At 42.2% G+C, this 72089-nt stretch overlaps 1 protein-coding gene and 2 long non-coding RNA genes across 3 annotated transcripts; 2 read left to right on the top strand and 1 right to left on the bottom strand.

The window, feature by feature from the left end:
- The first annotated feature begins 33191 nt into the window (after window positions 1-33191).
- On the top strand, window positions 33192-42083 carry LOC138968359 (uncharacterized). The gene is made up of 2 exons (XR_011456153.1): window positions 33192-33606; window positions 41911-42083. It is a non-coding gene; the product is annotated as an uncharacterized lncRNA (long non-coding RNA).
- Window positions 42084-55936: 13853 nt separating this feature from the next.
- LOC138968358 (uncharacterized) lies at window positions 55937-58287 on the top strand. Its single transcript, XR_011456152.1, has 2 exons — window positions 55937-56098; window positions 56571-58287. It is a non-coding gene; the product is annotated as an uncharacterized lncRNA (long non-coding RNA).
- Window positions 58288-63068: 4781 nt separating this feature from the next.
- LOC138968357 (uncharacterized) lies at window positions 63069-65314 on the bottom strand. Its single transcript, XM_070340910.1, has 3 exons — window positions 65049-65314; window positions 64461-64644; window positions 63069-63888 (listed from the first exon to the last, which is right to left on the bottom strand). The coding sequence occupies exons 1-3, from the start codon at window positions 65144-65146 to the stop codon at window positions 63832-63834; spliced, it is 339 nt and encodes a 112-aa protein (XP_070197011.1). The 5' UTR covers window positions 65147-65314; the 3' UTR covers window positions 63069-63831.
- Between the last annotated feature and the right edge of the window lie 6775 nt (window positions 65315-72089).

Raw genomic sequence — 72089 nt, 5'->3', positions numbered from 1 at the left:
TACCAACAAATAAATAAAACTTCAGCTGAAAAGCTTTATGTTATGAATTGGCTGAAGAATGTACGATACTGGAATCTTGTGTGCACATTGGGATTGAATAATGATAGTAATAATATATCATCAACATCGAACGCAGAAGAAGAAGAAGAAGTAATAATATAAAATAAAGTGGGAAGCACATACTGATTATGATATTAGTAATAAAAGAAAATATAGTGGCAACCACGTACTGATTATGATGATAGTAATGAAAGAAAATATAGTGGCAACCACATACTGATTATGATGATAGTAATGAAAGAAAATATAGTGGGAAGCACATACTGATTATGATGATAGTAATGAAAGAAAATATAGTGGGAAGCACATACTGATTATGATGATAGTAATGAAAGAAAATATAGTGGCAACCACATACTGATTATGATATTAGTAATGAAAGAAAATAAAGTGGGAAGCACACATGATTATGATATATTAGTAATGAAAGAAAATATAGTGGGAAGCACATACTGATTATGATGATAGTAATAAAAGAAAATAAAGTGGCAACCACATACTGATTATGATATTAGTAATGAAAGAAAATAAAGTGGGAAGCACACCCTGATTAGTGATTATGATATCAGTAATTGAAGAAAATATAGTGGCAACCACATACTGATCATGATGATAGTAATGAAAGAAAATAAAGTGGGAAGCATACTGAATGATTTTAGTAATGAAAGAAAAAGTGGGAAGCACACACTTCTTCTTCTTCTTCTTCTTCTTGCCGCTACACGTGGAGACCAGTCCAATTGAGAAATGTAGTGGTCATCTGCAGGGACGCCGCCGTGCCGTACAGCTTATCCTGGATGGGGGTCGGCTCCGGCCACATCTTCCTTCTCAACAACTGGAAGTTCCCGCAGTCTTGTAGGATGTGGTGGGTGTCCTGCTCTGCTTCTCCACAGGGACACATCGGGGATGGCACAACTTTCAGCTTTGAGTGGAGGTGTTTGTTCAGCCTGTTGTGCCCTGTTCGCAGCCCAAAAATGGTAACCTGCTCTGGTCTTGAGAGCAGGTGAAGGCTGTCTTTTTGAGCCGGGGTTCGGAACAGGGCTTTAGTGACGGTATTTAGCTCGGCAAGGCTCACGGCGTTGTCTTCTTGTTCTTTTTCTGCACCGGATTTTGCCAGGTCATCGGCTTTCTCATTTCCCTCTACGCCGCAGTGTGAGGGGATCCACTGAAGCACTGTCCGTAGGCTCTTGATGTTGTTGAGGGCCTTCTTCAATGAGGGTTGACTGTCACTGTTATAGGCTTGCAGCACAGAGAGGGCGTCTGTTAGGAAGACGACATTTGTGTTGTGGTCTGCTCTTGTCGCGATGGTGTGTGCTGCCTGAATGAGAGCGTCTACCTCTGCCTTGTAGTTGGTGCAGTAAAAGCCGGTCGGAAGCGTCTCTTCCGTCCGTTCTCCACCGGGGTATTGGATGTGGACCCCAGCTCCTCCACTTTTGACGGCATTTGTGGCTGAGCCGTCAGTATACACCCGGATCCAGGCATCATCAGGGTATCTTTCCTCAAGCGTTGCCAACGTCAGGGCTTTCAAGGCTTGGTCGCTATGTTCACCTTTGTTGTTGATGTGGGGTATTGTTGTTTGGACAGTGACAGTTTCTTCTCTATCTTCCCAAGGTGGGGCGTCGAGGGAGAAGGAGATGGGAATGACCTGGTTAGGGAGGGTTTCTTGGTGCTTCCTGTTCAGTGCTCTGGCCTCCACAGCAAAGCTTGATCTTTTTAGTCTGCCTGATGATAGCGTTTGGAGCCTTTCTTTCATTGGGTGGTTCTGTGAGCATCTGAATTTGTTGGCCTGAAGCATTGCCTTCTGCTCTCTTCTCTTGGCAAGTGGTGGGATGCTAGAAGTTTCTTCCATCTTCACTATAGGTGTTGTCTTCATGGCACCTGTGATTAGTCGAAGTGCCTGGTTTTGGACTTTGTCCAGGGTCTGTAGATGCGTCTTCGCAGCTGTCATCCAAGAGTTGGACCCGTACTCGAGGTGTGGTCTTACAGTACCTTGGTAAACTGATTTCAGAATCTTGTCAGTTGCGCCCCATGTAGTTCCTGCCAGTTTCCTTAAGATGTTGAGCTTCCTTCTGGCTTTTCCCTCTGCCTGGTTGATGTGAGGTTTCCAGGTCATTTTCTTGTCAAAGGTGACACCAAGGTACGTCTGTTGGTCTTCGTACTTTAGTGTGGTATTTCCCAGGGTAAGTTTTCCAGGTTTGGCTTTTGTTGACAGTGTGAAAAGAGTGGCGGTTGACTTCTCCCTGTTGATTGTTACGCACCAGCTTTCAGCCCATGCTGCAACACTCTCTAGGGCGATCTGTATTCTGTATGTTGCTGTGGTTGCATACTCCTCGCTGCACCAGAGTACCAGGTCGTCTGCGTAAAGCGCTGCGTGGACACCTCTTGGTAGTTCTGCTACAATGTCGTTGATGAAGAGTATGAACAAAGAGGGGGAGAGGACGCCTCCCTGGGGAACTCCCTGCCTCAGTAATACCTTCTGGCCACAGCGACCATCTACCGACACTCTGGCTCTTCGGTTGTGTAGGTAGGACTTGGTCCACTGGAACATGTTGCCTCTGATGCCACACCGTAGGAGTTTTACTAGAAGACCATCCTTCCAGACCTTGTCGAATGCCTTCTGTAGATCAATAAACACTGCCAGGACAGCCTTCTTGGCCTGGAAAGCATCCTCTATGACCTGTGAGAGGTGGGTCGTTTGATCTTCTGTGCTTCTGTACTGTCTGAAGCCAGCTTGCTCTGGGGCAATGATGCTCTGTGTCTCCAGGTAGAGTTGTAGGCGCTGATTGATGATGCGCTCCATGGTCTTACAGACACAACTTGTTAAGCTGATGGGACGGTAGCTTTGGGCTTTGCTTTTGTTTTTGCCACGTTTGAGGATGGGAATCATTGTGGCTTCTCTCCAGCACTGCGGTACCTGGCCTTGCTTCCAGCTGAGGTTGTATATATCTAGTAGCTTCTGAAGCGCGGTGTTTCCTAGATGTTGAAGCATTTCGTTTGTGATGTTGTCAGGTCCTGGAGACTTCTTTTTCTTCAACTTCCTGATGGCCTTCTTCATTTCTGCCAGGCTGATGTCAGTATGCATGGCGTCTGGTACCTCATTTTCTCCTGCTGTTCTTTCCTTCTCTTCCTGTCGTATCTCTTTCTGGCGGTGCTGGGGTATGGTGGTATTACTTTCTGCTGCATATGCTGTTGCAAAATTGTTGGCGGCAGCCCTTCCTGTAAGAGTGTTTCCTTCATTTTCCAGGGTGATCTTCTGGCCTTTGGTGCTTTCGTCGTTCAGGGCCTTTGTCAGTTTCCAAAGCTTTGTTGTGTCTTTCTCCATGTTGAGGCTTGCTGTTTTCTCTCTCCAACTTCTTCTTTTGCTCTCCAGTTTGGTTCGCAAGAACTTTGCTTTTCTTTCTTGGAGCTTGATGTTGTTCTCCTGGCTGGGGTTGGTTTCAGCCTCTCTTCTTGCTTCTGTCAGAGCATCATGCGCCTTCTGCAGCTCACTTGTCCAATAAGGGGTGTAGTCTTTTCTTGCGCCATTGGGTATGCACTCCTTGGCTGCCTGGGAAATACTGTTGTTGAAGTCTTTGACTACATTGTTGATGTTCCTATCTGTAACTTCTATGCCCTTTGTCAGCTCGTTGGTGCGTACGCTGAACAAGCCCCACTGGGCCTTTTTGTAGTTCCATCGCGGGTGTTGCGAGTGTTCTGGTGCTTTAGCACGCATGGTAAGGACGACTGGGCGATGGTCACTACCTCCGAGCTGTTCTTCTACCTTTCTGCTGATCTTTCTGTGGATGTCATCGGTGCAGAAGGCCAGGTCTGGAGTTGTGGTGGTGTGCCAGCGGCGCGAGTAGAAGGTATGTGTGTCAGTGGGGTCATTTGCAAGGATAAGGTGGTGTTCATCTTGCCAGGCTTCAACTTCTTCTCCTCTGTTGTCCATGTTGCTGTATCCCCAACTCTGGGACCGGCTGTTGAAGTCTCCAGCGATGAGGAAGCCGCTGTCTGGGACCTGGATAGTGTCAAGGGACAGCATCTTGTCATCGGGGCAATAGTAGTTGACGATGTTAAATGTGCTGTCTTGGATAATGACCTTGACTTCTATGTACTCAGCTTCGCCTGTAAGTTTCTTGACTTCAGTGGCGTTGATGTTGTTTCTCACCAGTGTCATCACTCCTCCCTTTGCTCTCCCTTTCCGTCCATTTGAAAACACCTGGTAGCCTCTGATCTTGAACGGCTTCCCCTCTTGCAGGTGTGTTTCCTGTAAGCAGCAGATGTTGATACTGTTCTTATGAAGAAAGTGTTCGAGTTCTTCCTTCTTGTTGCTGACCCCTTCTGCATTCCATTGCATGATGTTGATGTCAGGGGTCTCCTTGACCTTGCTTGGTTTTCGGCCAGTCGCTATCCTTGCTCGTCCCCTGGCTCCACAGGACAAGACGAAGGGACCTCCAGTAGCTGAGGGTGGGCTCCTTTGAGGCACGGAGCCCGGCGCTGCACCTGCCTGGGGGGTCCTCACAGGGCGAGCACCATTTCGATTGGTTTGGTCTCTGCGTGTATTCAGTCATGGCGATGGTGTGCGTGGTACTGTGATCCGTTAAAGTGCGCTGTCTCGCTCAGTACCGCCAACTTCAGCACTAGAGGTTTCTGTCGGGGTTACCCCACCCTTAGCTCCTGGTCAGGGACCTTACCTGGGAGCACAGGTAGCAGGGGTTTTAACGCGCCTCTTACCCGCGTGATGAACCCGTATGAGCACATAGGGTATTTACTAGTCAACAGTGCCACCTGTTAACCACCCCGCTCTGATAGGAACACCGCCAGTTGGTCCAGGACAGCTTATTCGTCCGGGCAAGCCCGACTTATATCGCTGCAATCCCTTATATCTAAGGGACACCCCCTATCCGCCACCTGGGGACCCGCCGGGTTGGGGATGGTCGCCCCGCCACCTAATTGGAGATAGCCTGACCCCGGGGAAGCACACACTGATTATGATATTAGTAATAAAAGAAAAATAGTGGCAATCACATACTGATTATGATGATAGTAATGAAAGAAAATATAGTGGCAACCACATACTGATTATGATGATAATAATGAAAGAAAATATAGTGTCAACCACATACTGATTATGATGATAGTAATGAAAGAAAATATAGTGGGAAGCACACATGATTATGATATTAGTAATGAAAGAAAATATAGTGGGAAGCACACATGATTATGATATTAGCAATGAAAGAAAATATAGTATGAAGCACACATGATTATGATGATAGTAATGAAAGAAAATATAGTGGCAACCACATACTGATTATGATATTAGTAATGAAAGAAAATAAAGTGGGAAGCACACATGATTATGATATTAGTAATGAAAGAAAATATAGTGGGAAGCACATACTGATTATGATGATAGTAATGAAAGAAAATATAGTGGCAACCACATACTGATTATGATATTAGTAATGAAAGAAAATATAGTGGGAACCACATACTGATCAAGTGCGGATCCAGGATCTTAAGGAAGGAGGTGCACACCCAAACTTTTTTGCACAAACTTGAAGGCGCAAAGCGCCCTAATTGAGGGTGCAAAGCACCCGAACATGCTAGGGGGGTCTGGGGGAATTTTTTTTTTCAAGGAAGCAGAATGCTGCAATCTCGGGCCACCTGAGCTCAGAAACTGTCATTTAATCATGGTCCGTCTTTGGGGACCTTCTTTCCATTATTTCTTTCCCTCTCTCTCTCTCTCTCTCTCTCTCTCTCTCTCTCTCTCTCTCTCTTTCTCTCTCTTTTTTTTTCCCTGAGGGGGAGGCCCGGTCCCCCTTTGCCCCCCCCCCCCCCCTAAATCCGCCACTGCTGATTATGATATTAGTAATGAAAGAAAATATAGTGGGAAGCACATACTGATTATGATATTAGTAATGAAAGAAAATATCTAGACAAACACCAACAGACGGTGCAACATCTAGACGAACACCAACTGACATCTAGACGTGACAAACACCAACAGACGGTGCAACATCTAGACGAACACCAACTGACATCTAGACGTGACAAACACCAACAGACGGTGCAACATCTAGACGAACACCAACAGACACCATCTAGACGTGACGAACACCAACATACGGTGCAACATCTAGACGAACACCAACATACGGTGTAACATATTGAAGAACACCAACATACGGTGCAACATCTAGACGAAAACTGGCACGCTGAGCATGCAATGTCAGTGACACCAAGAAACTGACTCACAACAATTACCCAGACAGACATACATTGCCAAGACAGACAGACAGCCATTGCCAAGTTAGACAGACAGACATTGCCAAGACAGACAGACATTGCCAAGTTAGACAGACAGACATTGCCAAGACAGACAGACATTGCCAAGTTAGACAGACAGACATTGCCAGGACAGACAGACATTGCCAAGTTAGACAGACAGACATTGCCAAGACAGACAGACATTGCCAAGTTAGACAGACAGACATTGCCAAGACAGACAGACATTGCCAAGTTAGACAGACAGACATTGCCAAGACAGACAGACATTGCCAAGTTAGACAGACAGACATTGCCAAGACAGACAGACATTGCCAAGTTAGACAGACAGACATTGCCAAGACAGACAGACATTGCCAAGTTAGACAGACAGACATTGCCAAGACAGACAGACATTGCCAAGTTAGACAGACAGACATTGCCAAGACAGACAGACATTGCCAAGTTAGACAGACATTGCCAAGACAGACAGACATTGCCAAGTTAGACAGACAGACATTGCCAAGACAGACAGACATTGCCAAGTTAGACAGACAGAAATTGCCAAGACAGACAGAAATTGCCAAGTTAGACAGAGAGACATTGCATAGACAGACAGACATTGCCAAGTTAGACAGACATTGCCAAGACAGACAGACATTGCATAGACAGACAGACAGACTTTGCATAGACAGACAGACATAGCATAGACAGACAGACATTGCATAGACAGACAGACATTGCATAGACAGACAGACATTGCATAGACAGACAGACAGACATTGCATAGACAGACAGACATTGCATAGACAGACAGACATTGCCAAGACAGACAGACATAGCATAGACAGAGACATTGCATAGACAGACAGACATTGCATAGACAGACAGACATACATTGCATAGACAGACAGACATTGCATAGACAGACAGACAGACATTGCATAGACAGACAGACAGACTTTGCATAGACAGACATAGCATAGACAGACATACATTGCATAGACAGACAGACATTGCATAGACAGACAGACAGACATTGCATAGACAGACAGACATTGCATAGACAGACAGACAGACATTGCATAGACAGACAGACAGACATTGCATAGACAGACAGACATTGCATAGACAGACAGACAGACATTGCATAGACAGACAGACATTGCATAGACAGACAGACAGACATTGCATAGACAGACAGACATTGCATAGACAGACAGACATAGCATAGACAGACAGACATTGCATAGACAGACAGACATTGCATAGACAGACAGACATTGCATAGACAGACAGACAGACATTGCATAGACAGACAGACATTGCATAGACAGACATAGCATAGACAGACAGACATTGCATAGACAGACAGACAGACATTGCATAGACAGACAGACATTGCATAGACAGACAGACATTGCATAGACAGACAGACAGACATTGCATAGACAGACAGACATTGCATAGACAGACAGACAGACATTGCATAGACAGACATTGCATAGACAGACAGACATTGCATAGACAGACAGACAGACATTGCATAGACAGACAGACATTGCATAGACAGACAGACAGACATTGCATAGACAGACAGACATAGCATAGACAGACAGACATTGCCAAGACAGACAGACATAGCATAGACAGACAGACATTGCATAGACAGACAGACATTGCATAGACAGACAGACATAGCATAGACAGACAGACATAGCATAGACAGACAGACAGACATTGCATAGACAGACAGACATTGCATAGACAGACAGACAGACATTGCCAAGACAGACAGACATAGCATAGACAGACAGACAGACATTGCCAAGACAGACAGATATTGCCAAGACAGACAGATATTACCAAGACAGACAGACATTGCCAAGACAGACATTGCATAGACAGACAGACATTGCATAGACAGACAGACATTGCCAAAACAGACAGATATTGCCAAGACAGACAGATATTGCCAAGACAGACATTGCCAAGATAGACAGACATCGCCAAGATAGACAGACATCGCCAAGACAGACAGACATCGCCCGGCAAGACAGACGGACATTGCACAGACAACTGTCTACATGAAACGGGTGTCTAGAACTGCAGAAGATTGCGGACTTCATGGCAACCACCGACCTGAGATAATAGTCTAATATAACGGAAATGAATATCGAACGCAGAAGAAGAAGAAGACGAAACGGATGCTTCATCAATAACGGATGAAAGGGAATGAATGCAATACAAAACAGAGGAATTTGGGGGACATTTGGGTGGCCGAGTGGTAACGCACTTGCGCTCGGAATCGAGAGGTTGCGTGTTCGACTCTGGGTCAGGCCGCTATTTTCTCCCCCCTTTCCTAACCTAGGTGGTGGGTTCAAGTGCTAGTCTTTCGGATGAGACGAAAAACCGAGGTCCCTTCGTGTACACTATATTGGGTGTGCACGTTAAAGATCCCACGATTGACAAAAGGGTCTTTCCTGGCAAAATTGTATAGGCATAGATAAAAATGTCCACCAAAATACCCGTGTGATTTGGAATAAAGGCCGTGAAAGGTAAAGTTTCGCCTAACAGGCTTGAGGTTTGCTGGTCGATGTGAATGCGTTATATATTGTGTGTAAAAAATGTTTGTTTGTCTGTCTGTCTGTAAAAAAATTCCATTTCACACGGCAGAAATTAGTATGTAAAGCGCGGAGAGCACAGTTAATTGTGATTCGCGCTATATAAGCTCACCATAATAAAACATAAAAAAAATAAAATAAAACAGTTATCGGCGTTAACGTTTGTGCGGAGATACGGTCATTTCATCAATCATTTAGGAGTCGCAGCATGTCCGAACGTGAAGCCCTTGACCCCGGGTTTGCCCTTACATTTGCTATAACCACGCCGGTGGAAGTGGTTCACCACAAACATCACTATGTGGTACGGCAGCATTCTGCAGTTCCGTAGTCACAAATTGAAAACATGCCTCGAAAATCAAACCAATAACATGTTAATCTTCACGCAATCATGAGCCCCCCAAAACTTTGCTGGCTTCGATAATTGCGACGCAGTAATGATTTGTTCGGGAGATCGCCTTTCGAGCTCGAAACCTAGTTCACCACCGGACTGCAGAATGCCGCCGCACCACACAGCGGTTTTTGTGGCGTACCACTTCCCCCGGGGAGATAATGCTGAGCACTGTATTAATAATGCATGACTGATTGCGCTTTGTTTCCCATGCTCGTAGTTCAAAAAAAGAAACGCATAGTTGCTACTTGCCAAATTTGTTTTATTTTTCGAAAAAATTAACAGAAAATCCAATATTTAGATTATTTGTTTGAAATTTGGTATGGACACAGTTGAATGCACACACAGTTCATTTGCATCTTCAAATCAATCAGTCAATCAATACGATTGGGTGCCGAGGCTGTCAAGTCAGTAGGGGGTGTGACTGCCTTGAGCAGCAACAACTGCCCGGCACCTTCTGGGCATGGACTGGATCAGATGCCGGATATCTTGCTGTGGGATGGTGTCCCACTCCTCCTGAAGTGCCTGCAATAGATCGCGGTGATTTGCCGGCGCTTCTTCTCGCCTGCGCACACGTCTGTCCAATTCATCCCAGAGGTGTTCTATCGGGTTCATGTCTGGCGACATGGATGGCCAGGGAAGCACCTGGACATGGTGGTCGGTGAGGAACTGGGTGGTGAGTCGTGCTGTGTGCGGGCGAGCGTTGTCCTGCTGGAATATGGCATCCTGGTCAGCCAGAAGAGGAAGGGCGTGTGGGCGCAGAAATTCCTCCACGTATCGCTGGGCAGTTATGCGCCCTTGGACGTGCACCAGGGTGCTCCTTCCAGCGGTATTGATCGCCCCCCACACCATGACGCCTCCACCACCATGAACGGGTGCCTCATCCACACAGTTGGGCGCGTAACGTTCGTTTACTCTCCGGTAGACCCTCCTCCGACCATCATGTCGCTGGAGCAAGTAGGACTCGTCACTGAACCACACGTGTCTCCAGTGATTCCGGACGGTCCAGCGAAGGTGCTGGTTGCCCCACTGCACTCGGTTCTGGCGATGGCGGCGGGTGAGGACAGCTCCTCTGTGAGGTCTGCGAGCTCTCAAACCAGCTTCATGCAGGCGGTTCCGCACGGTCTGGTCCGATAATCGGTGTGGCCCGGGGAGAGCCTGGACAGAAGATGAGGCCGACAGGAAACGATTCCGGAGGTGGCGGAGCCGTCTGAAGCGGTCGTGAGCAGCAGTTGTCGCCCTTGGTCTTCCCGCTCGTGGCAAGTCAGCAACGGAGCCAGTGGCTTGAAACCTGACCCACAGTCTACTGATGGTGCTCTGGGACACGTGGAAGTGCCTGGCGATTGCACTTTGACTCCGGCCTGCTTGTAAACGACCCAATGCAATTTGGCGGTCTTCTCTGCTCAATCGGGCCATCTTTCGTCGCTGAATTGTCGTCTGATTTCTTTGTGGCGAACAATCCGCTTTTATGGGTTTTGGAAGACATGGTGAGAGCTCAATATTCCCCGAGTTTCACGAGATTACACTGAAGCATGACGAGTGGTCATGCCAAATGAGCAATTTTGACATTGTAGCCACTGATAACGCATGCGTCACGTGCAGAGCTCACTTGTGGCAATGGACGAAAGGTCGACGACCAGATAAACATTTTCTGCAGTTTGGTGGATATCCTTGTAGCCATATAACTAAATTAACCAAATATTACAAGCTATGCGTTTCTTTTTTTGAACAGTATAGTAAAACATGTTGTTGTTGCCGTATTAATAATGCATGATTGCGCTTTGTTTCCCATGCTCGTAGTTGTTAGTAAAACATGTTGTTGTTGCCGTATTAACAATGCATGATTGCGCTTTGTTTCCCATGCTCGTAGTTGTTAGTAAAACATGTTGTTGTTGCCGTATTAACAATGCATGATTGTGCTTTGTTTCCCATGCTCGTAGTTGTTGGTAAAACATGTTGTTGCCGTCTGTTGGTCGGTCAAAGTGCCCATGGGAAGTAACCCCATGCCGGCCAGCTTGGAGGATCTGTGGACCCATGCAGGCCTCTGACGATCATTACTTAGTACTCATTGAGTGCACAATCCAGCGACAGTTATTATGTTGATGAATAAAATCAATATTTCGTTAAACAGCGCCCGGTAGTGGCAAGGATTCGTTATATATTGAGACACCCCTGCTTAGACGTTCGTAACACACACCAGACATATTTGAGCATATCAGCGCATAATTACCAAAATCCTAAGAGAACAATATAGACAATGCTTATATAATAAAGAGAAAGAATTTAGGTAGAGCGCTATTTTAAAATCTGAGAAACGAAGGGCCGTAAGCGTATGTCTTGTGCTGGAGCACTTACGTCCCTTTGTTTCTCAGTTGTAAAGAGAAATTTCAAATGTTTTTATGAAACCATGACAGTTTCCAGCCAGTCAAAGGACAGTTGAGAAAGATCCTACGGCGACGATCTGCAACACCAGGCTCTGTCCACAAACATTGTGAACGAGGAAAGTCTTGTGAGGGCCCCCGAAGGGACATTTTAGCTTTCACGATCACAGTTACCTTGATTTTTGTCAATGATCACCGCAGTCAATGATGAGAACAAATGACGATCACGATCACGAGACTTGATTTTTTTGTCATCACGGATCACGGGCAAAGTCCCATCACGATCACAGAAATGGAAATGTCGGCAATCACGGTCACAGAAAGGTCAAACAAGAAGGGCAAAGCCCATACGACTCACATGCTTTACACATTTTTCCTACCAAAATACATGTGACCTTGACCCAAGGTCAAGGTCATCCAAGGTCATGCAACACAAAGCTGTTAATTCAAGACATAGGAAGTACAATGGTGCTTATTGGCTCTTTCTACCATGAGATATGACATTATTTGTTTTAGCGAGAGCAAACTTGATGATATTGATGAGATTAACATTCCAGGTTATATAGCATTCTATAAGAATAGAGGAACATTTCGCAGAAAATCAGGCGGTGTATTAGTTTTATTACGGGAAGTGTTTGCTAATAATATAACTATTTTTGAAGAAAAAAAGCTGTCACATAAGATAAAAGAAGAGATGAAAATATGGTATACATTTTTGGATGTAGAAATGTGTGAGAATGCGTTATTTTTTAAGTTAGATAAGAAAATACTTGGACGTGACACCCTTTTCTGTGCTTTATATATTCCCCCTGAAGGGTCACCTTACCATAACAAAGATGTTTATGCTGAACTAGAAGAGGTGTACATGCAGTTTGGGTTAGATAATGATTATGTTTGTCTGTTAGGAGACTTAAATTCCCGCACTGGTCATCTGAGTGAAATGTTGCATGAAGATGATCAGCATTCAGAAGGTTTTGTTGATAATGACTTGTTTGACTCTGATGAGGTTGGTACTCTAATAGGTGAGCGGTCCTCACAGGATAATAATACTAATAACCTTGGTTTTAAATTGATTGATTTTTGTAAAATAACTGGCTTAGTTATTGCTAATGGTAGAGTTGGCGATGATACAGGGGTTGGTAAATGCACATGTAAGGATAAGAGCGTTGTTGATTATTGCATCCTGTCAAAAGATTTGTTCTCGAAAGTTAATTATTTTTCTGTGATGGACTTTTGTGAAATGTATTCTGATGTACACTGTCCTGTTGTTTTGCATTTATTAAAACATAATGAAGTACGCGCTAATGATTGCCTAGCAGAAGTTGTGAAAAAAACCAAAAATGAAGATCTGCTGTCTAAAGGTAGAGAAAAGGATAACAAGTACACAAAACCAAAATGGGACAATAACAATGGGACCAAGTTAGCTTTTGTAGTTAATCTGAATGAGGATGATATTTATACTGTTGAAACTAAATTACAAAATATGCTAGCTACAAGTGAGAATACGACAACAGATGACGTTGATAGTGTTACTAATAAGATTTGTGATATTTTAAATTGTTCTGCTGAGAAAATCGGTGTAATTAAAAAACAAAAATTTATGAAAAAGCCACGTTCAAAGAAATTTAAACTACAACAACCATGGTTTAGTGCAATTTGCAAAGAGAACAGAAAAATATTTTTACATGCGAAAAACAAAGCAAGACGGTTTAAAAATGTGTTCATTGAAGATGAAAAAAAGAGTGCTTTTAAAGAATACAAAAAGACAATAAAAAAGGAATGCAAGTCGTATCATAATGAGTTCGTTAAAACTTTGAGAAAGTTAAGAAGTACTGACCCGAAAGCATACTGGAATCTTCTAAATAAAAATAAAAAGAATAATTCCAAAACTAACTATCCAACTTGTTCTGAGTTTTTCGAACATTTCACTAAACTACAAGAGTGTGATGAAAATGAAATGGATGATAGTAATGAACATTTAAATGAAGCAAGTAATGAATTTCTTAATGCGCCTTTTACAAAGGAGGAAGTTATCAAATGTATAGACAAGCTAAAAAACAATAAGGCATGCGGTCAGGATAAAATAATTAATGAGTATTTAAAAGCGTCACATGATCGAATGATTGATATTTATGTATTGTTGTTTAATGTTGTTTTGCAGTCAGGAAAGGTTCCAACACAATGGGCCGTAGGTGAAATTATTCCATTGTACAAAAATAAAGGCTCTCAAGCTGACCCCACAAATTATAGAGGAATTACTATACTCAGCTGCTTCGGAAAACTTTTCAGTGCAATTTTAAATGATAGGTTATCAAACTTTTTGGAGAGTAATAACAAATTAGGTCAAGAACAAACAGGTTTCCGCACAGGTTTTTCAACACTAGACCATGTTTTTACTTTGCATTGTATATTAAATTTTTTTCTCAACAAAAAGAAGCGACTGTTTTGTGCATTTGTAGACTATGAAAAAGCGTTTGATAAAGTTCGCCGTGCTTTTTTATGGGAGAAATTAGTTAGTTCTGATGTTAATGGGAAGTTTTTAAAAACTGTAAGAAATGTGTATGAAAATGCCAAATCTTGTGTTAAAGTTAATAGTGAGTGTTCTGGATATTTTCCCAGTTTGTGTGGAGTTAGACAAGGGGAAAACTTGTCACCGTTGTTTTTTGCTCTATTTTTAAATGATCTAAAGCCTTTTCTGTTGGAAAACAGTAATGGTTTACAATCTATGTCAAGAGAGGCTATTGTGGCTGGAATGGATGATACGGATGTAAATGCTTTGTTTCAAATGTTTTTATTACTGTATGCGGATGATACTGTGATCTGCTCAGAGTCGGAAAAAAACCTGCAAGAATGTTTAAACAAAATGCACGAATACTGTTTAAAATGGCGTCTAAATATTAATGTAAACAAAACAAAAGTTATAGTTTTTTCCAGAGGTAAAATTAGAAATAAACCACAGTTTACGTACAATGGCAATTTAATCGAAGTAGTGTTTGATGTAATGTACTTGGGCCTTAAGATTAATTATAATAATATATTTTCAGTCGCACAGAAGAATCTATATGATCGTGCCTCAAGGGCAATGTTTGTTCTTTTGCGCACTTGTAGACAATTGTCACTACCTGTGGACATACAAGTTGACCTGTTCGATAAAATGATTGCTCCAATTTTATTGTATGGATGTGAAGTATGGGGTTTTGGTTCCTGTGAACTTGCTACTAAACTTCAATTGCGTTTTTATAAAATTGTTTTCAAACTAAAAAAATCAACTCCAAATGCTATGATATTTGGTGAACTTGGAAGATATCCACTAGATGTTAATATGAAATGTAGAATGCTTTGCTATTGGTATAAACTGATTAGTCCTATTCATAAAAATAAATTTTCAAGTATTGTGTATTGCTTTACTTATAGATTGTATATCAACAAGATGATTGAATCCAAGTACTTATGTTTCATTGAAAAAACCTTAAATGAAATTGGTCTCTCTGGCCTTTGGACTTCTCAAGAAAATATTCAATACTCAAGTACATGGTTTAAAAAGAAAGTAAAAAGAAGTCTATATGACCAGTATATCCATAAATGGTTTACAGAAATTGGAACAAAAAATATGTTTTGGAATTATCGAATGTTCAAAGATATTTTTGCATGCGAAGACTACGTCACAACCCTGCCATATCAGCAATGTGTTTCAATGATGAAGTTTAGAACATTAAACAACAATTTACCTGTACAGAAAGAACGTTATCTTAACATCCCGAGGTCAGAAAGAACTTGCACCAAATGTGTATCGCATGACATAGGTGATGAATTCCATTATTTATTTGTCTGTGATTTTTTCAAAGAAGAAAGAGCTGAGTTGTTACCACCTTACTATTGGAAAAAACCTAATGCACTTAAATTTAAAAAGTTGTTTGCGACTAAGAAAAAGAAATTGCTAAAGAATATTGTGGACTTTACTAATAGAATTTGTAACAGTTTTTCATAATTTTTTTTTATTTTCTATTATTTTTTTATATTTTTTATTTTTTATTTTTTATTTATTTATTATATTAGCATATATCATGATTGTATTGATTGTATTTATTGTTCAAAATGCCCCCATGGGTTATGGACCAATAAACTTGAAACTTGAAACTTGAACTTGTCACTTTTAGTGGTTCACTACCTTATTATGGTCACATTTCATAAGGGTCAAAGTGACCTTGACCTTGATCATATGTGACCAAATGTGTCTCATGATGAAAGCATAACATGTGCCCCACATAATTTTTAAGTTTGAAACAGTTATCTTCCATAGTTCAGGGTCAAGGTCACTTCAAAATATGTATACAATCCAACTTTGAAGAGCTCCTGTGACCTTGACCTTGAAGCAAGGTAAACCAAACTGGTATCAAAAGATGGGGCTTACTTTGCCCTATATATCATATATAGGTGAGGTATTGAATCTCAAAAACTTCAGAGAAAATGTGAAAAATGTGAAAAATAGCTGTTTTTTAGGCAACATTTATGGCCCCTGCGACCTTGACCTTGAAGCAAGGTCAAGATGCTATGTATGTTTTTTGGGGCCTTGTCATCATACACCATCTTGCCAAATTTGGTACTGATAGACTGAATAGTGTCCAAGAAATATCCAACGTTAAAGTTTTCCGGACGTCCGGACGGACGTCCGGACGGACGGACGGACGACTCGGGTGAGTACATAGACTCACTTTTGCTTCGCATGTGAGTCAAAAACGCCAATCACAATCACGATTTTAAACCCTTTGGGGCCCTCTCTTGTCATAAATACTTTCTGCAGTCACCTGTAATCACACCATGCCTGGTGGAGCAGAACCGAGCACACGTTGCACAACACTGGCACAATGGCTGTGAAGAAAACGATGTTATCTATTTCTATTGTTTCTCCAAAGACCAGAGCCTGTTTGCTGTATCGCAAGGACATTGTGTAAAGAGAGTGACGGGCGCCACATACAATGAACACAATTCTTCAATATTCCCAGCCTAGCTGTTTGCTGTATCAGTCACAAGGACATTGTGTAAACTGACGGGCGCCACATACAATGAACACAATTCTTCAATATTCCCAGCCTGTTTGCTGTATCACAAGGACATTGTGTAAACTGACGGGCGCCACATACAATGAACACAATTCTTCAATATTCCCAGCCTGTTTGCTGTATCACAAGGACATTGTGTAAACTGACGGGCGCCACATACAATGAACACAATTCTTCAATATTCCCAGCCTGTTTGCTGTATCACAAGGACATTGTGTAAACTGACGGGCGCCACATACAATGAACACAATTCTTCAATATTCCCAGCCTGTTTGCTGTATCACAAGGACATTGTGTAAACTGACGGGCGCCACATACAATGAACACAATTCTTCAATATTCCCAGCCTGTTTGCTGTATCACAAGGACATTGTGTAAACTGACGGGCGCCACATACAATGAACACAATTCTTCAATATTCCCAGCCTGTTTGCTGTATCACAAGGACATTGTGTAAACTGACGGGCGCCACATACAATGAACACAATTCTTCAATATTCCCAGCCTAGCTGTTTGCTGTATCACAAGGACATTGTGTAAACTGACGGGCGCCACATACAATGAACACAATTCTTCAATATTCCCAGCCTAGCTGTTTGCTGTATCAGTCACAAGGACATTGTGTAAACTGACGGGCGCCACATACAATGAACACAATTCTTCAATATTCCCAGCCTGTTTGCTGTATCACAAGGACATTGTGTAAACTGACGGGCGCCACATACAATGAACACAATTCTTCAATATTCCCAGCCTGTTTGCTGTATCACAAGGACATTGTGTAAACTGACGGGCGCCACATACAATGAACACAATTCTTCAATATTCCCAGCCTGTTTGCTGTATCACAAGGACATTGTGTAAACTGACGGGCGCCACATACAATGAACACAATTCTTCAATATTCCCAGCCTGTTTGCTGTATCACAAGGACATTGTGTAAACTGACGGGCGCCACATACAATGAACACAATTCTTCAATATTCCCAGCCTGTTTGCTGTATCACAAGGACATTGTGTAAAGAGAGTGACGGGCGCCACATCAATATTCCCAGCCTGTTTGCTGTATCACAAGGACATTGTGTAAACTGACGGGCGCCACATACAATGAACACAATTCTTCAATATTCCCAGCCTGTTTGCTGTATCACAAGGACATTGTGTAAACTGACGGGCGCCACATACAATGAACACAATTCTTCAATATTCCCAGCCTGTTTGCTGTATCACAAGGACATTGTGTAAAGAGAGTGACGGGCGCCACATACAATGAACACAATTCTTCAATATTCCCAGCCTGTTTGTTGTATCGCAAGGACATTGTGTAAAGAGAGTGACGGGCGCCACATACAATGAACACAATTCTTCAATATTCCCAGCCTGTTTGCTGTATCGCAAGGACATTGTGTAAAGAGAGTGACGGGCGCAACATACAATGAACACAATTCTTCAATATTCCCAGCCTGTGTGTTGTATCGCAAGGACATTGTGTAAAGAGAGTGACGGGCGCAACATACAATGAACACAATTCTTCAATATTCCCTGTTTGCTGTATCACAAGGACATTGTGTAAAGAGAGTGACGGGCGCCACATACAATGAACACAATTCTTCAATATTCCCAGCCTGTTTGCTGTATCACAAGAACATTGTGTAAAGAGAGTGACGGGCGCCACATACAATGAACACAATTCTTCAATATTCCCAGCCTGTTTGCTGTATCACAAGGACATTGTGTAAAGAGAGTGACGGGCGCCACATACAATGAACACAATTCTTCAATATTCCCAGCCTGTTTGCTGTATCACAAGAACATTGTGTAAAGAGAGTGACGGGCGCCACATACAATGAACACAATTCTTCAATATTCCCAGCCTAGCTGTTTGCTGTATCACAAGGACATTGTGTAAACTGACGGGCGCCACATACAATGAACACAATTCTTCAATATTCCCAGCCTAGCTGTTTGCTGTATCACAAGGACATTGTGTAAACTGACGGGCGCCACATACAATGAACACAATTCTTCAATATTCCCAGCCTAGCTGTTTGCTGTATCACAAGGACATTGTGTAAACTGACGGGCGCCACATACAATGAACACAATTCTTCAATATTCCCAGCCTGTTTGCTGTATCACAAGGACATTGTGTAAACTGACGGGCGCCACATACAATGAACACAATTCTTCAATATTCCCAGCCTAGCTGTTTGCTGTATCACAAGGACATTGTGTAAACTGACGGGCGCCACATACAATGAACACAATTCTTCAATATTCCCAGCCTGTTTGCTGTATCACAAGGACATTGTGTAAAGAGAGTGACGGGCGCCACATACAATGAACACAATTCTTCAATATTCCCAGCCTGTTTGCTGTATCACAAGGACATTGTGTAAACTGACGGGCGCCACATACAATGAACACAATTCTTCAATATTCCCAGCCTAGCTGTTTGCTGTATCACAAGGACATTGTGTAAACTGACGGGCGCCACATACAATGAACACAATTCTTCAATATTCCCAGCCTGTTTGCTGTATCACAAGGACATTGTGTAAAGAGAGTGACGGGCGCCACATACAATGAACACAATTCTTCAATATTCCCAGCCTGTTTGCTGTATCACAAGGACATTGTGTAAACTGACGGGCGCCACATACAATGGACACAATTCTTCAATATTCCCAGCCTGTTTGCTGTATCACAAGGACATTGTGTAAAGAGAGTGACGGGCGCCACATACAATGAACACAATTCTTCAATATTCCCAGCCTGTTTGCTGTATCACAAGGACATTGTGTAAACTGACGGGCGCCACATACAATGGACACAATTCTTCAATATTCCCAGCCTGTTTGCTGTATCACAAGGACATTGTGTAAAGAGAGTGACGGGCGCCACATACAATGAACACAATTCTTCAATATTCCCAGCCTGTTTGCTGTATCACAAGGACATTGTGTAAACTGACGGGCGCCACATACAATGAACACAATTCTTCAATATTCCCAGCCTGTTTGCTGTATCACAAGGACATTGTGTAAAGAGAGTGACGGGCGCCACAAACAATGAACACATTTCTTCAATATTCCCAGCCTGTTTGCTGTATCACAAGGACATTGTGTTAAGAGAGTGACGGGCGCCACATACAATGAACACAATTCTTCAATATTCCCAGCCTGTTTGCTGTATCACAAGGACATTGTGTAAACTGACGGGCGCCACATACAATGAACACAATTCTTCAATATTCCCAGCCTGTTTGCTGTATCACAAGGACATTGTGTAAAGAGAGTGACGGGCGCCACATACAATGAACACAATTCTTCAATATTCCCAGCCTGTTTGTTGTATCGCAAGGACATTGTGTAAAGAGAGTGACGGGCGCCACATACAATGAACACAATTCTTCAATATTCCCAGCCTGTTTGTTGTATCGCAAGGACATTGTGTAAAGAGAGTGACGGGCGCCACATACAATGAACACAATTCTTCAATATTCCCAGCCTGTGTGTTGTATCGCAAGGACATTGTGTAAAGAGAGTGACGGGCGCCACATACAATGAACACAATTCTTCAATATTCCCAGCCTGTTTGCTGTATCACAAGGACATTGTGTAAAGAGAGTGACGGGCGCCACATACAATGAACACAATTCTTCAATATTCCCAGCCTGTTTGCTGTATCACAAGAACATTGTGTAAAGAGAGTGACGGGCGCCACAAACAATGGACACAATTCTTCAATATTCCCAGCCTGTTTGCTGTATCACAAGGACATTGTGTAAAGAGAGTGACGGGCGCCACATACAATGAACACAATTCTTCAATATTCCCAGCCTGTTTGCTGTATCACAAGAACATTGTGTAAAGAGAGTGACGGGCGCCACATACAATGAACACAATTCTTCAATATTCCCAGCCTAGCTGTTTGCTGTATCACAAGGACATTGTGTAAACTGACGGGCGCCACATACAATGGACACAATTCTTCAATATTCCCAGCCTAGCTGTTTGCTGTATCACAAGAACATTGTGTAAACTGACGGGCGCCACATACAATGAACACAATTCTTCAATATTCCCAGCCTAGCTGTTTGCTGTATCACAAGGACATTGTGTAAACTGACGGGCGCCACATACAATGAACACAATTCTTCAATATTCCCAGCCTGTTTGCTGTATCACAAGGACATTGTGTAAACTGACGGGCGCCACATACAATGAACACAATTCTTCAATATTCCCAGCCTGTTTGCTGTATCACAAGGACATTGTGTAAACTGACGGGCGCCACATACAATGAACACAATTCTTCAATATTCCCAGCCTAGCTGTTTGCTGTATCACAAGGACATTGTGTAAACTGACGGGCGCCACATACAATGAACACAATTCTTCAATATTCCCAGCCTGTTTGCTGTATCACAAGGACATTGTGTAAAGAGAGTGACGGGCGCCACATACAATGAACACAATTCTTCAATATTCCCAGCCTGTTTGCTGTATCACAAGGACATTGTGTAAACTGACGGGCGCCACATACAATGGACACAATTCTTCAATATTCCCAGCCTGTTTGCTGTATCACAAGGACATTGTGTAAAGAGAGTGACGGGCGCCACATACAATGAACACAATTCTTCAATATTCCCAGCCTGTTTGCTGTATCACAAGGACATTGTGTAAACTGACGGGCGCCACATACAATGGACACAATTCTTCAATATTCCCAGCCTGTTTGCTGTATCACAAGGACATTGTGTAAAGAGAGTGACGGGCGCCACATACAATGAACACAATTCTTCAATATTCCCAGCCTGTTTGCTGTATCACAAGGACATTGTGTAAACTGACGGGCGCCACATACAATGAACACAATTCTTCAATATTCCCAGCCTGTTTGCTGTATCACAAGGACATTGTGTAAAGAGAGTGACGGGCGCCACAAACAATGGACACAATTCTTCAATATTCCCAGCCTGTTTGCTGTATCACAAGGACATTGTGTTAAGAGAGTGACGGGCGCCACATACAATGAACACAATTCTTCAATATTCCCAGCCTGTTTGCTGTATCACAAGGACATTGTGTAAACTGACGGGCGCCACATACAATGAACACAATTCTTCAATATTCCCAGCCTGTTTGCTGTATCACAAGGACATTGTGTAAAGAGAGTGACGGGCGCCACATACAATGAACACAATTCTTCAATATTCCCAGCCTGTGTGTTGTATCGCAAGGACATTGTGTAAAGAGAGTGACGGGCGCCACATACAATGAACACAATTCTTCAATATTCCCAGCCTGTGTGTTGTATCGCAAGGACATTGTGTAAAGAGAGTGACGGGCGCAACATACAATGAACACAATTCTTCAATATTCCCAGCCTGTTTGCTGTATCGCAAGGACATTGTGTAAAGAGAGTGACGGGCGCAACATACAATGAACACAATTCTTCAATATTCCCAGCCTGTGTGCTGTATCACAAGGACATTGTGTAAAGAGAGTGACGGGCGCCACATACAATGAACACAATTCTTCAATATTCCCAGCCTGTTTGCTGTATCACAAGAACATTGTGTAAAGAGAGTGACGGGCGCCACATACAATGAACACAATTCTTCAATATTCCCAGCCTGTTTGCTGTATCACAAGGACATTGTGTAAAGAGAGTGACGGGCGCCACATACAATGAACACAATTCTTCAATATTCCCAGCCTGTTTGCTGTATCACAAGGACATTGTGTAAAGAGAGTGACGGGCGCCACATACAATGAACACAATTCTTCAATATTCCCAGCCTAGCTGTTTGCTGTATCACAAGGACATTGTGTAAACTGACGGGCGCCACATACAATGAACACAATTCTTCAATATTCCCAGCCTAGCTGTTTGCTGTATCACAAGGACATTGTGTAAACTGACGGGCGCCACATACAATGAACACAATTCTTCAATATTCCCAGCCTAGCTGTTTGCTGTATCACAAGGACATTGTGTAAACTGACGGGCGCCACATACAATGAACACAATTCTTCAATATTCCCAGCCTGTTTGCTGTATCACAAGGACATTGTGTAAACTGACGGGCGCCACATACAATGAACACAATTCTTCAATATTCCCAGCCTAGCTGTTTGCTGTATCACAAGGACATTGTGTAAACTGACGGGCGCCACATACAATGAACACAATTCTTCAATATTCCCAGCCTGTTTGCTGTATCACAAGGACATTGTGTAAAGAGAGTGACGGGCGCCACATACAATGAACACAATTCTTCAATATTCCCAGCCTGTTTGCTGTATCACAAGGACATTGTGTAAACTGACGGGCGCCACATACAATGAACACAATTCTTCAATATTCCCAGCCTAGCTGTTTGCTGTATCACAAGGACATTGTGTAAAGAGAGTGACGGGCGCCACATACAATGAACACAATTCTTCAATATTCCCAGCCTGTTTGCTGTATCACAAGGACATTGTGTAAAGAGAGTGACGGGCGCCACATACAATGAACACAATTCTTCAATATTCCCAGCCTGTTTGCTGTATCACAAGGACATTGTGTAAACTGACGGGCGCCACATACAATGAACACAATTCTTCAATATTCCCAGCCTAGCTGTTTGCTGTATCACAAGGACATTGTGTAAAGTGAGTGACGGGCGCCACATACAATGAACACAATTCTTCAATATTCCCAGCCTGTTTGCTGTATCACAAGGACATTGTGTAAAGAGAGTGACGGGCGCCACATACAATGAACACAATTCTTCAATATTCCCAGCCTGTTTGCTGTATCACAAGGACATTGTGTAAACTGACGGGCGCCACATACAATGAACACAATTCTTCAATATTCCCAGCCTAGCTGTTTGCTGTATCACAAGGACATTGTGTAAAGAGAGTGACGGGCGCCACATACAATGAACACAATTCTTCAATATTCCCAGCCTGTTTGCTGTATCACAAGGACATTGTGTAAACTGACGGGCGCCACATACAATGAACACAATTCTTCAATATTCCCAGCCTGTTTGCTGTATCACAAGGACATTGTGTAAACTGACGGGCGCCACATACAATGAACACAATTCTTCAATATTCCCAGCCTGTTTGCTGTATCACAAGGGCATTGTGTAAACTGACGGGCGCCACATACAATGAACACAATTCTTCAATATTCCCAGCCTGTTTGCTGTATCACAAGGACATTGTGTAAACTGACGGGCGCCACATACAATGAACACAATTCTTCAATATTCCCAGCCTGTTTGCTGTATCACAAGGACATTGTGTAAACTGACGGGCGCCACATACAATGAACACAATTCTTCAATATTCCCAGCCTGTTTGCTGTATCACAAGGACATTGTGTAAACTGACGGGCGCCACATACAATGAACACAATTCTTCAATATTCCCAGCCTGTTTGCTGTATCACAAGGACATTGTGTAAACTGACGGGCGCCACATACAATGAACACAATTCTTCAATATTCCCAGCCTGTCTGCTGTATCACAAGGACATTGTGTAAACTGACGGGCGCCACATACCATGAACACAACTTTCCAATATTCCCAGCCTGTTTCCCGAAATAAAATTAGAATGAAATCAAGATGGCTTTTTCTTCGAAGAGCGTATAAAGTGGGGGTGGCTCAATGTCGTAACATGCCCAATATAGCATAAAGTGGGGGGGGGGAGGGGGGGGGGGGGCTCAATGTCGTATAAAGTGGGGGTGGCTCAATGTCGTATAAAGTGGGGGTGGCTCAATGTCGTATAAAGTGGGGGTGGCTCAATGTCGTAACATGCCCAATATAGTATAAAGTGGGGATGGCTCAATGTCGTAACATCCCCAATATAGTATAAAGTGGGGGTGGCTCAATGTCGTAACATGCCCAATATAGCATAAAGTGGGGGTGGCTCAATGTCGTAACATGCCCAATATAGAATAAAGTGGGGGTGGCCCAATGTCGTAACATGCCCAACATAGTATAAAATGGGGGTGGCTCAATGTCGTAACATGCCCAATATAGTATAAAGTGGGGGTGGCTCAATGTCGTAACATGCCCAATATAGAATAAAGTGGGGGTGGCCCAATGTCGTAACATGCCCAACATAGTATACAATGGGGGTGGCTCAATGTCGTAACATACCCAATGTCGTATAAAGTGGGGGGTGGCTCAATGTCGTGACATGCCCAATATAGTATAAAGTGGGGGGTGGCTCAATGTCGTGACATGCCCAATATAGTATAAAGTGGGGGTGGCTCAATGTCGGAACATGCCCAATATAGGACCCTTTTTTTAATGTAAATCATAGGTTAGGTCACTCGTATAGTAAAAAGGCCCTTGACACAGTTTTGGTTCCCCTTGTCTGTATTTCCTTCAAGTGAAGTGTTACATTATGTGGAACTAGGTTATATTTAGCTGACGTTCCCCTTGTCTGTATTTCCTTTCAGTGAAGTGTTATATTATGTGGAACTAGGTTATATTTAGCTGACGTTCCCCTTGTCTGTATTTCCTTTAAGCGAAGTGTTATATTATGTGGAACTAGGTTATATTTAGCTGACGTTCCCCTTGTCTGTATTTCCTTTAAGTGAAGTGTTACATTATGTGGAACTAGGTTATATTTAGCTGACGTTCCCCTTGTCTGTATTTCCTTTAAGTGAAGTGTTACATTATGTGGAACTAGGTTATATTTAGCTGACGTTCCCCTTGTCTGTATTTCCTTTAAGTGAAGTGTTACATTATGTGGAACTAGGTTATATTTAGCTGACGTTCCCCTTGTCTGTATTTCCTTTAAGTGAAGTGTTACATTATGTGGAACTAGGTTATATTTAGCTGACGTTCCCCTTGTCTGTATTTCCTTTAAGTGAAGTGTTACATTATGTGGAACTAGGTTATATTTAGCTGACGTTCCCCTTGCCTGTATTTCCTTTAAGTGAAGTGTTACATTATGTGGAACTAGGTTATATTTAGCTGACGTTCCCGTTGTCTGTATTTCCTTTAAGTGAAGTGTTACATTATGTGGAACTAGGTTATATTTAGCTGACGTTCCCCTTGCCTTTAAGTGAAGTGTTACATTATGTGGAACTAGGTTATATTTAGCTGACGTTCCCCTTGTCTGTATTTCCTTTAAGTGAAGTGTTACATTATGTGGAACTAGGTTATATTTAGCTGACGTTCCCCTTGTCTGTATTTCCTTTAAGTGAAGTGTTACATTATGTGGAACTAGGTTATATTTAGCTGACGTTCCCCTTGTCTGTATTTCCTTTAAGTGAAGTGTTACATTATGTGGAACTAGGTTATATTTAGCTGACGTTCCCCTTGCCTATATTTCCTTTAAGTGAAGTGTTACATTATGTGGAACTAGGTTATATTTAGCTGACGTTCCCCTTGCCTATATTTCCTTTAAGTGAAGTGTTACATTATGTGGAACTAGGTTATATTTAGCTGACGTTCCCCTTGTCTGTATTTCCTTTAAGTGAAGTGTTACATTATGTGGAACTAGGTTATATTTAGCTGACGTTCCCCTTGCCTATATTTCCTTTAAGTGAAGTGTTACATTATGTGGAACTAGGTTATATTTAGCTGACGTTCCCCTTGCCTATATTTCCTTTAAGTGAAGTGTTACATTATGTGGAACTAGGTTATATTTAGCTGACGTTCCCCTTGCCTTTAAGTGAAGTGTTACATTATGTGGAACTAGGTTATATTTAGCTGACGTTCCCCTTGCCTTTAAGTGAAGTGTTACATTATGTGGAACTAGGTTATATTTAGCTGACGTTCCCCTTGTCTGTATTTCCTTTAAGTGAAGTGTTACATTATGTGGAACTAGGTTATATTTAGCTGACGTTCCCCTTGCCTATATTTCCTTTAAGTGAAGTGTTACATTATGTGGAACTAGGTTATATTTAGCTGACGTTCCCCTTGCCTTTAAGTGAAGTGTTACATTATGTGGAACTAGGTTATATTTAGCTGACGTTCCCCTTGTCTGTATTTCCTTTAAGCGAAGTGTTACATTATGTGGAACTAGGTTATATTTAGCTGACGTTCCCCTTGCCTATATTTCCTTTAAGCGAAGTGTTACATTATGTGGAACTAGGTTATATTTAGCTGACGTTCCCCTTGCCTATATTTCCTTTAAGTGAAGTGTTACATTATGTGGAACTAGGTTATATTTAGCTGACGTTCCCCTTGCCTATATTTCCTTTAAGCGAAGTGTTACATTATGTGGAACTAGGTTATATTTAGCTGACGTTCCCCTTGTCTGTATTTCCTTTAAGTGAAGTGTTACATTATGTGGAACTAGGTTATATTTAGCTGACGTTCCCCTTGCCTATATTTCCTTTAAGTGAAGTGTTACATTATGTGGAACTAGGTTATATTTAGCTGACGTTCCCCTTGTCTGTATTTCCTTTAAGTGAAGTGTTACATTATGTGGAACTAGGTTATATTTAGCTGACGTTCCCCTTGCCTATATTTCCTTTAAGCGAAGTGTTACATTATGTGGAACTAGGTTATATTTAGCTGACGTTCCCCTTGCCTATATTTCCTTTAAGTGAAGTGTTACATTATGTGGAACTAGGTTATATTTAGCTGACGTTCCCCTTGCCTATATTTCCTTTAAGCGAAGTGTTACATTATGTGGAACTAGGTTATATTTAGCTGACGTTCCCCTTGTCTGTATTTCCTTTAAGTGAAGTGTTACATTATGTGGAACTAGGTTATATTTAGCTGACGTTCCCCTTGCCTATATTTCCTTTAAGTGAAGTGTTACATTATGTGGAACTAGGTTATATTTAGCTGACGTTCCCCTTGCCTTTAAGTGAAGTGTTACATTATGTGGAACTAGGTTATATTTAGCTGACGTTCCCCTTGTCTGTATTTCCTTTAAGTGAAGTGTTACATTATGTGGAACTAGGTTATATTTAGCTGACGTTCCCCTTGTCTGTATTTCCTTTAAGTGAAGTGTTACATTATGTGGAACTAGGTTATATTTAGCTGACGTTCCCCTTGCCTTTAAGTGAAGTGTTACATTATGTGGAACTAGGTTATATTTAGCTGACGTTCCCCTTGCCTATATTTCCTTTAAGTGAAGTGTTACATTATGTGGAACTAGGTTATATTTAGCTGACGTTCCCCTTGTCTGTATTTCCTTTAAGTGAAGTGTTACATTATGTGGAACTAGGTTATATTTAGCTGACGTTCCCCTTGCCTTTAAGTGAAGTGTTACATTATGTGGAACTAGGTTATATTTAGCTGACGTTCACCTTGTCTATATTTCCTTTAAGCGAAGTGTTACATTATGTGGAACTAGGTTATATTTAGCTGACGTTCCCCTTGCCTATATTTCCTTTAAGCGAAGTGTTACATTATGTGGAACTAGGTTATATTTAGCTGACGTTCCCCTTGCCTATATTTCCTTTAAGTGAAGTGTTACATTATGTGGAACTAGGTTATATTTAGCTGACGTTCCCCTTGTCTGTATTTCCTTTAAGTGAAGTGTTACATTATGTGGAACTAGGTTATATTTAGCTGACGTTCCCCTTGCCTTTAAGTGAAGTGTTACATTATGTGGAACTAGGTTATATTTAGCTGACGTTCCCCTTGCCTATATTTCCTTTAAGCGAAGTGTTACATTATGTGGAACTAGGTTATATTTAGCTGACGTTCCCCTTGCCTATATTTCCTTTAAGCGAAGTGTTACATTATGTGGAACTAGGTTATATTTAGCTGACGTTCCCCTTGCCTATATTTCCTTTAAGCGAAGTGTTACATTATGTGGAACTAGGTTATATTTAGCTGACGTTCCCCTTGCCTATATTTCCTTTAAGTGAAGTGTTACATTATGTGGAACTAGGTTATATTTAGCTGACGTTCCCCTTGCCTATATTTCCTTTAAGTGAAGTGTTACATTATGTGGAACTAGGTTATATTTAGCTGACGTTCCCCTTGCCTTTAAGTGAAGTGTTACATTATGTGGAACTAGGTTATATTTAGCTGACGTTCCCCTTGTCTGTATTTCCTTCAAGTGAAGTGTTACATTATGTGGAACTAGGTTATATTTAGCTGACGTTCCCCTTGTCTGTATTTCCTTTCAGTGAAGTGTTATATTATGTGGAACTAGGTTATATTTAGCTGACGTTCCCCTTGTCTGTATTTCCTTTAAGCGAAGTGTTATATTATGTGGAACTAGGTTACTTTTAGCTAACGGGACGTGAGTTTTGATGACGGAGAAACCGTCAAGTGCAATCCGGAGAGTAGAACGGAGGACAAGAATACAAGGCTGTTACCGAACTCGGGACACTCGACTTTACTTTTTGTTTTTGACGACCTAATTCTGCATAATACCGGAGCCTTGAATCGGCCCTTGTGCACTGTTTAAATATTTTGAACAAGGTTCACTTCACAGACATTTTGCTGATGCAATGATCAGAGCTCTTTTCATCAAAATCTTCAGAGATAATATTTGAACGAATTCAGCCTTCAGCAGCGAATCGGTGACCATTGTCTGTCGTCAAAACAGACAGAAGTGTGCAACATTCTGACTCTGAGGTTTTCGAGTGTCATTTCCGTAACTTTGAAAAGCTTTTCTAACAATCTACTCGAGGAACTATCTTTTGATCGTCTATTGGTTTTGTGCATTCAAAATATTATTAAAACAACTCACATTCTACTTACCTAGCTGTAATGACGGTGGTAAAGTTAATTCTTCTACGAGCACTTTCCTACTGTCGGAAGTCTTTTCTTTTAGTTTGCGCTTGCCTCCAGCTGTATTTTGTTCGTGACCGGATTTGTGTTGATGATGCACATTTACAGAGGTAGCCATGACAATACTTTCGTCGTCAAGGAAATGTCGAGAGAAATTGTCCACAGAGGGAAAAGTCAATGACAAGGATGTAAGTATGTTGATACAAAATGCTATTTTAGGGGAATATTACGCGAATAACAAGTACCTGCAAGGCTACCCGTGTTTGTGACCAGCGAAGTGAGTTATCTCCCCCTACTGTTACGGTGTTTTGCATTTTGTGTGTGCGTGCGTGCGTGCGTGTTTGTGTGTGAGTGTGTGCGTGCGTGCGTGCATGCGTGTGCGTGTGTTTGCGGGGGGGGGGGGGGGGGGATTTTCACCAAGAATTGATTTTGACTACATGTACCTAAATGTTGACGGTCAAATCTCACAGCAATAAAGAATAATGACGAGTAATGTGTCTGTCTGTCACGCGAATAAAGAATAATGGCGAGTAATGTTTCTTGCTGTGACGCGAATAAAAAATAATGGCGAGTAATGTTTCTGGCTGTGACGCGAAGAAAGAATAATGACGAGTAATGTGTCTGTCACGCGAATAAAGACGAGTAATGTGTCCGTTTGTCACGCGAATAAAGAATAATGACAAGTACTGTTTCTGGCTGTGAAGCGAATAAAGAATAATGACGAGTAATGTGTCTGTCTGTCACGCGAATAAAGACGAGTAATGTGTCTGTCTGTCACGCAAATAAAGAATAATGACAAGTCCCAGCAAACACACAACGTAAATACGACGTTGCGAAAATGTGAATTTTTCGTGTCATTAGCAACGTTGCGAACTTTACGTGAAATTTACGTTGAGCCAACCAAAAAACGCAACGTAAAACCAACGTTGTGTCATTGTGAGATTTTGGTGTTCTTTCGACGTTGTAATACAACGTAAAATGTACGTGAATTTCACGTTGCATTTTGGTGTCTTACAAATGTTGCGAAGATTACGTGAAATTTACGTGGATCCAACCAAAAAACACAACGTGAAAGCAACGTTGCGTTACAGTTGTGTTTTTTTGTTTTTTACACGTTGGTACATAACGTAAATTTCACGTGGATTCCACCTTAAAAAGCAACGTAAAATCGACGTTGTATTATTGTGATTTTCTGGTGTTCGAACAACGTTGGTATACTCACGTGATTTTCACGTGAAATTCACGTGATTTAAAAACAAAAGTTAGTTTGATACAACAAACGTTCCTACAACGTAGTTTCAATGTAAACACACAACGTTGGGGTTTGATTGATCGCCAACGTGCCCTCAACGTGAAATTCACAACGAATCCTACGTCAGTCATTACCAATTTTTTACCTGCACGGTTTCGTATCGTTTATCAAAGAAATGTACCTTTGACAATTACGTAAGGTGAACAGATTTTCAAATACAGGAGATAGATATGTCCAAAATTATCACCGAATAACAAATGACTCAGTCAGACGTTATGAAATTAAGCGCCGATGTACCGCGCAATGTATTTGATTGCTTTGTCGTTCCAAATGCGTCCGGTTACATTTTCTGGCATCATTAATGCATCAACGAGAATTGAAAAGTAATGCTAAAAATATAATTGTGTACGTTTAAAGTTGATCTACTGTGCTCATCAGACCTCTTGTTGTATTTTGTAAATTGGCGAGAGGGGGGCAGAATACATGAACATATATTATAATCTCTGTGATTGTCTATACGTGCGTGCGTGTGTGTGTGTGTGTGTGTGTGTGTGTGTGTGTGTGTGTGTGTGTGTGTGTGTGTGTGTGTGTGTATGTGATTACACGTGTTAGTGTGTGTGTGTGTGTGCGTGTGTGTGTGTACACGTGTTAGTGTGTGGGTGTGTGTGTGTGTGACATCAGTTTGTGTATGTGTGTGTGTGTGTCATATCAGTTTGTGTATGTGTGTTTGTGGGTGGCTGTGTGTGTATGTGTGTGTGTGTTTGTGTCCCTCGGCGCGTGACAATATATCTGCCAATAAGTTGAACTAAAACAGGGTTCAAGTGGGAATTACACCTGAAAAAGCAGGAAGGGAGCAGAATACATGTTATGAACTCCGTTATTTATTGTTTGAAATGTTATAACCTGGGAGAAGTCACCCTCGCACCCCGTCCTTAGTTTCTCTTGACCTACCTTTGAAGTATTCTTGAGGACATGACTAGACTACCCGATTGCGCCCATTGCACGGCATAAGAGAGCGCCGTTCCACCCGGCCGATTCCGCTATAGACGTCACGCGTCCAAGGGAGGTGATTTTCGAGCCAGCTGCATTGACTCGGCCAAGAACGCAAACTTTCTTCGATTAAAGGCATTGTAGCATGTCTAAAATCATGGGACTTGTGTTATCAAGCTTTTAAAATCACCAAGTAACTTTTAAGAATAGTTTCAGTTACATGCGAACTCATTCTGCTGAACGGATTTTGAGAGCCAGTACCCAACAGCCTTTAAATGCACCTCTTTCCTTTTTATATTTAGTCAAGTTTTGACTAAATATTTTAACATCGAGGGGGAATCGAAACGAGGGTCGTGGTGTATGTGCGTGTGTGTGTGCGTGTGTGTGTGTGTGCGTGTGTGTGTGTATGTGCGTGTGTCTGTGTGTGTCTGTCTGTGTGTGTGTGTGTAGAGCGATTCAGACTAAACTACTGGACCGATCTTTATGAAATTTGACATGAGAGTTCCTGGGTATGAAATCCCTGAACGTTTTTTTCATTTTTTTGATAAATGTCTTTGATGACGTCATATCCGGCTTTTCGTGAAAGTTGAGGCGGCACTGTCACGCCCTCATTTTTCAACCAAATTGGTTGAAATTTTGGTCAAGTAATCTTCGACGAAGCCCGGACTTCGGTATTGCATTTCAGCTTGGTGGCTTAACAATTAATTAATGACTTTGGTCATTAAAAATCTGAAAATTGTAAAAAAAAAAAAAAAAAAATTTTTTATTAAACGATCCAAATTTACGTTTATCTTATTCTCCATCATTTGCTGATTCCAAAAACATATAAATATGTTATATTCGGATTAAAAACAAGCTCTGAAAATTAAATATATAAAAATTATTATCAAAATTAAATTGTCCAAATCAATTTAAAAACACTTTCATCTTATTCCTTGTCGGTTCCTGATTCCAAAAACATATAGATATGATATGTTTGGATTAAAAACACGCTCAGAAAGTTAAAACAAAGAGAGGTACAGAAAAGCGTGCTATCCTTCTTAGCGCAACTACTACCCCGCTCTTCTTGTCAATTTCACTGCCTTTGCCATGAGCGGTGGACTGACGATGCTACGAGTATACGGTCTTGCTGAAAAATGGCATTGCGTTCAGTTTCATTCTGTGAGTTCGACAGCTACTTGACTAAATATTGTATTTTCGCCTTACGCGACTTGTTTCATGTTCTTTTATGGTTTGCCGATTTTGTTAACATTTTTGCATTCATAATGAAGATTTTATGGTGACTGTACAGAAATGTACGTCCTCTGTAGTTTCTAACCTTCAAAATATTGGGGCTAGGGCTCGGGGGAGAGAGAGAGAGAGAGAGACAGAGACAGAGAGAGAGAGAGAGAAAGAGAGAGAGAGACAGACAGACAGACAGAGAGACAGACAGACAGACAGACAGACAGACAGACAGACAGACAGAGACAGAGAGGGAGAGAGAGAGATAGAGAGAGACAGAGAGGGAGACAGAGGGGAGAGAGGGAGACAGAGAGAGACAGAGAGAGACAACGTCGAAACTTTGTCAATCATTTCGGTTTTTTCACCTGCATTTTTAGTTTCGTAATATTCTATTCAATTAATGTTCGGTCAAACATAGAGGTTCACTAATTGTGTAAGACGAAAAGAGTATAACATAAATGCATATTGTTTCAAGGAATTTGCTGAGTTAAATGGATTTGCGAGTGCGAAACTTTCCCTCCCAAAAAAAGACGCGTTACTAACCGACAGTGTTCTCCGGTGATGGCCACGGTCGACTTTGTGTATCCCAAATTTGGTTTTCAACTTTGATGAACACTTTCAGGACTAAAATATTCATCGTAATCAACTCGAAGGTAAGTTGTTTTCAGTTGTTCCACATGAGACGTTATCACTTATTGTACTCCATGTACACATGCACAGATTACTTGATTGTCGAGACCATTGGAAACGGACCGGCTAAAGATGGCGGGTCTTTCCAATAGTCACAATGTCAGCCCTAACTCAGTTCAAGGGATACACATTCTTTTAGACTCAACTTTTGAGTCAGTATAGCGAAACAATGGGTCACAAGCAGTGGAACACAAAGGAAAAACACGTTTCACATAGACGGACGCAACCTTTAGAAAGCTGTTTAATCAGACTAGCTCAGTGCATGAGACTGAAAGCGGGGGCGGCCATTGATATCTCAAGTACTTAATTGGGCATTTTACGATCTTGAGGGAGGACGATGTATCCAGACAAGCTGCTTCAAGTTCAAGTGAATCTGCCCAGCGGACAGTGGTATGAGGAGAATTCAGAACTTGACACATTGGCTCATTACATACTTGACTGTCTTTTGTCGACCTGTTCTGTTACTCACTCAAGTAGGCAGCCGAGATACCCTGCCGGTGTCACGATTTCAATCTTTCGCCTGTGTACATATTTCCCCCTCGACATATACTCAAGACTGAAATGTTGTTTCCTGGTAAAATTAAGAAGTGAAATTATTTAAGGACGAAAAGCATGTCAGTTTCTTGCATGTGAAGAAAATTGGTGGTAAAATTTAATAGATTTCAACCCCAAAATCTAATTCTTCGAAAACGTGTACTGAGTGGTTACGTCCCTTGAGTAAGAAGGAAACATTTTAGGATGAATCAAATTTCTAAGTTAAATACAACAAATTGGTTGGACAAATTTGACCCCATGAATGTAAGGTACACAAGGTCGCTCATCAGTACTATCGTAGGGTGTTTTTTTGTTCAGTGTAGAGTTTATACTAGTTCAACGAGGCCGAGAAGCGAAATATCAACACGGCGAAAGATGAAAACGTCACACCGGGGGAGAGAGCGAGACAAAGAGGAGCTATCGGGTGGAGAATGGGGAGGTGATTCGGGGAGGGGGGTGGATTAAAGATGAACGTATCAAATTGTTATTTGTAAGGAGGAGAGAGTGAGACAAAGAGGAGCTATCGGGTGGAGAATGGGGGAGGGGATTCGGGAGGGGGGATTATAATGTGTGTGTGTGTGTGTGTGTGTGGTGTGTGTGTGTGTGTGGGCGGCAGGTTGGGACGGCATTTTATCAACGAACGTACGAAATAACAAAACAAAATAAAGAAAGAACAAACAAACAAAAATTAAAACCTGACACATGCAGGTTTGTGTAGTCATTCGTTAGACTGATTTTAACCTGTCTTAGACGACTACCCATAGTCTTTTCACATTCACTGATTCAATCAATCAATCAATATGAGGCTTATATCGCGCGTATTCCGTGGGTACAGTTCTAAGCGCAGGGATTTATTTATTTATTTTTGTATTTTTATTTTGTGCAATTTATATCGCGCACATATTCAAGGCGCAGGGATTTTTATCTATGCCGTGTGAGATGGAATTTTTTTTACAAAATACATCACGCATTCACATCGGCCAGCAGATCGCAGCCATTTCGGCGCATATCCTACTTTTCACGGCCTATTATTCCAAGTCACACGGGTATTTTGGTGGACATTTTTATCTATGCCAATACAATTTTGCCAGGAAAGACCCTTTTGTCAATCGTGGGATCTTTAACGTGCACACCTTATTCAAGTAATGACACACTCGGACTGTGTGTGTGTGTGTGTGTGTGTGTGGGTGTGTGTGGGTGTGTGTGCTACCTGACGGATTTTGATGAACATTGGTTTACATATTCTTGAGAGCATTCGCTTGTGTGGCTGTTCTCCGATATTTGATAGCGTTATTTGATGTCATATTTTCCCGTTTGTAAAAGTTAAGCCCGCACTGTCAGAGAGAAGAACACATGAATATAATATGTAGAAATCGCAAACCCGGCCAGAAGGCAGACACGGACAAAATGTAGGATGCTGATACATGTAAAATATGTGTCTGATGCGAGTATAGGCTTACTACATGTATGTTTACAAAAATCGTGAATAATATCTAGCTGAGATGAATCGCAACCTTTGTACCTCTCCCTTTATTTAAGATTTTTTCCCATTCTTCTTCGTGTTAGTCGGACGGTATTCTTTCTTTTTCTTTTTCTTCCAGCCACAACACAGATAGCGTAATAGCGGCTGTTTTATTCATTCTTCTGTCTCGTTCCCTCATATTCGCATGTGATATTATGTCACTCCTTATGAGATTACACCCCCCAAACTTTGTTGCTAGACCTTTGTTAAGGAGAGAAGAGGCGAGGAAAACTGGTATGAAGTACAAGTCAAAAATCGCACCTTGATCTTACCTGACTCATTTACGGCACTTGGCAGTCTTTTGTCGGGCTTTTGTCGATCGTTTGTTCACTTGGATAATAAAATTACGGACATGCTCCCCCCCTCCTCTAAACTTTGCCAAAATGGGTCCTCTTGAGACATCTCGCGTATGAGAACAAAAGAAAACCGAACGGGCAAATCATATGGACAACACATGTTGGATTTCTTTTTAGGGTACGCTCACCAGTAAAAAAAAATGCAGCCAATGTTTTCTCGAAAAGTTGTGTTTGTGTGTGTTTGCGCGTGCGCAGGTTTTTTAATGTACTGTTTCGTTGAGAGGATCGTGGGTAGTGTTTTTCCTCTTCATTTTAAAATGTTCATTACAGACATATAAGACAAAATAAAGAAAAAGAGAGAAACATACAGCAAAAAACAAGTCGCGTAAGGCGAAAATACAACATTTAGTCAAGCTGTCGAACTCACAGAATGTCCATAGAGGGGGAATCGAGACGAGGGTCGTGATGTGTGTGTGTGTGTGTGTGTGTGTGTGTGTGTGTGTCTGTGTGTGTGTGTGTGTGTGTGTGTGTCTGTGTGTCTGTGTGTGTCTGTGTGTGTCTGTGCGTGTGTGTGTGTAGAGCGATTCAGACTAAACTGCTGGACCGATCTTTATGAAATTTTACATGAGAGTTCCTGGGAATGATATCCCCGGACATTTTTTTTCCTTTTTTCAATCAATCGATGACGTTATATCCGGCTTTTTGTAAAAGTTGAGGCGGCACTGTCACACCCTCATTTTTCAATCAAATTGATTGAAATTTTGGCCACGCAATCTTCGACAAAGGCCGGACTTCGGTATTGTATTTCAGCTTGGTGGCTTAAAAACTAATGAGTGAGTTTGGTCGTTAAAAATCGGAAACTTGTAATTAAAATTATTTTTTTGATCAAACGTTCCAAAAACAATTCCATCTTATTCTGCGTCATTATCTGATTCAAAAAGCATATAAATATGTTATATTTGGATTAAAAACAAGCTCTGAAAATTAAAAATATAAAAATTATTATCAAAATCAAATTTCCGAAATCGATTTAAAAACAATTTCGTCTTATTCCTTGTCGGTTCCTGATTAAAAAAAACATATAGATATGATATGTTTGGATTAAAAACACGCTCACAAAGTTAAAACGAAAAATATAATATATGTATTCTTAAACGGATTTTTGTTTTGATGTACATTTTTCATTCAATTTTCTTTTCATGTTTGCTTGCTCTTCATTTAAACTGTACAATAGCCGCCATTTATATGTATTTTTCTAGAAAACTGTAAACACCACTATAAGCATTATGCTTGTGTTGTTTACTCTATATGCGTTTTTTATTTGTAAATAATGCACAAACGTTAAATAAAACAGTTTAAATCAAACGAAGAGAGGTACAGAAAAGCGTGCTATGCAGCACAGCGAAACCACTATTTTTCAATCAAATTGATTGAAATTTTGGCAAAGCAATTTTCGACGAAGGCCGGACTTTCAGCTTGATGGCTTAAAAACTAATTAATGACTTTGGTCATTAAAAATCGGAAACTTGTAATTAAAATTATTTTTTTATCAAACGATCCAAAAACATTTTCATCTTATTTTTCGTCATTTTCTGATTCCAAAAACGTATACATATGTTATATTTGGATTACAAACAAGCTCTAAACATTAAAAATATAAAAATTATGATTAAAATTAATTTTCCGAAATCGATCTAAAAACAATTTCATCGTATTCCCTGTCGATTCCTGATTCCAAAAACATATACATGTAGATATGATATGTTTGGATTAAAAACACGCTCAGAAAGTTAAAACGAAGAGAGGTACAGAAAAGCGTGCTATGCAACAGAGCGCAACCACTTCCGCGCTAAACAGGGTCGTTAATTTCACCGCCCTTTGTACGAGCGGCGGACTACGGTCATTGGGAAAAAATGCAGTGCGTTCAGTTTCATTCTGTGAGCTCCACAGCTTGACTAAATGTAGTAATTTCGCCTTACGCGACTTGATCTTTTTCCCACACACTTTGGACACGTGCGAGTACCAGCAACAGAAAATTAACAAAACACCTTCCTCCCCCTCTTAGGTGAAATGAAAGCGGACGTTTTCAGCGTGCATTCCCTTGAATTGACTGAATGGTTAATCATGCTTCCTTGATCTTGGGAGTTGTGGGTTTTTTTCTGTGACATTCACAAACATAAAAATGACAGAGTCCGACTAAAGGCTTACTGGAATTTACTGTTGAGTAATATGTGTGTCCTCTTAGGACCATGCCAGTGCATGGGGGATATCTTGGATACAGGGCGGACAGGCTTGCAAGCAATATATAACTCTGACTGTTGACCGTCGTTGTAATTTCCCACTTTGTAGTTGTCAAGGTATTTTAACATGTGGGCTTTATATTTTATAAGCTTGAAAAAGAGCATTGTTAGTAATAACGCGCGCTATTTTTAGTTAAAAAAGGGATCAACTTGGAATGTGCACCCGACATTCCAATTTGTTTTCTCCTTTCTAATAATGGGTGAATTTGTTTTATTATAACTGAATTGCTTACAACCGAAATACCTACATGCCGAAATAACTGAAATAAAAAAATAAACAAATAGACGAATAGGGAAATGATACATAAATAAGTTCATAAATGAATGAGTTAATAAATGCGTTATGGCGAAATTTAGATAACAAATTAGGAACTTTAACATTAATTTCAAATTAACTAACCAAATAACAAAATCAATAGGTAAAGTGTTGTATGGGGACATGTAACAAAATGAGGAACTTGAAAACCACCATGTAGGTGTCCGACATTTACTGGTGTCTTGTTTGCAATGATTTCAATTTGGTTCCAACATTTTGTTGTCGTCGTCGTCGCTCTTGCTGTCTTTGTTGTAGTTGTTGTTATTTGGGGGTTAAACGGGAAAAGGGGCAGAAATATGTAATTGGACTATTGAACGATCGTTTTCACACTAGGTGTCGGACTTCAAGTACAACGCGGGGTAAAAGTACTTAATGGAAATCCATGAGCTATGAGTTTAATAGATAATCGTTATTTTGAGCAATTTCCATGTCTGAACATCCCACGGATATCCGCGTGCCACCCATCATTTCCTTTTACACGACAAAGTCGTGTCGTAACAATTCCCTTCCTCCCTCCCCCTACCCCTCCCTATACACTTGATAGTCCTCAACTTCGACCTACGGCGATAGGGGGATAATTGAGACAGCACTCTAAGTAGCTTTCCAGGTTACTGAAAGACTTTGATTTTGATCACAAGTTTTGGAAACTGTGAGCCCTTTTATCCTCAGGGAGACAGACTGTGTACAACGTGGGATTTAGAGCGGGTCAAAGTTGAATCAAACTTGCCACATTCATTTCTTGCCTCATGATTAGCATATGCATCGTTCACTGCTTACTGTTGTTGTTGTTTAGAAATCAGTGCGCGCGCGCGCAAGTTTGTATGTGTGTGTTCGTGCGTGAGTGTGTGAGTGTGAGTGTGTGTGTGTGTGTGTGTGTGTGGTGTCGGTGTGTGTGTGTGGTGTCAGTGTGTGTGTGGTGTGCCAGTGTGTTTGTTTGAGTTCGTGCCTGTGTGTGTGTTTGTGTGTGTCTTTGTGTGTGTGTTTGTGTGTGTGTGTGTATGTGTGTGTGTGTGTTATAGTGTCAGTTATTCTTTCTTTTGTCCCGAATCCTTGCTTTCCAGAAACCTGTGATGTCATTCTTCCTTGAAAATTTCTTCCAAAACTTGGTTGTCCAACTTTTGTCCGAGAGATGAGGTCGGAACGGTGGTATGAGAAGAATTCAGAACTTGACACCTTGATGTCATCTGACTGATTGGCTAATTACACACTTGACTGTCTTTTGTCGACCTGGATCATAAAGTTGCCGACCATGTTGATTTACCCACCCCCTTATGAACGTGAGTCTACTTGAGACATCAGCGTAGCCAACACACACCAAACCCAAAGTCGGACCGTAACAAGTTTTCATTATTTTATGTCTGCCACCCCACTCCCTCCCCCTTTTAACCCCCTCCGCCCCCACCGCTTACCCCTTCTCAGTTCACAGTTAATTGTCTGCAGCCTCAACCCCCCGTGGGTAATAAATCACTCGACTATCGTCGCCTGCTTCTGATGACCGCTCTAAATAATTTGTCAGATAGCAGTGTGCAAAAGACACCGTTGAGTGTACATGTATTACCTTTCCTATATGCTTAGGACACGTGCCTTTTTAAGTCATTGTCAATTACAAAATGTAGGTCTTTTTCAGGTGACGGTATCAATGCCGGGTCCCTGCTCTGCGACAAAAAAAAGTGTTTGCATTAATCGGAAGAAACATACTGCATAAGCGTAATTTATGCAGAGGTATGATGTTCTTAAGTTGTGAGATTTTTTAATGATCACGATGCCTTCAGTGCTTACTAAATTCTTTGATTAGATTGATTTTTTTAATGAAGTTAGAATTCTGCTGCTCTGATTAGTGAAATATTCAAAAATGCTATCATGCTATTTTGGCACCGTCATGGCTTTGTAGACTTATAATATATCTGCGTAATTGATTTCAACTCTTAGAAATCAAAAGTATAACAAATTGTATTGTGTCTCCTCTTGTCGTTAAATAATCACAACAACTGTAAAACAAATTTGCTTTGATAAAGCTCCCGTTTTTCTCTCAGAATTTTGCTCATTTTTGTTTTGTTTACATGCCCCAGACACAAAAACTACAAAACGATTCATAATAATTCCGTTCCATGCATTCCGTCTCCTCTCAATCTAAGATCCCCCCCCCCCCCCCCCCCCCCCATAGATCCTCCCCCCACAGTTTGTACAGGAGCGGGGCATTTAGGAGCCTTTGCAATTTTATGACCCGTCTGAAAGAAGTGATTGACTGGACACTGTCAAGTGCTCTTAAAGAAGCGATCAGATACGTGAGAATCACAGTGTGAAATTTGACAAGAGGTTGACGGAAGTCTGGCAACCAGATGTTAAAGGGAAAAAATAACTCACTGAAAAAGTGAGATCGCACGTGTCGGACAGATGAAGGTTGGAAAAAAAGGAACCTTCTTGGCATGGATAACACTGGAAATATAACGTGGAAAACTTGTAATTATAGGTGCTGGACTTTCAAATTCAACTTGATCGCACATGTCGCCCTTAATTGTCTCTCTCACTGCTTTCTTATTACCCTTGCAAGTTGAAACCACCCATCCCTCTCTTTCTTGATGGCAACTTTAAAGTTCTCCTTTTTCCCAACCGTTTTGTCCCAGCATATAACCACTTCATGTCCCTAATTGGCACTAGTTTCTGTGAGGACGTTAAGCTTAGGTTAACCAACCAACCGTTTTGATACTACCCATGTATCATGTATGTTTCTGAACATTTTGTTTTCATTTGGTATTGCTTCATTTTGCTTTTTTTCATTTACAATGTATAATCTGTGAAAAAAAAGGCCAAAACCAAATAACTTTTAGTTTCCGATGACAAAGAGTAGTGTATTTAACAAACAAAGTTTGATTGTAATGATTGCTTCCATTTTCTGTGCACCTCCCACCTCTACAACATGCATACACTTGATAGTCTTCAACTTCGACCTACGGCGATCGGTGGATAATTGAGACAGTACTAGCTCCGAGGAGCTTTCCAGGTTACCGAAAGACTTTGATTTTGATAACAATGTTGAAAAGGCTGTGAGCCCTTTTATCCTCAAGGAGAGAGACGGACACCGGCCCCTATAATGGGCTTTAATTGGAGCGTGTCAAAGTTCATTGCATCCTGATCAGCATATGAAACGTTTATCGCTTATTGTAGTTGTGTATAACTCATAGTAGTGGGAATAAGGTGACGCGCTAGTGTGAGTTTGTGTGTGAGTGTGTGTGTGTGTGTGTGGGATTCGTATATATATGGTGTCACTAATATCAATGTGCTGTCTTTGCTTTGTTTAGCGACCAGCATCAAAGAGGCGCATCGAGGACTGCCTGGGAGAAGAGGACCACCAGGACAAAGAATGAAATCGATTGAATATGCTGTGCTGTTGCCCTGCTAAGCTGCGTGCATTTTTAATTTCTCCGCAACATAATATGCATGTTTTTGTTATGAAATAAAATTGTTGATCGTATCTTGAGTTTATGGTGTTACATGTAATAGTCCTTATGATCTGTGACTGAGTGTGAAAGTTGGTGTGTGTGCGTGGATACATTTACCAAAACCTACATTCACTCTCAACGTTGCATTCACGTCGAAATCAAACCAAACCACAACCACAACCAAAAATTCACGTTGTGTCGACGTGTAATTCACGTAAATTTTATCAGGAAAAATGCACCAAAACACAACTTTTACGTTGTGTCAACGTAGAATTCACGTAATTTTTGAGCTAAATTTTGACCTAAAATTTACGTTCCATTCACGTGGACATTACGTAAAAATGCAACGCAATTTCAACCAAACCACAACCACAACCAAAAATTCACGTTGTGACAACGTAAAATTCACGTAATGTTTTTACGAACAATCCACCTCCACCAATAATTCACGTTGCATTCACGTTGGTGTCACGTAAAATGCAACGTTGTTTTCCAACGTTATTCCCACGTGATTTCGTCCATACAAATCTACGTAAAAAAACGTTGAAACGCAACGTAAACCCAACGTAACCCAACGTGAATATAACGTGAATACAACGTAAAATTGTTTGCTGGGGTACTGTTTCTGGCTGTGACGCGAATAAAGAATAATGACGAGTAATGTGTCTGTCTGTCACGCGAATAAAGAATAATGACCGGTAATGCTTCTGGATGTGGAGCGAATAAAGAATAATGACGAGTAATGTTTCTGGCTGTGATGCGAATAAAGAATAATGACGAGTAATGTGTCTGTCTGTCACGCGAATAAAGAATAATGACGAGTAATGTGTCTGTCTGTCACGCGAATAAAGAATAATGACGAGTAATGTTTCTGGCTGTGGTGCGAATAAAGAATAAAGACGAGTAATGTGTCTGTCACGCGAATAAAGAATAATGACAAGTAATGTGTCCGTCTGTCACGCGAATAAAGAATAATGACGAGTAATGTTTCTGGCTGTGGTGCGAATAAAGAATAAAGACGAGTAATGTGTCCGTCTGTCACGCGAAGAAATAATAATGACGAGTAATATATGTTTCTGGCTGTGATGCGAATAAAGAATAATAACGAGTACTCTTTCTGGCTGTGACGCGAATAGAGAAAAAAGATGAGTAATGTTTCTGGCTGTGATGCGAATAAAGAATAATGACGAGTAATGTTTCTGGCTGTGACGCGAATAATGAATAATGACGAGTACTCTTTCTGGCTGTGATGCGAATAGAGAAAAATGACGAGTAATGTTTCTGGCTGTGATGCGAATAGAGAAAAATGACGAGTAATGTTTCTGGCTGTGATGCGAATAATGAATAATGACCAGTGATTTGTCTGTGTGTCACGCGAATGTGGATTTTATTGTGTGGGTCTGATGTTATTCTCGGCAAGAGACAAAGAACACTGTGAATGCTGACATCGACGTCACATTAATAGCTGTTGCAAATCATCCCCGGTCCTTCCTTTACAAATACACCATCACCTCTCACCCCCCCCCCTCCCCTCACCGCTTCTCATCCTTCCTTGACCCTTCCGTACACAAACACAAACATTTTTGAACCATACAACTTGTTCCCTGCCGCAACACAACGACAACAAAGAATGAAAAGGTAAAAAAGTAGAGAGAAAGACAGACAGACAGAACGAAAGAAAGAAAGAAAAGTCGCGAATGGATAAAAACAATAACTAACGAGTAATTTTTATATCTGCCACGCGAATGTGCATTTTAATGCTTGTCTCTTAACCACCCCCCCCCCCCCAGACTGTAAACGAACAACAAAGACAACAACAAAAAACGTACAACTATGAAAACCGTTCTGTCCGGTAGAAAACAGGAACTATATCATCTTTGTGAAGCCTGCTGACGCATGCAGTGGTGATTAAGTCGATCGATCAGGTCAACGACAAACAGGGACTATATCATCATTGTGAAGCATGCTGACGCTAGCAGTGGTAATAAAGTCGATCGATCAGATCAACGACAAACAGGGACTATATCATCATTGTGAAGCATGCTGACGCTAGCAGTGGTAATAAAGTCGATCGATCAGATCAACGACAAACAGGGACTGTATAATCGATCAGATCAACGACAAACACGGACTATATAATCGATCAGATCAACGACAAACAGGGACTATATAATGATTGTGGAGCATGCTGACGCTTACAGTGGTGATCAAGTCGATCGATCAGATCACCGACAAACAGTGACTATATAATCATTGTGAAGCATGCTGACGCTAACAGTGGTGATAAAGTCGATCGATCAGGTCAACGACAAACAGGGACTATATAATAGATCAGATCAACAAAAAACATGGACTATATAATCGATCAGATCAACGACAAACAGGGACTATTATTATAATGATTGTGGAGCATGCTGACGCTTGCAGTGGTGATCAAGTCGATCGATCAGATCATCGACAAACAGTGACTATATAATCATTGTGAAGCATGCTGACGCTAACAGTGGTGATTAAGTCGATCGATCAGGTCAACGACAAACAGGGACTATATAATAGATCAGATCAACAAAAAACATGGACTATATAATCGATCAGATCATCGACAAACAGTGACTATATAATCATTGTGAAGCATGCTGACGCTAACAGTGGTGATAAAGTCGATCGATCAGATCACCGACAAACAGTGACGATCCGGGCTTGTGTGCAGCAGTCAATCATGAGTGCTTAGCTGATGGACATTTTTAGTGTCATGAATGTGCACGTGAAAGAATGTGAAGAGAAAGAAATAAAGAAATCAATGAGCGACAGCGCGGGCTGATAAAGTGCATTGCTGTGTCTACAGCCCCATGCACTATTCATATCCCTGGCATGCTCAGTGCATCTGGCTGTCTCGTCCCCTAACCCCCCCCCCCTCCCCCTCCCCACCCCGCTTGAAACCCACCCCACCTTCACCACTTTTGTTCCGGTCTTTGAGTTAAAGCTGTCCCCCAAATAGGAGGTTCATTTCTATTCGTCAAAACTTCTATAAAAACGTTGCATTTTCTACCAAAATATAACATTTGACACGGGTCGAGACATTAATTTTCGACAATGGAGGCAGATAAACTTCTTCCCAGTTAAAGTGCAGTAACACTGGAGACAGGTAAACCTCTTCTCAGTTAAAGTGCAGTAACACTGGAGACAGGTAAACCTCTTCTCAGTTAAAGTGCAGTAACACTGGAGACAGGTAAACCTCTTCTCAGTTAAAGCCCAGTAACACTGGAGACAGGTAAACCTCTTCTCAGTTAAAGCGCAGCAACACTGGAGACAGGTAAACCTCTTCTCAGTTAAAGCGCAGTAACACTGGAGACAGGTAAACCTCTTCTCAGTTAAAGTGCAGTAACACTGGAGACAGGTAAACCTCTTCTCAGTTAAAGTGCAGTAACACTGGAGACAGGTAAACCTCTTCTCAGTTAAAGTGCAGTAACACTGGAGACAGGTAAACCTCTTCTCAGTTAAAGTGCCCAACTGTTCACACGGAAAGAAGTGTGCCTTCAATGTAATATTCATTTGTACTGCATGCCAAAAGGGTGTTTCTTTATCTGACAAAGAAAGTCCTTTGTGTCACCTCCACTTTTGGATTCATAATTATCTTTACACAGAACTCTCGTAACAAAAAAGAATTGACAATATGTTTTAGTTCCAATATTTGGCTCACACAAAAACGATCACATTAAAGATGCCTAGCTCCCCACAACAAAACAATCACATTAAAGATGCCTTACTCCCCACAACAAAACGATCCCATTAAAGATGCCTTACTCCCCACAACAAAACGATCCCATTAAAGATGCCTTACTCCCCACAACAAAACGATCACAATAAAGATGCCTTACTCCCCACAACAAAACAATCACATTAAAGATGCCTTACTCCCCACAACAAAACGATCACATTAAAGATGCCTTACTCCCCACAACAAAACGATCACATTAAAGATGCCTTACTCCCCACAACAAAACGATCACATTAAAGATGCCTTACTCCCCACAACAAAACGATCACATTAAAGATGCCTTACTCCCCACAACAAAACGATCACATTAAAGATGCCTTACTCCCCACAACAAAACAATCACATTAAAGATGCCTTACTCCCCACAACAAAACGATCACATTAAAGATGCCTTACTCCCCACAACAAAACGATCACATTAAAGATGCCTTACTCCCCACAACAAAACAATCACATTAAAGATGCCTTACTCCCCACAACAAAACAATCACATTAAAGATGCCTTACTCCCCACAACAAAACAATCACATTAAAGATGCCTTACTCCCCACAACAAAACGATCACATTAAAGATGCCTTACTCCCCACAACAAAACAATCACATTAAAGATGCCTTACTCCCCACAACAAAACAATCACATTAAAGATGCCTTACTCCCCACAACAAAACGATCCCATTAAAGATGCCTTACTCCCCACAACAAAACGATCCCATTAAAGATGCCTTACTCCCCACAACAAAACAATCACATTAAAGATGCCTTACTCCCCACAACAAAACGATCACATTAAAGATGCCTTACTCCCCACAACAAAACGATCCCATTAAAGATGCCTTACTCCCCACAACAAAACAATCACATTAAAGATGCCTTACTCCCCACAACAAAACGATCACATTAAAGATGCCTTACTCCCCACAACAAAACAATCACATTAAAGATGCCTTACTCCCCACAACAAAACGATCACATTAAAGATGCCTTACTCCCCACAACAAAACAATCACAATAAAGATGCCTTACTCCCCACAACAAAACGATCACATTAAAGATGCCTTACTCCCCACAACAAAACGATCCCATTAAAGATGCCTTACTCCCCACAACAAAACAATCACATTAAAGATGCCTTACTCCCCACAACAAAACAATCACAATAAAGATGCCTTACTCCCCACAACAATACGATCACAATAAAGATGCCTTACTCCCCACAACAAAACGATCACATTAAAGATGCCTTACTCCCCACAACAAAACGATCACATTAAAGATGCCTTACTCCCCACAACAAAACGATCACAATAAAGATGCCTTACTCCCCACAACAAAACAATCACATTAAAGATGCCTTACTCCCCACAACAAAACAATCACATTAAAGATGCCTTACTCCCCACAACAAAACGATCACATGAAAGATGCCTTACTCCCCACAACAAAACAGTCACATTAAAGATGCCTTACTCCCCACAACAAAACGATCCCACTAAAGATGCCTTGCTCCCCACAACAAAACGATCAGGAGAATGAGCGTCAAATCTGTCCTGGCTTTTTCAACGGAGAAGGTCATCCTTCCACTTGAAACACACACACCGGCACGGTTGGCCTAGTGGTAAGGCGTCCGTCCCGTGATCGGGAGGCCGTGGGTTCGAACCCCGGCCGGGTCATACCTAAGACTTTAAAATTGGCAATCTAGTGGCTGCTCCGCTTGGCGTCTGGCATTATGGGGTTAGTGCTAGGACTGGTTGGTCCGGTGTCAGAATAATGTGACTGGGTGAGACATGAAGCCTGTGCTGCGACTTCTGTCTTGTGTGTGGCGCACGTTATATGCCAAAGCAGCACCGCCCTGATATGGCCCTTCGTGATCGGCTGGCCGTTAAACAAACAAACAAACAAACAAACTTGAAACACACCGAACAATTCTACAGCCTGTTTGCGTTCTGTGCAAAGCCGGAATTGTGATTCTATTAATTATGTTATCATTTTTGCTTAGTTGATTTCGTTTTTAACACCTATATCAAATGAATTGGACGAAATGTTTCAAGTCTGTTTAAGAAGATGGCAGCTGATGATGATTTGGTATATTATGCCCAAGCGGAAGGCTGCTCTCAGCGCAAAGAAAAGCCTCCATGGATTTGTGATGACTACTGTAAGATGCTGGTCACGGGAATGTATCATTAAGTTATAACTGCAACCCACATTTTCCCTCCATCAGTCAAGAAATAGGCCTCCTGGGAAAAGAGAGGCGTTTCGATCATTCCACTCCCCCAACCCCACCCCACCCCACCCCACCCCGTCCCACCCCGCCCCACCCCACCCCAAAGTAAGCGGCAAAGCCTGGCTCCTGTATCTGGAAGATCACCATAAACCGTCACGTGGTTTCATGAAATGGATGACATATCATCGTGCACCGGGTCCCCCTAGACAGCCACGCGTGCCTGTTGACCCAGATCGTATCGGGAAAAAATCCCGAGTCCTGCACTGATTGAACGGATTGTAGCCTTGTTCTCCGCAACAAGCAGCCTGCCGTTTCGCAGCCAGGGCGCCGCACGAACGTTTTACCGCCGCGCATAATGGGGTTGTCACACGTACACTGCAATTTTCTTACGATTTGCACAGTCAGACGCCCGACTGACTCGCAGAAAAGAGCTGCGACAGAGCTCCGAGTCTGTCGCATACGACTTTTTCGTGGCTTTGGGCGATATGACTTGCTCTAGTCTCCACGAGCCAGTCGTAGGTGAGGACCAATCAAAACGCGCCGTTCACAAAAAAATGTCGGACAGCAACGGACAGCGTCTCTTCGTCGATTCAAAACTTTCGAGAGAACAGTTTCTTACTCAAATGTAAAGGAGACGTTTTGGGCGTGTACAGCGTTCGGGAACCATCAGATGCAAATGTCTGGGAACTTAGAGCGATGTTCGAACATTAGCAGAACCCGCTACTCCAAAACAGCGTCTGCTCTCGCGCAGCGTATTTGCCTTGTGGAGCTAATCGTTCGCCGTGTGACGGGTCAAAGGCCTACGAGTTGATCGGCGATAGACTCCCGATCGGCTCGTAAGAACAAATCTCACAATTCGCCGTGTGTGACGCTGGCTTAAAAAACGACTTGCTCGCGTAAGGCGCCGTGAGTGCTCAGGAAAACAAACAATGGCGGCCGTAGTGTTTGAGTTTCATTTCACGACGAAGCTTTCTTTAATACGACGGTTCTAGCGTATGGATTGCACCAATTAAGAGATGGTGTAACAGAATGTTAACTCTAGATCATTTTGAAGTAAACTTTGACTGAAAATGTTTCCAATATCGATCGTATTCTACGACGTTGTCAATGCACATTTCTGTGCTCATTATTAATGCCTGTTTCGTCAGTCAAACTCGACCTCATCCCTTATAGGCTGACATTTCGTCCGCCATATTGAAAGCGCTTTCACAAAGCCAATGGTTTCCCAGGCTAAGAAACCGACCAGCGAGGGTGTTCACGTTAAGAAACGTTGGGCAGAAGTATGTGTAACACAAAGAACATTGCTGCCCGCAGTTGTCTGCACATTTCTCAGGAGTCTGGCATCTGGCGCGTGCATTTTGATTTATGTGGCAATGATAACCACCTAATTTCTCTTGTCTAACCCCGTTTTAGAATGGTGTTACTGGTACAGAGGCGAACGATCCAAGACCCTCAGTGCAGTGGTCAAGACAAGCGAAAGGGTCAATGGAACAAATCTAGATGTACACTGACAATATTGACGCCGAAAGATGTTGCACAAAGCACCTTCTGTCCCAGAACATGAAAACATGCAGCTATTTCTGTCCCAGAACATGAAAACATGCAGCTATTTCTGGACTCCCGCTTACTTTGTTGCCGCTTTCAAAATAATATTGACGGGCATAATGGCCTATTGGACAAGACGCCGGCCCCCCAAAACAGAAGGTCGTGTGTTCGACGCCGGCCCCCCAAAACAGAAGGTCGTGTGTTCGACGCCGGCCTCCCAAGCAGAAGGTCGTGTGTTCGACGCCGGCCTCCCAAGCAGAAGGTCGTGTGTTCGACGCCGGCCTCCCAAGCAGAAGGTCGTGAGTTCGACGCCGGCCTCCCAAGCAGAAGGTCGTGTGTTCGACGCCGGCCTCCCAAGCAGAAGGTCGTGAGTTCGACGCCGGCCTCCCAAGCAGAAGGTCGTGTGTTCGACGCCGGCCTCCCAAGCGGAAGGTCGTGTGTCCTAGTAGACAAGACGCCGGCCTCCCAAGCAGAAGGTCGTGGGTTCGAATCCCGGCCCCGCCTGGCGGGCCAAGGGTGGAGTTTTCCGATCTCCCAGGTCAACTTATGTGCAGACCTGCTAGTGCCTTATCCCATCTCCCAGGTCAACTTATGTGCAGACCTGATAGTGCCTTATCCCCATCTCCCAGGTCAACTTATGTGCAGACCTGATGTGCCTTAACCCCCTTCGTGTGTACACGTAAGCACAATATCAAGTGCGCAAGGAGAAGATCCTGTACTCCATGTCAGAGTTCGGTGGGTTTTTGAAACACGAATACACCCAAAGCGCCTTATGGCTGCCTGAATGGCGGGGTAAAAACGGACATCCAACGTTACACGTAAAAACAGTAGGAGTTTTGAGCCCATGAACGAAGAAGAACAAGTCGCGTAAGGCGAAAATACAATATTTAGTCAAGTAGCTGTCGAACTCACAGAATGAAACTGAACGCAATGCCATTTTTCAGCAAGACCGTATACTCGTAGCATCGTCAGTCCACCGCTCATGGCAAAGGCAGTGAAATTGACAAGAAGAGCGGGGTAGTAGTTGCGCTAAGAAGGATAGCACGCTTTTCTGTACCTCTCTTTGTTTTAACTTTCTGAGCGTGTTTTTAATCCAAACATATCATATCTATATGTTTTTGGAATCAGGAACCGACAAGGAATAAGATGAAAGTGTTTTTAAATTGATTTGGACAATTTAATTTTGATAATAATTTTTATATATTTAATTTTCAGAGCTTGTTTTTAATCCGAATATAACATATTTATATGCTTTTGGAATCAGCAAATGATGGAGAATAAGATAAACGTAAATTTGGATCGTTTTATACATTTTAATTTTTTTTTACAATTTTCAGATTTTTAATGACCAAAGTCATTAATTAATTTTTAAGCCACCAAGCTGAAATGCAATACCGAACCCCGGGCTTCGTCGAAGATTACTTGACCAAAATTTCAACCAATTTGGTTGAAAAATGAGGGCGTGACAGTGCCGCCTCAACTTTCACGAAAAGCCGGATATGACGTCATCAAAGACATTTATCAAAAAAATGAAGAAAACGTTCGGGGATTTCATACCCAGAAACTCTCATGTCAAATTTCATAAAGATCGGTCCAGTAGTTTAGTCTGAATCCCTCTACACACACACACACACACACACGCACGCACACACGCACACACTCACATACACCACGACCCTCGTTTCGATTCCCCCTCGATGTTAAAATATTTAGTCAAAACTTGACTAAATATAAAAAGAAAATAATATCGTGCAGCAAAGTTGACTTGTTTTGTTTTTGTCTACAGTGTGTAGCTCGAAGCACTGGAGTGAAAAAGGTAAATCGAGATTATTGTCTCTTCTCAGAGGCGCCTAACATTGATTGGGCGAAGTCGACTTCACGAAGCCTACTTAATTCCCACCAAGCTGGCTGCACGAAGCTTTGGCACTGATTTTTGTGTAAAAAGACTTTTCAAAAGGCTCAATTAAGCACAGCTTTAAGCGATCATGTATGTAACCAAAGACCAGTGAAGAAAATCCTTCAATTTAAAAGCAGATTCCAGGGACTGGGTGGCCGAGTGGTAACGCACTTGCGCTCAGAAGCGAGAGGTTGCCAGTTCGACCCTGGGTCAGGGCGTTAGCAATTTTCTCCCCCCCTTTCCTAACCTAGGTGGTGGGTTCAAGTGCTAGTCTTTCGGATGAGACGAAAAACCGAGGTCCCTTCGTGTACACTACATTGGGGTGTGCACGTTAAAGATCCCACGATTGACAAAAGGGTCTTTCCTGGCAAAATTGTATAGGCATAGATAAAAAATGTCCACCAAAATACCCGTGTGACTTGGAATAATAGGCCGTGAAAAGTAGGATATGCGCCGAAATGGCTGCGATCTGCTGGTCGATGTGAATGCGTGATGTATTGTGTAAAAAATTCCATCTCACACGGCATAAATAGATCCCTGCGCCTTGAGTCCGAGTCTGGAGATACGCGCGCGATATAAGACTTCATATATAATCGTGAAAACAGTTCGGCTCACAATGTCAGACCGGTCAGGATTGTACATGAGGTAAGACCGCTCATCCTCTTGGATTCATACTAACAATGAACAGCCATGGTTCTCTCTATGCACAAGGGTAAGAAGGACTTTCATTTTATCATCAGTTACACATCGTGTGCATGATCGAGAAGGACTTTCATTTTATCATCAGTTACACATCGTGTGCATGATCGAGAAGGACGTTCGTTTTATAATCAGTTACACATCGTGTGCATGATCGAGAAGGACGTTCGTTTTATCATCAGTTACACATCGTGTGCATGATCGAGAAGGACTTTCATTTTATCATCAGTTACACATCGTGTGCATGATCGAGAAAGACTTTCGTTTTATAATCAGTTACTCCTAGAGGGGAGATCCTTCCGAGCAAGACCGGCACGGTTGGCCTAGGGGTAAGGCGTCCGCCCCGTGATCGGGACGTCGTGGGTTCGAACCCCGGCCGGGTCATACCTAAGACTTTAAAATGGGCAATCTAGTGGCTGCTCCGCCTGGCGTCTGGCATTATGGGGTTAGTGCTAGGACTGGTTGGTCCGGTGTCAGAATAATGTGACTGGGTGAGACATGAAGCCTGTGCTGCGACTTCTGTCTTGTGTGTGGCGCACGTTAAATGTCAAAGCAGCACCGCCCTGATATGGCCCATCGTGGTCGGCTGGGCGTTAAACAAACAAACAAACAAACAAACAAACCAACCGCGGCTGTTCGACCAGTGCTTTCCTCCGTGTCTACAAACCGCGGCTGTTCGACCAGTGCTTTCCTCTGTGTCTACAAACCGCGGCTGTTCGACCAGTGCTTTCTTCCGTGTCTACAAACCGCGGCTGTTCGACCAGTGCTTTTGTGCGTGTCTACCAACCGCGGCTGTTCGACCAGTGGTTTCCTCCGTGTCTACCAACCGCGGCTGTTCGACCAGTGCTTTCCTCTGTGTCTACTAACCGCGGCTGTTCGACCAGTGCTTTCCTCCGTGTCTACAAACCGCGGCTGTTCAACCAGTGATTTCCTCCGTGTCCACTAACCGCGGCTGTTCAACCAGTGCTTTCCTCTGTGTCTACCAACCGCGGCTGTTCGACCAGTGCTTTCCTCCGTGTCTACAAACCGCGGCTGTTCGACCAGTGCTTTCCTGCGTGTCTAGCGATTACTGTTGCCGTCTTCTTCTACTTCTTCTTCGCTTCGAGAGGCACTCTGTTCCTCCTGACAAATGCTGCTGTCCTTTGAAAGGTCCCCACAGAGCCGTAGAGCTTGTCCCTCGCTGGTGTCGCAACTACTGTTACCAAGAGAGGCGCTTTAAATCGTGGCCTTAAATTGGGTCGGTTATTGTCACCAACGCATTCTTTCATCACAGCGCCACTGTCCCTGAATGTAACAACACTTGCTACAACATAATTCTAGCACAGAATGTTTGTTACCTTACGGTAATCGCACCAGGTGTTTTGCAAAACGGTGTTACAAAACAATATCGCAACCAACAATCCCCGGTCAAACTTGCAGTAGGGTGTATAGTGTACAGTACCCGGCGAAAGAAACGCAACTCATTCGCGCCCACTGTTGCAAGTGATTTTTCGTCATTTTCAAATTGTCGTAAAATATGAACCAGATAAGGTACATCAAAAAGGAAGACAGATTCGTGGAGGATATTTTACTGGCTGTACGATTAGAGATATTATTTAATCGTTTTATTGTTTTGTTTGTTCATAAACTGTGTTATACAGGGAAGGGGTCAAGCGAGTCGTGATTGCAGGCGAACGTGTCACTTTGACATGCTACAAAAATCGTAAAAAGGCATATTTTCCAACCAGGTAAAGACAGTTGTGGAGGAAATTCATTTCTCAACATGATCATATAACTTGAGTTATTCGCAAAACCGTATCATAATTAGAAAAATGAACATAAATCCTTAGACGGTGTTAAATAGGGTTGTTTGGGATAAGCTCCTTCAGGCAAACGTGTCACTTCGGCACGCTACACAATTCGTAAAAATGCCTATTTTTCAACCTGGAAATCTACCCGAGGGAAAATATGCACGATATTTAGGACGAGGTGTGTAAGCTTTTTATCCCATTACTCCGACGTTTTCATTTAAAAAAAAAACCCCACTTTTTGACACAAACTCTGCGAGTGCCTGTTTTCTGCTGGCCAAACCTTCAGCGACCGCAAATCGTGTCATCAAATTCATGTGCGAAATGAGAAACGAGCCCCCTTTTGTCTTTTCGGTAAACGCGCCATAAAACGTCTGCTTTTGTATTTAGTCATCAATACTGCTTAAGAAAACGAATTACAGAGATTGCGCAGTTCAATGCATTCGAAACTGTGCAGTTACCGGCCGGTTTCAGGTAGGTGGACTGAAAGTAGTGTGTGAACCGAACAGAACCAATTCTGTCTGTTTACCATCGCATGAAAGCAGGAAAGAGATCGTCGTCAAAATTACAATAACATTAACATGCTTCCATTTGAAACTTCTCGGTCTTCATCGTGGATTGACGCCCTCCCAAAGTCTAATTGAAGCCCTCCGTCGCTTCGCTCCGTCGGGCTTCAATTAGCTTTGGTCGGGCGTCAATCCACGATGACGACCTCGAAGTTTTAAATGGAAGCATGTTAATGTGTAAGTGTACAGTGTATATTGTATATTGTTCATTATAAAGTGTATAGTGTATATTATCCCATGACCTGCCTCTTTGTCTCTGTTAGCTGAGGAGGTGATTATTCTGAATATTCCATCACAACCATATCGGATATCCCATCACAACCGAGTTTCGATCTCAACTGTCATTGGTCATTGTCTTTGATTTCAGAGTACAATTGAATAATTTATAGAGGTCATCTGCATATTCAGAGTTTACAGATGGACTACTTTTTTCAACATACGACTGAAATATTTTGTGGTGTCAAAGTCAATATCACGTATAGGTACAGGCCTACATGTGTCAATATTGAGAAAATAAAGAATACTTCATACGATACGCACATTCTGCATGGATTTAAAGAGCGGAGTCTAGATATTTCGCTGGCTGAAGCGACTGCATGGTCAAAGGCATGTTCAACGAGTATCGCGAGTGGGATCAAGGGACGATACTCTCTAATTTTTACACAGACAGCCATCTACACAGAACCGTGTGAGAGAGAGAGAGAGAGAGAGAGAGCAATCAAAACTGACACAACCCAGTCACCTGGTAGTTCGAAAACTCAATCTGAAACTGACATCGATTGTCGAAGGCATGCCTGCGGTGCTTAACTCTGGAAAAGTTGTCGTAGAGATCCATTCCAACGCCAAAACAATTATCAGAAGACTCACCATGAAGTCAAATCAAACGTTAGGTCAGTTTTCTCATTTGGTTATTTGCTTTGGCTTTAAGTGTATTGCTTCGATTGATAGCTGAATCTGCTTGCAACCGTGCTGTTCAAGACTGTTCGAACTGTCGTCTGCTAGACGGGCTTGTGTGAATCCGAGTCGAGTCAACTGCGGGGTTCAGCGACAAATGAGGGAGTGGCACCAAAATGAAAAGAAGAAAACGAAAAGAAGTTGGAGATACAGTTAAGATATATGGGGAAGAGAAGAGGATGTGAGGTGTTAGATGTATCCAACCTTAGGTGTTCAAACTCAAGACCGGGACAAAGTAGACAGCGATGTACCGCGACCGACTCTCAGTGCCGACATACAACTTCCAAGCTTTATTGCTTAACGTCTACAACAGGCGAAGTATTGAAGCTTTGGCTCACCTAAACCCGACGACTGAATATGTAGGTTATCCACGAGTGAAAACCAAAACAGAACAGCGCGATGACAGCCAACATTTCTATCCCCGACTGACAAACAGTAGGGGAAAGTCCCCAAATACCGAACGGTGCCTAATACCGAACAGCTGATTTCTCGAAAACAAGAGGTGACTACTCAAATTGGACTGCACGAGGTGATAGAGTACCGTCCCTGATTATCCTGCACCAAAAATCATGGCGGATAAAGGCGGCAAAAAAAAACGGTGAGTGATTTTATGATTTTATGACTCTCAATGCTATTTCGACCCACAGCAGACTAGGATCATAGTATGAATTTGAGTTGCTTTTTGTGAAAAGTTATGGTTGAAATTAACAGTGTGATCTATCTGCTTGCCAAATATGTCTGTTTGAAAGCATTCGTCTTAGATCTTGCCTGAGCGCCCCGTGGTTTTAAAATAGTTAGGTAGATTTCAATTACCGAACACTCCATGTTTCAAATACCGAACAGTGTTCGGTATTTGAACTTGTGTGTTCGGATTTTGACTCTCTCTCAGTCTCTGTCTCTGTCTCTGTCTCTCTCTCTCTCTCTCTCTCTCTCTCTCTCTCTCTCTCTCTCTCTCTTCTCTTCTCTTCTCTTCTCTTTTTATTTTCTGTGCATGTGTATGCCAGAAGTAGATCTAGTTAGTACAGAGTGATGAGCGTTGTTAATACTTGGTGTACCGGTATATTGTGCAGGGCTACATGGTCAACGCAGTCACTGGCAACAGCCATGGCAGCTGTCATAGACAAGAGACTTGGACTTCGAGCAGCTGCAAGAGCGTATGGAATCCCACCCACAACACTTAAAGATCATCTTGATGGAAAATACGAACATGCCATGGGTGATACAAAACATTTGGGGAGGCCGTCCATTCTTCCCCCAGCAATAGAAAAAGAATTGGTTGACCATATCATTAAATGTGAGAGGATGTTTTTTGGCCTGACCAGAAAAGACGTTATGTCACTTGCATACGAAATAGCGAGCAGAAATGGAATTCAACATATTTTCAATGAAGACAAAAAATCCTCCGAGCCAGCAGGTTCCTCATCTGAAGAAGCAGGACCCCCCTCTGAACCACCAAGACCCTCCGCTGAGCCTGTAGAACCCCCCCCCCCCTCTGAACCAATAGGACCCCCCTCTGAACAAGCAGGACCCCCCTCTGAACCAGCAAGACCCCTCTCTGGGCGAACTGGACATCCAGTAGACCCACTTTCTGAGCCACCTAGCCCATGCTCTGAGTAAGACATAGGCCTATTTTTGGCACTTCCAAACCAATCCCGATGGACGCTGCTTTTTTAGATCCATTGTCATCGGCAACACTCCTGCGTTCCAAACTGCAGAAAGGGACGGTAATGGGTTACCTTCAGAGTGTCACACGAAAATACAAGAACAGATCCAAGCTGATGCTCTAAGACAAAAGATGACCAGTCACATGCTCAGCAACATTGAAGGCTTCCGCGAAGTGTCAGCTGCAATAAACTTTGACATGCCATCATCTTTCGCTTTTTTCTCTCCAGAAGAAAAGATTCTTCACATGGCTCATTCAACTGCTTCAGTGGGAGACATGGACATTTCTGCTACAAGTGAGGTGTTGCAGCAGCCCATCCACATCATCAATGCAGAGTCTGGGAACGTTCTCAAATACAACGATGACTCTTTGGCTCAACCATTGGCTCAACCAGTGACTCTCCTTTACTCACCTCATTTGTTTGTATATTTCGCTGCGAGTCCAGTATATTAGGTATTACTCTTAGTTTATCATCTCGCATGCAGTCACTCCCTGTTTACTCCACCTCATGGGGACAATGCAGGACACTATGACTGCGTCCTTGAGTCAGCTGTTTCAGTGGCGCTGATTTCTCACAATCCCAGTGTTTCACAACAGAAATTAGCGGCGAAACGAAAATCCAGAAAAATAGAAGCTGAACTTATCACGTCAAGTCCATACAAACGTAAACTTGAAGAGTGGCAGGCAAAACAAAAACCAACAAAGAAAACAAGCAAATCAAAGCCAAACACAGAGAACACAGAGAAACAGAAAGCTAGAAACAAGAAAACAAGCGTCAGTCATCAGCAGGAAGCTAGCTGGTTCTGTTTTTTTGTGCCGAGAATGCACCTGTGAGGACATGATTCAGTGTTTGATGTGCTCAGAATGGGTACATGTGGATTGCGCTGGAACAACAGAAAGCCAAAGAGAGTACTTTTGCGATGTTTGTCAGTCAAAGTAACATTGGTTTTTGCTGTTCGGATTTTGAACCTCTGTGTTCGGAGTTAGGGAACAGGTGTTGTAATTCCGAACATATTCTAAAAAAAATGAATTTAAGATAACTTTCTTTTATGTTGATTTCTGTCCACAAAAAGTGGTATGAATGTTGCTGATCAATTACTTTATTAAAATTCACATTCAAAAACGGTCTGTCTTCTGTTGTTTTTGAGATGATGGCAGATTTGCTTAAGTGTTCGGTATTTGGGGACTTTCCCCTAACACTGCATGCGAACTGACTTGGGTCAACGATCAAACCAGCACGGCCCGAACTGAATTTGTTGCGCTGCCATTATCGTGCACAATTCTGGTAAAAATATAAACCCGGTATGCCGAATTGAGTATAACGAAAGCCGATGTCAAATATACACAGGGATATTTTAAAATGACTTTCAAAATGTAAAAGCAGATAGCAGACCTTTTTATAAGCAATATGAATGACTGAATGTCCACATACAAGTCGAATGACGCCGTCCATTTTGCTGACAAATGGGAACTAAGCTGAAAACAGGCACGGGCAGGTTTTAGTGGAAAAAGGAAGTGTTTTTAATGAAAACGTCGGAGTAATGGGATAAATAGCTTACACACCTCGTCCTGAATATCTTGCATATTTTCCCTCGGGTCGATTTTCATGTATTACCTCGCCAAAGGCTCGGTAATACATGAAAATCGACCCTCGGGAAAATATGCAAGATAATCAGAACTCGGAGTGTGTAACCTATAAGTATATAATGTACAGTGTATATTATACATTGCATAGTGTTCAGTGTACGTACGTTGTATAATGTATATTCGGTATAGTGTGTATGGCATAGTATATAGTGTACAGTGCATAGTGCACAGTGTACAGTGTAAAATATACACTGAGTGTGTAGTGTAGAGAGTATATTGTACAGTGTATAGTGTAAAGTGTAATGTATATAGTGCACGGAGTATATTGTTAATTGTACAGTGTATATTGTTTATTGTACAGGGTATAGTGCACAGTGTATGGTGTCGCTTACTGCCGTCTGTCATACTGCACACAGTGTGGGGGCTAATTGTGGCAGCCATCGCTATTCATAGCTCGTGCCGCTCGCTGTTTGGCATTGACAGTCAGGCATTTAGGTTCCCCATCCCCCGAAATCGTCAACTTTTTTTTAACGTGCGTTGAACCTGTGTGTTTGGGATCGACCGCCTGGCATTGAGGTTCCCTCTACTCCCGAAATCGTCACTGTTTTTTACTTGCCTTGACGTGCGTGTTTGACATTGACAGTCTGGCATTGAGTTTCCCTCTACCTCCGAAATCGTCACTGTTCTTGACGTGCCTTGACGTGTGTGTTCGGCATTGACAGTCTGGCATTGAGGTTCCCTCTACTCCCCGAAATCGTCATTTTCCTTAATATGACTGGGTGGCCGAGTGGTAACGCACTTGCGCTCGGAAGCGAGAGGTTGCGAGTTCGACCCTGGGTCAGGACGTTAGCAATTTTCTCACCCCTTTCCTAACCTAGGTGGTGGGTTCAAGTGCTAGTCTTTCGGATGAGACGAAAAACCGAGGTCCCTTCGTGTACACTACATTGGGGTGTGCACGTTAAATATCCCACGATTGTTCTTTCTTTCTTTCTTTATTTGGTGTTTAACGTCGTTTTCAACCATTCAAGGTTATATCGCGACAGTCCCACGATTGACAAAAGGGTCTTTCCTGGCAAAATTGTATAGGCATAGATAAAAAAAAAATGCGTGATGTATTGTGTAAAAAAATTCCATCTCACACGGCATAAATAAACCCTGCGCCTTGAATATGTGCGCGATATAAATTGCATAAACAAATAAAAAAATAAAAAATAAATAAATCCCTGCGCTTAGAACTGTACCCACGGAATACGCGCGATATAAGCCTCATATTGATTGAGGTGGTTTGGGTCTGGAGGAAGTGGGGTGTGTGTCAACGGACACTTCCCTGTCCATCTCGCTGTGAATGTCATCGCAGTCAGAAGCTCAGACTCTGTCTGCATCGTGAACCCTTTGCTGACAGCGTGCCTCTCTTTTCTCCAGTCTACAATGAACCTTTTGGAAGCGTGGTCGAACAGCCATTGCGAAGGGTAGCCGCGCTTTTCCATTTAATCGATTTTTTTCCCGGCAACATGCGTTGAGGATTGTACTTTTTTGTGGTAATATTCTGCTAAAGGCAAACTTTATGTTTTGCAAAGACAGACAGTAAAGTATGTGATCTTGTTTTTCTTGTTCTTGTTAAACCTGCTGAGTTTTGCATTTTGCTTCGCGGGGGAGCACGGACTGAATAAATGTGGCAAAGTTATTGTTTTAGTGCTTGAGGAGTTGTTGTGGCTATTTAACTTAGTGTGTTGCTATCCTGTTAGTGCTGAAACGTCGCATCCTTTCTTCAAGCCTGCGGATGTTGTGCCCTGAAGACGCAATACCATTGACCGTGACAATATCAACCTGTTGCGTCAAGACCGTGACAATATCAACCTGTTGCGTCAAGATTGTTCAGTCAGTTCAGAGCTCATTGCAGAGTGGTAAGTACCTTCAAACACTCATTGCAAATCGTGTCCTTCATCTCTGTGTCTTGTATAATAATCTTGACGATGTTTTGCTTTTCAATACATGACTACATTAAAGACACATGTACATATCGGGGAGTGTTTTGGGGTGGAGGTGCGGGGCGCTGGTAGCTCAATGGTACAGCAATGAATTTGCGGTCCTGGGGTCGCGGGTAGCTCAATGGTACAGCAATGGATTTGCGGTCCTAGGGTCACGGGTAGCTCAATGGTACAGCAATGGATTTGCGGTCCTAGGGTCACGGGTAGCTCAATGGTACAGCAATGGATTTGCGGTCCTAGGGTCACGGGTAGCTCAATGGTACAGCAATGGATTTGCGGTCCTAGGGTCACGGGTAGCTCAATGGTACAGCAATGGACTTGCGGTCCTAGGGTCACGGGTAGCTCAATGGTACAGCAATGGACTTGCGGTCCTAGGGTCACGGGTTCGAATCCAGGCCGGGGCGGACACAGTTCAACTTCATGTGCAGACTCAGAGACGGTATCCATGTCCCACCCCTTTTCACCAAAGTGGCACAGGTGCAGATGACTGATTACACCTGCTAGCTTACCACTGGAGGGGAGCGACCCGAGTTTCCAGCAATAGGGTAAATAAAGAAATGGAAATGAAAATGAAATATTCCTTTGCGTGTGAATACAAGCTTTGGCAATTAGATCGATTACACGAGAAAAAATACACATCTGACAGAAAATTAGTTTAATTTTCTGTCTTTCGTTTGTTAGTCCCAACAGGAAAGCAGCACTATGTTACACCGATGATCAATCTCTCTGATCAAATAACACTTCGGAGCGTGCATGTTGTGCAATTGGTCGACGTTTTGGATATTATCTCCCTTGCCGCCGATTGGCGTCGCTTCGGTTGTAAGGGGCTTCGAGCAGACGCTTCCATCTTTATCCCCAGTCATTTTTGATTTTGTCTATCGACGTTCTGCGACTCGTTAGCAAAGATTAGGATGCCGAGCGGGTGCTGTTGTGTTCCTGGATGTTCAAGGCGTGGCGGCCATACGTTTCCAGAAGATGAGGAGCGAAGGAAGAGTTGGATGCATGCTGTTAGACGCGGAATAGAGTCGATCGTCGACGAGGAAACAAGTGAACTCAAGAAAAAAAAGTTTGCACCGACGAAGCACAGTATCGTTTGCCATGGGCACTTCGTAGAATCTGATTATCACAACAAGAAACTCACAGTAGATGGTATGTACATTTATCTGTAAATAATCGGGAAGATTGGTGGGGAATCATGAAAAATATGCACACACAACACAGCTTTTTGTTGTCACTTTTTCCATGTGTGTTACAGGCTCTCGTCATTTTGCTTTCATGCGCCTCTGTTTGACGCTCGGTCTTCTCTCTTTCATAAGCCCTTGGTGGTGTTAGTGTTTGTGTGTGTGTGTGGGGGGGGGGGGGGGGGGGAGATGCCAAGTGCAAATCTAAAGATAGATTTTTTTGCGATCAAAATTTTGAGAATGAATACATGTATAATTAATACAGTGGAACCTGTGAATAGCACCCCTCCAAATAGGGCCAAATCTGTGATTACGCTCAATAGCACTGTCAATTTTGGACCAATTGCTGCGTCACATGGCAAACACAAACACCGAGAGGCGACTGTTGTAACATGTGAGGAGCAAAAACAGTGTTTTTGTTGGCCGTGTGACGCACGTCTAAACGTGCCTGTGAATACCTCAAAGTAGCACTTCTTTTGGTTCGGTCCCTTGGGGTGGTACTAATTGCAGGTTCCACTGTACTAAGAAAAGATGACCTGGTGACCCTGAAGCAGTTTTTGAAGTACATGTATTATAGGCCCTGCTGCGTTCAGTAGTAGGCTGACTAATGTCATGATTATATATTATTATATATGCCAAAATCAAACCCTGCATGTGTGCTGTTTGAGTTTGATGACAAATGCATTAAAATGCTAGTTTAGAACATGGCGTTCTGTTTTACTTTTAGTGGATTTGACTGTGAATGTGTTCGTGTGAGTGTGTGTGTGCAGAACGAATGAAATGAAATTAATCACAAACTGAAGTCAGCAGTCGCTATTTGTACTTGGATTCTTATAAAGAAAAATATGCAAGAAAACTATTTAAAATGTTTATTATTTGAGTTCAAAGGATGTATTAGGTGTAAAAGATGATCCCTCATAGGCCTATCATAACAGGAGAAATCCATCAATGTGAAAAATCAGTTTTTGACACTTTTATATTATATTGCTCGTGAAAGTAAGATAATTATTTCTTTCTAAAGATACACCAATCTTCTAGCTTACATCATTTTCAATCCAGGTCAAAAAGCGGCTGCTGACGTTCAGTTTTATCTACAGGAATAAGACATCCTCAAACAACATTCACACACTTCGCACCAAGACCTGTTACTTGATTGCACACCTGACCTTTACTTCAAATTTATAAATTTTCAAGCTTACATTCACATACATGTACCTTGCAAAACAAAACAATATTCTTTGAAGCACATTATCTAACCTTTACTTGAAATCAGTTATCAAGCATGATCATACACTTTACGTTCTTCGCATACATGTACTTGGCATGGACAAAAAATATTCTTTGGCGCACATCTGATCAACTCGACACCTCAACACAACCTCCTTTTATCCATCGTGTACAGGAAAATAAATTTCAATCAAACAGTAAAAACACAACACAAAAACACTGGCTAACACTTGGATCCACTTTAAAAATTTTTTTTTAAAAAATCCACTACAAAGGGAGGTAAATTGATGCATTCACACATGCCGTCATGCCCACATATTTTATAACCAGTAGTACAAACATTCAATCATGCCCACTATCGTAACATAAACAGGCTCATTTTGAGGCGCGCAGCCAGCGACCGTCCGGTAGTTATGTAGGTAAGACTGTAATATTGCTAGCAGTAGCAATGAACATAAACAAAGCGCTTTACATTCTCATGCATTGGGCTATCCTGTACCTGGTTAGGACTAGAGTCACAGCTACCAATCCTGGTGCAAGATCAGTCATTTCCTTCAATTTCAATTTAAGAAACACAGTCCAGCACTATGCATAAGTAGAACAGCACAAAAGTTAATTCTCCATGTCAGATTCCATCTCCTCCTCCCCTTTGTAGGTTCTGTACAGGTGGGTTTCCAGCAAAACGTCACGGAAGTGATTGTCGATACTGCAGGTAGGTCTCCTCATGCAGTGATTTGCTGACCTGCAACACAAATTGAGAGAACAAGAATTAAAATCAATCTAAATATTTCTTAAAACAACTAGAAATAGCTTGGGCAATCTAAATATTATTATATCTGATCTGGGGTGATATCTTTGTCACAGGTACATCTTTTTAACCCTCGAGATAAACTGGGGTTAAAATAACCCTGCGTCACAGATACAGCACCAGTGCTCAGATAACCCAAGGTTAGGGGATAACCCGAATGTTAAAAAATATAAACCTGCAACAAACATACCCCTGGGCTGGAATTCATGTCGGTCGGTTAGTTGATTTTACCAACTGATATGGTAGGTTAACATACCAACATGAATTCCATCCCTGGTTGGTAACTTTTGTCGGCATACGTACGTGAAAAATTTGGTAAATCATTTTATGAGCTGATGTTGGCAGACTGTTGGAACTTGAATTTACTGTATATGTGTTTATTTTAAATATTTTACATCACTATTGAAATGAAAGAAAAGTTGACTTCCTACCCCGTCGGCCCCCTCTCGGACAAGATCGGTGCCACACAGATGTATAAAAAATGGAGAAAAAAAAATGTTACTAACCTGCTTCAGATCAGCATCTACCGACAGTAGATATCCGTCAACAAGCTTCCTGGTTACTGCTGGCAACGGTGTGTCCAGGTTGATGTCCCGGTGTGTGCTAGGTTCTGGAACATCCAGAGAGAAGGCCTTTTCTTGTTGATCATCTTTTCGTCCAAAGTTGGCATTCTTCACATAGGCTTCCAGTCTGAAACAAAACACAAATGGTAGCCTTGTGATTGATGATTCTTCTTTTCAGCACAGAGTAACCAAATTCAACACTGAACAGGCTTGATAAGTTGATTGATGCCACTCCCCCACCCCCCCTCCCCCAAAAAATATCAGGACTTCATATATAATTTATTAACACTACCTGTAGAAAGTATGTGTTGAGAGAGTTCTAGTACTACTACACAGAAGGCCTAAATACTAGCTAGGTCATCATCATGCCAAAGCTACAGGAAAAAAAATAAAAAAATAAAAAAATATTTGGTAGACGTTCCTCTTTTATTATCATTAATGTTTCCCACAACTGAAAAATAGCCAAACGTTGCAGAAAAGATTAAAAAAAAACTTCTCTGCACCGTACGACACACACACGCTTCAACTCACCGATCAACAAGATCGTTTTTCCGGCCATCTTGCTTTGCACCCCTTTTCTTGCATTCTGTTCGAAGGTCAGCCAGCGTCATGTCACCAAATTTCTTCATTTTAGCTCACTGAATGTCGACAAAAGCCCAACAAAACGTTGAAAAGCTTGGGTCACCACGCGAACAAACAATGGTGGATTGCTGCGGAGATTGAAGAGTAAGCCACTTACAACGACAGCGCCGCCTAGCGGCTGCTAAGACTCGGCCTATCGGCAATGTCGCTCATTGAATCCGGACCACCTATACACTGCATGGAGTGTATCGTTCAACGTAACACAACGCTCAACCAACGACTGCTTGCATTTTTGTGATCAATGTTCTTTGTATGGGCATGAATCTGCCGCAGGTTATTTAGTTATATGAACATATTCATCTAGACGTGCACACCAAAGGGTGATATAAAGTATGTACATGAGAGAGAGAGAGAGAGAGAGAGAGAGAGAGAGAGAGAGAGAGAGAGAGAGAGAGAGAGAGAGAGAGAAAGAGATAAAGAGTGAGAGAGAGAGAAAGAGTGAGAGAAAGAGAGAGACAGAGAGAGAGGGAGAGAGAGAGAGAGAGAGTGAGAAAGAAAGAGTGAGAGAGCGAGAAAGAGAAAGAGTGAGAGAAAGAGAAAGAGTGAGAGAAAGAGAGAGAGAGAGAGAGAGAAAGAGTGAGAGAGAGAGAAAGAGAGAGAGAGAAAGAGTGAGAGAAAGAGAGAGAGAGAGAGAGAGAGGGAGAGAGAGAGAGAGAGAGAGAGATAAACTACGAGTGACGCCAGTTGCACGAGACCCATTCATTATCACAGGTGAGACAACGCAAGGTTTATCTACCAAGCTTTTGAAATGAGCTGTATTCCACAAATGGTGTGGAATTTATGCAGATGAAGTCAACTGGGAAATTCGGATGTCAGAAGCCAAATGAGGATTTGATGTTGCGAGCGACAAGTTTATGTACTGGGCGGGATTTGACGGGCGTACTTTTCCGAATAGATAATGTATAGTGCTGATGGAAAATCCATAGGCTTGCTAGCGCTATCAGCTAAAATGTTATTCGCCTTTCGCAAAAATAAAAATATATGCACGTACGTTGCTCGAACCCCACCCACTTTTTTACGAATCAAACACCAAAGGTAAATTCCACCCAGGAAAGCTTTCGGTGTGCAGACCCAACTTGAGTGTGATTTCTCTTGTCCTGTTTGCCTTCCAAAAATCAACACAGCCTAACAAACAACGCTGAAAGGAATATATTATAACATGCTCTCCACTGCTAGTCTGCTAATGCTAAGAACAACGGAGAGTGCTTGAGGGTTGGATGTTGTGCTTGACAATGTTGTGCAGCTGGTGACTGGACAAAGGGAAGCACTCATCGTCGTATGGGAATTGCATTGCATACGCCACTGTTCTCTGACGAGGAACAAATACCAAAATTGCAAAGTCATGTTTGCACGGAAGCAGGACTCACTCGTGATACACTTGATAAAGTAATTGGTGCAAGGGGACGGACGGTGGGGGGTGTGTGACAATGATCGTTTGTGTGTGTGTGTGTGTGTGTGTGTGTGTGGGGGTATTGGTAGTCCGGAGTGAATAAATGAACTTGGCAACGCTCGCGCTTGTGTGTGAGTGTGTGTGTGTGCGTGTGTGTGACCCTCGTCACAGTGAGTGCAATCTGCTGGTCACACCGCGAGGTGAACTGACAATGATCAGCACCTTGCCACTCCTAATCCGGCTGCGGCCAAACCTTCGCCGTACCCACTGACTTCTATCATTTAAATGCCCCCCCTCCCACTCCTTATCACTCACCTTCTGTTCTATCTCTTCTTCCCCTCTGTGTGGCAATGGCTTCTGTGCGCCTTCATTATTGGGGTGACACGAGCAGCGCAAGATACTGATTGCTTTTATTGATGCCTAGACCCGCGTGTCCTTTGTGAGATGGGGTGGTGGTGGTGGGGGAGAGGGGGGGATGGGGGGGGGGTGGATGGAAAATGCTAAATGCAACCAATATAAAATGGAAACAAAAATCAACGCGGAGAAATTTAGAAAGAAGTAATTAAAAACAAACAAAACAAGTCGCGTAAGGCGAAATTACTACATTTAGTCAAGCTGTGGAACTCACAGAATGAAACTGAACGCACTGCATTTTTTCCCAATGACTGTAGTCCGCCGCTTGTGCAAAACGCAGTGAAAGAGCCTGTTTAGCGCGGTAGTGGTTGCGCTGTGCTGCTTTTCTGTACTTCTCTTCGTTTTAACTTTCTGAGCGTGTTTTTAATCCAAACATATCATATCTATATGTTTTTGGAATCGGGAACCGACAAGGAATAAGATGAAATTGTTTTAAAATCGATTTCGGAAATTTTATTTTAATCATAATTTTTATATTTTTAATTTTCAGAGCTTGTTTTTAATCCGAATATGACATATTTATATGTTTTTGGAATCAGAAAATGATGAAGAATAAGATGAACGTAATTTTGGATCATTTTAAATATAATTTTAATTACAAATTTCAGATTTTTAATGACCAAAGTCATCAATTAATTTTTAAGCTTCCAAGCTAAAATGCAATACCAAAGTCCGGCCTTCGTCGAAGATTGCTTGGCCAAAATTTTAATCATTTTTATTAAAAAAAAATGAGGGTGTGACAGTGCCGCCTCAACTTTTACAAAAAGCCGGATATGACGTCATCAAAGACATTTATCGAAAAAATAAAAAACACGTCTGGGGATATCATACCCAGGAACTCTCATGTAAAATTTTATAAAGATCGGTCCAGTAGTTTACTCTAAATCGCTCTACACACACACAGACGCACAGACAGACAGACAGACAGACACACACACACACACACACACACACACACACACACACACACACACACACACACACACACACACACACACAGAGACACACATACACCACGACCCTCGTCTCGATTCCCCCTCTATGTTAAAACATTTAGTCAAAACTTGACTAAATGTAAAAACAAACAAGTCGCGTGAAGCAATATAAAAACATTTAAGCTTAGTCAAGATCAACACCACAAACCAATCATCGTCGAGACTACGTTCAGATAGTCTCGGCTAACCATACCGAAGACCGAGACGGGTCACGCTCGCCGCCGCGAAGCACGCGTCCGTAGTAACTTACTGAACCTATTTTCTTTCATTCTGAGCACATTTTGAGTAAACATGACATATCTATATATTGTTACAGTAAACATGACATATCTATATATTGTTACAGTAAACATGACATATCTATATATTTTTGATTTCAGGAGAAGATGAGGAATACAATGCAATTAATTTAAAATCTGTTTGCAAACAATCGATTTTAATGACAACTTTAATGAGCAAACTCATAATTTAATTTGTAAGCCTTCAGGCTGAAATGCAATACCAAAGGCCGGGCTTCGTCGAAGATTACGTGACCAAAATTTCAACCAATTTCGTTGAAAAATAAGAGCGTGACAGTGCCGCCTCATTTTTTTACAAAATGCCGGATATGACGTCATCAAAGACATTTATAAAAAAAATGAAAAATTCGTCTGGGGATATCATACCCAGGAACTCTCATGTAAAGTTTCATGAAGATCGGTTTAGTAGTTTCTCTGAATCGCTCCATACACACACACACACTCACACACACACTCACACACACACACACACACACACACACACACATACACATACACACACACACACACACACACACACACACACATACACATATATATATAAAAGAAAAGTCTCTGCTGACTTTCAATTGTTTCTTTCACAATTTCTGATGTTTTATAATGTGGTCACCGTGAAAGTTGCATCGCCTTTAAAGTGATCCAATTGAATAAAGCAGAAAACGTCTTCTTTACCAAGTCCTGTGTTGAACAGCAGTGAAAAGTTGACCACTTTTCCTGTTTAAACTTTTCAAAATTAGATCTAACTTGTTCGCGTATCCATGTCTGGATCTGCAGGCTGGTACAGAGTTACCTCCCTTTAGGCTTTTTCAAATTTCCCTTGTTTTAACCTAATTTCTTGGTTAAAACTTGTCTAAATTTCTAAATTCTTTCTTAATAAATATCAATTCTACACTTTGGCCTTAAATCAAAGTGTTTCCCTTCACAGATATCCTCTTGGGGTTGTCAGATGAGGGTAGTCTCCCATGCCAACAGAAGCTACCATTCAGAGAATGGTTTGCTTCTTAGTTGGATACCATGGGTTGACAACTCTTGCCATCAGTACCACCTGACCACTGATGAGACACAATAGTGTCGAAACACGTGACTGGTCTAGGTACAAATACAATGGTCCTCCTCAGGACTAGATTACCTTGCGATACGTCCCCCACAAAGGGACTTTGCTCTGTAAATCTCGGTCCCCCTTGAGGAGGGTCTGATGCTCCCAATAGGCTGTCTGTGAAGGGTTACTTATTTCTCTCTCTTTCTCTGCTAAAAGATTTTAACAAATCTCGGAAGAACGTCTCTGCTGACTTTCAATTGTTTCTTTCACAATTTCTGATGTTTTATATATATATATATATATATACCACAAGAATGTTTGTGTTACAAGCTGTCAATTTATTATTTAGATTTTAAAAGTTAGTCCTAGTGCCAAAACGAGGCGTCCGCTTGTGGTACAGACAATCCGGCTGGCCACGCAAAAAAAAATTATTTGAAAAATGCTCGCTCTTTACGGAGAGCACCTACGATGTTCTCAAGCGGTGAGTGTTTAACGAAAGGGTGTTTGTACTGTGTGTAAAAGCCTGACAGTGTCTGTGACCAGAAACGGATGGTTTACGGGAGGCTGTGTGTGCCTTTAAACTTTGTTGTTGAAGCTCTTGAACTAAGCATTATGGCAACGAGACGAATAAATACACAAAGAGATAGATAGATAGATAGATAGATACTTAGATAAATACCCCTGCTCTGGCTCTGCACCAGGAGTGATGACTAATAAAACAACCAACCAATCAAACACCAGGGCAAACACGGTCTAAATATTCACAGGTCAAAGGTGAGTGAGTGGTTGGAATTTCTAGAGGCCATTCCCAGAGTACCTGAGAGTAGTATACTAAGTCGGCCTCCCTCCCTCCCCCCCCCCCCCCCACAACCATCCAATCAAACACGCGGGCAAACACGGTCTCAATATTCACAGGTCAAAGGTGCGTGAGTGGTTGGAATTTCTAGAGGCCATTCCCAGAGTACCTGAGAGTAGTATACTAAGTCGGCCTCCCCCCCACTCCCCGCTCCCCCACAACCAACCAATCAAACACCAGGGCAAACACGGTCTAAATATTCACAGGTCAAAGGTGCGTGAATGGTTGGAATTTCTAGAGGCCATTCCCAGAGTACCTGAGAGTAGTATACTAAGTAGGCCTCCCTCCCCCCCCCCCCCCCCCTCCCCACAACCATCCAATCAAACACGTGGGCAAACACGGTCTCAATATTCACAGGTCAAAGGTGCGTGAGTGGTTGGAATTTCTAGAGGCCATTCCCAGAGTACCTGAGAGTAGTATACTAAGTCGGCCCCCCCCCCTCCCCCCTCCCCCACAACCAACCAATCAAACACCAGGGCAAACACGGTCTCAATATTCACAGGTCAAAGGTGCGTGAGTGGTTGGAATTTCTAGAGGCCATTCCCAGAGTACCTGAGAGTAGTATACTAAGTAGGCCTCCCTCCCCCCCCCCCCCTCCCCCACAACCAACCAATCAAACACCAGGGCAAACACGGTCTAAATATTCACAGGTCAAAGGTGCGTGAATGGTTGGAATTTCTAGAGGCCATTCCCAGAGTACCTGAGAGTAGTATACTAAGTCGGCCTCCCCCCCCCCTACCCCCCTCAACTAAGCGTGGTCTCCGATCCCCCAGGGACGATGATGACAATGGAAACTAATGGAACTCGCGCCCGTTATGATGTGTAGCAACAGGCAAAGTGGCGACCCGGAGTTCGCCTGGCTTTTACCTGGGACATTAGCATCCCTCCACTTGGCCACATACTGAAATTGAACAGCCCCTGGTGCTCTCTGTGCATGCATACCGGCATTTTTTTTGGGGGTACTGATTTCGCAAATTTCAGAAATTAGTTTATCAAACAAAAGCTCAAGTCACCGCAGCAAACATTCAGGGTGTTGATTTTTGGTATGAGTCCAAGTCGAGGGATGGTCTTATTCCACGTAAATGTCTGGCCGGCCACATCTGAGATGGTGAGCCGAACTGCGTGTGTGCAATGATGACGATGATCTTATTACTGTGCTATGTTTTCGGCATGACAAAAAGTCACAATTCTAAACAATATTGGAGATTTAGATTCACTGAAAAATTTCATAGGAATTGAATGCAAGTTTTACCCAAAGATCGCAAAAACTGACTTTCAATAGTTTAGAATGAAATCTCGCAGTCTAGCTGGTATCTGCAGACGATTTTCGGAAAAAGGAAACCTCTCTGTGCAAATGAACGTATGCCCCAATGCTCGCTTTTTTTCTATCTGTCTGTCTGTCGGTTGGTCGGTCTGTCTGTCTGTCTGTCTGTCTGTTTGTCGGTTGGTCTGTCTGTCTGTCTGTCTGTCTGTCGGTTGGTCTGTCTGTCTGTCTGTCTGTCTGTCTGTCCGCACACGCCGCAAACGTTCACGTCCGTTGTTCCACCGAGTAATCGTTACTGCCAACGCGTAATTCGACACGTAAATCCTTGTTTTGCACGGGAGTCTGACCTGGATCACTGTCTGTTAAAAAAATAACAAGTCGCGTAAGGCGAAAATACAATATTTAGTCAAGTAGCTGTCGAACTCACAGAATGAAACTGAACGCAATGCCATTTTTCAGCAAGACCGTATACTCGTAGCATCGTCAGTCCACCGCTCATGGCAAAGGCAGTGAAATTGACAAGAAGAGCGGGGTAGTAGTTGCGCTAAGAAGGATAGCACGCTTTTCTGTACCTCTCTTCGTTTTAACTTTCTGAGCGTGTTTTTAATCCAAACATATCATATCTATATGTTTTTGGAATCAAGAACCGACAAGGAATAAGATGAAAGTGTTT

Source organism: Littorina saxatilis, linkage group LG6 (assembly GCF_037325665.1).
Source record: "Littorina saxatilis isolate snail1 linkage group LG6, US_GU_Lsax_2.0, whole genome shotgun sequence".
In the NCBI taxonomy this organism is placed as follows: domain Eukaryota; kingdom Metazoa; phylum Mollusca; class Gastropoda; order Littorinimorpha; family Littorinidae; genus Littorina; species Littorina saxatilis.
This window is presented reverse-complemented; position numbering and strand designations above follow the sequence as displayed.

What these genes read in the sequence shown, in the direction of transcription:
- LOC138968357 (XM_070340910.1), bottom strand. Translation starts at nt 65,146, where the DNA reads ATGAAGAAATTTGGTGACATGACGCTGGCTGACCTTCGAACAGAATGC. An exon ending in AAAAACGATCTTGTTGATCG is followed by an intron (nt 64,645 to 65,048) that starts GTGAGTTGAAGC and finishes GTTTTGTTTCAG; the next exon opens with ACTGGAAGCCTATGTGAAGA. An exon ending in TAGATGCTGATCTGAAGCAG is followed by an intron (nt 63,889 to 64,460) that starts GTTAGTAACATT and finishes TTTGTGTTGCAG; the next exon opens with GTCAGCAAATCACTGCATGA.